The sequence below is a fragment of the Mirounga leonina genome, unplaced genomic scaffold, assembly GCF_011800145.1.
Source record: "Mirounga leonina isolate KUSES-001 unplaced genomic scaffold, KU_Mleo_1.0 Mir_94, whole genome shotgun sequence".
NCBI lineage: Eukaryota > Metazoa > Chordata > Mammalia > Carnivora > Phocidae > Mirounga > Mirounga leonina.
Window position 1 is genome coordinate 7,251,982 of NW_023270855.1, and position 71,119 is coordinate 7,323,100.

A 71,119-nucleotide genomic window follows, 5' to 3' on the forward strand; every position below is an offset into this window, starting at 1 on the left:
GCCCTGGACCTGTGAGGGTCCCTGAAGAGACCAGCAGAACGTCTGGAAGCGCTTTTTCCGTGTTACGCAGAGCCCCGAGGAAATCACATAATAATGCGCCATTAGGGTGAGCTGCGTACCCAAAATGCCACATTGCTTTGCTTTGCTTTTGTCTGGAATGATATCAGCTCACTGCTATCACCCTGGCTACCTCATGCTAATCAGGAGCTCTAATTAGCAGCCATGTCTGATTAATCAAAAGGGGGGCTTACTTATTAAACAACAGTTTGGTAGACAAATCCTTCCAAACATGGGACGCTGTGATGGGGAGTGGACCCTGATGAGAGAGGTCCTCCTAGGGGAGCATCTCGGGGACCATTGCTATAATAACACTTGCTGTTTGGGGCAGGCTCATTATGGTCCAGGCTTTGCACTCTGTGCTGTCCTTAACTCATTTCACGTTAACCATGATTTCATGAGGAAACTGAGGCACAAAGAGATTTTAAGTAACCTGTTCAGAGTCCCATGGAGATTGAGTGGCAGAGCCAGAACTCACATCGAGGGTTGTCTGACTCCAAAGCCTGTGACCTTGAGGGCTGTTATGCTGCTATTCTTTGTCCATTCATATTCATTCATTCATTTATTCTTGTATTCATTGAGCTCCTACTGTCAGGCACTGTTCTGCACATTTAGGACACAGCAGTGAACAGAAAAAATCCCTATCTTCCCTGAGCTTCCTTTGGCGGGGAGGAAGCAGACAAATTAATGAGCATGTGAGTGTTAAGAATAAGAAAAGTAAAGCAGAGTTAGGGAACAGAGAGTGACAGGGGAGGGTGTTATTTTAGCTAGGGTGGTCAGAGAAGTCTTCTGGGAGGAGATGACATTTGAGCAGAGACCTGAATGAAGGGAAGGAACCAGACTTGAAGATATTTAAAGGAAGAACAGAGCAGAGGCAGAATGTGTCCCTGGTCCCCCCAGTACAGAACCGCGAGTGCTTTTCTGCCTCTGTGTTCCAAGGCCCTGGGTCTTTGCTTACTCTGTCCCCTCTGTCCCTCTCACCAAGTCTTTGTCATCCTTAATCTTTGGGTAGACTTGGGACCATAGCTGGACCGAAGTTCCATGGCTAAGGCCTTCTTTGGTTCCCAGCTTAGGTGACCCCTTCCTAGCAAATCATCCCTGTTCTGAACCAGGCTGAATCAGGTGCCTCTTTGGTGACCCCCCACCTCCCTGAGCAGTGTTCCAAGCATAGGGAATGATGAGTGCAAAAGTCCTGTGGTAGGAACAAAGTTGCAGGGCTCAAGGGGCAGAGATGGCCAAATGCTGTGAATGAGGAAGTGAGTGGTACACATTGATATCAGAAAGTCAGACAGTGGCCATTAGATCATGGAGAGCATTACAGGTCAGAGTAGGGAGAAGGAACATTTTTCTAAATGTGGTGGGAGAAGCTATTGGAGAATTTTAAACAGGGAGATGCCATGATCTGATTTCTATTTTTAGGCTATTATTGGCTAGTGTTGCAGAGTGGGTGATAGGAGGCAAGACTAGGGGCAGGGACACAAGTCAGGAGTCTGTCGCAGTGGTCCAGTTGGGCAATGATGATGGTCTGGGCTGAGTGGAGGCAGCATTCCTGATTTCTACCTCTGGGTCTACCAACAGTAGCCCCACCCTGGACTGTCCCAACCTAAGACACACCCAGTTCCTCTCCATCTGCCTTCCCGATTGTGCCACAGCACAAAGACCTTGCACTAGAAACTGGACCAAGTGGGCGCAACTGTTCAGAGAAGGACTTTCAGAAGGTTATTGGAAGAGATAGTAACTTTCTCTGGGGAGAGGGGGTCTTTGTCATATTTGCTTGCCCAGCATCTATTCCTCCCTTTTTCCTTTCGGGACCTACCTCTCCTCACACCCATTCTCAGTTCACATGAGTAGGTGCAATAGATCCATCCCCCTGCTCAAGAGATGGCCAGGTGGCCCAGGCCTGGTAGTCAGTCCATCCCATCCTCTTGGCCACACTGACTGGTAAGGAGACAGGCATGAAATCTAGGCTGGCTCAATGTGACTCAGTACCAGGACTGTGACAGAGATTTTGGGGACAAGCATCTCACTTTATAGTGTGGTTATCAATCTGGTAGGATGTTAGCCTGGAGCTGCTGGAAGCCTCATTAAGAGTAGAATAGTTTGAGGGTAGAGTGGTCTGAGGGTAGAGGCTTGGGCAGAGAAAAGCAGAAAGGTGGAGAGATGGATTCCTGATGCTATCCTTTGAGCACCTGGATCCAGCTGTGCCTGACAAGAACTCTGGAAATTTTTACGAGCCAACAAATTCTTTTATACCTAAGACAATTTGAATTTCTGACAATTTCCTAAGGAGGTGGCAAATGCTCTGAGCATTTAAGAAACTGGGTGGCTTTTCTTTGGATCTTTGCTATGTAAAGAGTGGGAGGAAGCCCATCGATAATACCTAAGAGCTTATTGGAAATGCAGAGTCCTGACCTCGCCCCAGACCTATGAAATCAGAATCTGCATTTTGACAGGATCTCCTAGGTGATTTGTATGCACATCGCAGTTGGAGAAACAAGTCCCTGAAAACAATCCAAACTTCAGTAGAACCAGATGACCTTTAAGATTCTTCCCAATCCTGGGCCCTCTGACCTGTTTGTCTTTCCTCTGAGCTGCTGACAAGAGGAGCTGGGGAAGAAGCACCTTGGTGTGGGAGACAGAGGGGGCAGGCAGAAAGGACATCACCATGGCCATATTTGACAGGTGAGGTTCACATTTTGGATTTTCATTTCTTCTTTTTGTGCTTTAAATGCTTATGGCTTTGGGATGAAGGGCCAGGAAAGGTGTGGAAAGGAGAGAGGGCAGGAGAAGTAGCCAGAGAAAGAAGTGCCCCCAGGACGTGGCTTCCTTAACTGAACCTTTTGTCTGCTCTCCTGAGGGAAAGCCACATTCTTTTTGGTAATGCCCATAACAAAATCCCCAGCTGTCCTTTGCTGGGAGAGCAGACAGTGGAGGAAAGAGTGGCCTTCCCCTACTTCGGTGAGAGATGTGGGGAGGGGTGGGTGGGGGATGGGAAAGGGAGGCTGGCCGTGTCCACTCTGCGTGGCAGGTAGTAGGTGCTCACAAGGGACACAGCAACCAAAAGCAGCGTGTGATCCTGGACCAGATAGAAGTTGCCAGAAAGGGCATTATTGGAGAAATTGGACATGGACTGTAGGTTAGATGATAGTATTGTAACTGTGTGAAATTTCTTGAATTTGTCAAGGTCCTGTGGTTATGTAAGGGGATGTCCTTTTTCAGAGGAGACGTGATCATGTTTAAAGACAAACAGGGTCCAAATGTCCACAAGTCACTCTCAAACGGCTTAGCAAAATCATCATCATCTCATTATTATTATTAGTGTGTGTGTGTGTGTGTGTGTGTGTATGAGAGGGAGAGAGAGAGAGAGAATTAAAGGAGATTGCATTATATTCTCTACTTGGCTAAGCTAACACCATTGCCCAGAGCCCCCTTGCACGTACGGTTCTGAGTGAGCATTGGCCCAAAGTGCATTTGCCTGAGATCTGGAAGGCAGGGCGAAGCAGGAGCCATAACTCCAGGGGCCTCCAGAGTCAGATGCAGTGTGAGACTGGAGTGCTTGCACACAGGCTGCAGGGGGCAGGCTTGTCCTGGCTGTCCCCTGCCCCTGGCCCTGCTGATCAACGGCTCCAGGCTGCCCACCACACATCCAGAGTTGGAAGCTCTCGGCCAGCAGCGGCCTTCCCTAGACGTTCCCCAAGACCGTTACTTTAGTTGCAGTTTCCAGTGTAAAAGGTAAATGCGGGACCCCTTGTTCAACAAGTGGGGAAAAAAGTCCAATAAAGGTACTAAAATATAAGGCTTTTCCTTCCTTCCACGGTCTTTCTCTCAGCTGGTCGTGGTGTTTTTAAATTTGCTATGTAATGTCCTTCTAGGTACAGGAAAATTTAAAATCTAAATCTTCAGCATACATTTTATTTTATTTTTTATTTTTTTTAAAGATTATTCATTTATTTGACAGAGAGAGACACAGCGAGAGAGGGAATACAAGCAGGGGGAGTGGAAGAGGGAGAAGCAGGCCTCCCTCCTCCGAGCAGGGAGTCCAATGCGGGGCTCGATCCTAGGACCCTGGGATCATGACCTGAGCCGAAGGCAGAGGCTTAATGACTGAGTCACCCAGGTGCCCCCAGCATACATTTTATTGTTCATCTTTATACTATGCAAATGCCACTATAAGAGCATTTAATTCATGTGTGAATTACACAATACGTATTTCAAAACTTATACATGCACGTGCATTCTGTTCTTTCCAGAACAGGAGAGACCCGCACAAAACTAAGTTGTTTTGATTTCACTTCTTGAGATGTGCACATTGTGCCCATACTCACTACTCCCACTTCCTGATGCTCGGGGAGAGTATGGGGTTCCGTATCTTTCCTTTCCCTTCTAGGCCATCATTTTCAGTGTGAGTGGTTGGCTGGAATGTGGAAGTAACTCGAGTAAGAAAGCATTTAACAGGGTTCCTTGGGTGCCCAGTGTCTCTTAGAGCATCACAGCCTGTTTCTGCCTTGGAAGCAGGTTCTAAGAGTTGTGGCCTCTCAGAGCCCTGCTTCCCCATGAAAACACCTCCCTTATGTAGCTCAGAGTCATTTTGTATTCACTCATTCCAGGACTTTTGGGAAACGCAGCTGTATCTTGCTGGGTTTTTGAGCCCAAATCTCTCTCTCTCTGTTGGGGACAAAATAGTTTTGTGTGTATGTGTTGTTGTTCCAATGAAAGAGGCTATTGTGCCCCCACCCCAAAGAATTGATGGTCTGACATCGTATATCATAGAACCTTTATTATTTTTCCTCTAAATTCTTAGAAACGTACATAACGCCCGTGCTGTAGTTATGACACCATTTATAGACCTTTAAAATGCATCTTCATTTATAAATATTTTACATTTGGTCCATAGAACAGATAATTTTTCTAAATAATACTGTAATTTTTTTAAAACAGGCTCTGTATATAGTTTGAATATGTATATATTACATATATTTTTTTATATAGAGATAGATTTACTTGGTGTTCTGAGAATAAATCCTTATTGCAAAAAAAGCATATATGATAATACAATATCTTTTCCCCCAGGGCAAATACTAAAAAAGGTACACATATTCACAGTTCTCACTGGAATTGTACGACACGTAATATTGTGCTATATTAAGTAGGTTTGGATGGAAATCGGTTAGGGGATTTCTTGCCAAACATCTCGATTAGATTTGCATACAAACATTAAGTACACTGCATTTGTCTTAGAAAGACGTGGTCTTAGTTTCACATGGAAGAACAAAGAGAAAGTCAGAAGTCTTCCTGCCCTTATTCTAGAAGAGTTCACACATGATGGGGGGGTGGGACCATGAGACACAGTGAAGGGTTCCTTTCATTCTAAACCCTATAATTTAACAATACATATGCATTTTTGATCATGGATTCACCAGTTGGCATTAGGGATGCCTTAGCAATGAGACTATTTTACAGATGACCTCAGGAAAAGGTTTGAGATTTCCTACACGATATCAAATAAGACCCTATATACCACACGTGAGGATGAACGTATATGCGTGTGCCTTTATATGTGTACACGTACTTTATGTTTCTCTACAAGAATGTGCTTAATATTCTGAGGGTAATACCTTATTGCAAGAACGGGTATGCTGGTCACTGTCGGATGAGAATGACAAGAGATTAAAAAACCCACAGTCACAGTTATTTACCATAATTATTAAGCATTAGTTGTAAAACACAGTTTGTGAGCTAACTAGCTAAGGAGCTACGGGGAACAACATACGATTTGCTACATGGGAAACCATCTTCCTGGCAAATGAGAAACTGGAGTCACTGGAGCTTGCAAGAAACTGTCTTTGCCTGATCTGCCACCGCCACCACCACCGCCACCGCCACGGAGCCCAATTCCAGAAAGAAACAAATACTACTTCTTGATGAAGCCGTTTAATCTTGGAAGCACTTTGGGGGAGGGGGTGTGCGGGTGGTCTGGATTAACACTAGCTCCTCAGTTAGTGGGCTGGGGAGATTTTAGTGGCAATGAGGGGGGCGGATTCCCACTGAGGAAAATGAACAAAGAAGGCAGCATTTTTGACTGGGGTGGCAGTGAGGACACAGCTGAAGGGGAAGCCGGAAAAAGAACTGCATCCATTTTGACTCAAGGACAGACAAACCTTCACCTTGATTTCCTCTGCACCTGATTTGTGCTCCATAAAACGGGGCAGCCTAAGAGAAACTGGGGCTTCTGATTAGGGAATTTCCCCAGCGGGATCTTAGGCCCCCAGAATGGTAATAAAAAAAAAAAATCAATTGTGCTTGTGGCAGTATTCCAAGGAGGGAATGAGGGAGCTGGGCTGTCTGGAATGATCGGTATTGGGCCAGGGGCAATCAGCATGGCCTGGCTAGGAGGGGGCAAGGAAGGACGCTCTGCAGATTGATGGAGACGCAGCAGCAGCTTCGGGGAATACTGATGGAGGTCCCTGGGGTTGTTTTGTCAAGCTGCCTCGGGAAAGATAAACAAACAAACAAAAAAAAATGAAAGTCAGAGCTCCGCGGGCTCCCTGCTACTTAAGAGTGAGCTCTCCCTGGAAATCCCCATTATACAAAATGCCCTTTTCATGTGTTCAGAGCAGTGTTCCGACGGAACCGAACTCCGGCAAAGTCTGAGATAAGAGTCATGGGTTTCGGCAGTAAGAGAACAGTCAGCAATATGACTAAAAGCCACAAGTGTGTGGCCTCACCGCATCACACTCGCTGGCAGGATAAAAATGATCTACCGCACAGTCACAGAGGCTGATTGCTTGATGCTTATGGGGCCCGGATTCAAAAGGTCACCAGCGTGCAGGTGCTGGTATCTTTGCCCAGGGCTGAGCCCACCGGGGGTGTGACTGTCCCCCACCTCCCCTCTCTTTGCATGGTGATGGTGTCTGGACTCGCCACTCGAGGTAGGTTGAGATAGACGGTATCTTCAGACATCAAGTGGTGGTCATGTTCAGCCAGGTTGGGGGGTGAGAGTGTCGGGTCGGCAAGCTGCCAGACACCCCTAGATGTAGGCCTCTTTGCTGGCTGAGCCGCTGGCCTGGGGCTGCTCCGGACCGTTCTCTGGGCGAACGATGTCTTCACTGGGCTGGATCATGACCTGGATGCGCTGTTGGGCACCAGGGAGAATTTGGGCTGGGAGGAGGGAGACTGGCCGCTCCATTCCCCCACCTCTTTTCAGGTCTATCCTGCCTGTTTTGCCTTCAAAATGCACCCAGACTCTGGCCTCATCCCCACATCCTCCATACTCTCTGGTCCCCTCAATGCTCCTCACACATGTCAAACATGCACCTTCCTCAGGGCCTTTGCACTTGCTGTGCCCTCTGTCTGAGACATCCTTCTTTTCAGATAATTACACAGCTCGATCTCACTCAAGACCTCCTTAGGTCTTGGCTCAGTGTTACCTTCTCAGCAAGGCCTCACTCAGCACTCCCTAAAACCCCTTTCTACTCTATTTTTCTCCAAGGTACTCATCCCTATGTAATATGTTTTTATTTTGTTGATTGTTGGTCTTCCTCTACTAGAATATAAGCCCCAGAAGGGTGGGATTTTTGCCTATTTTTCTCATGACTGTGTCTCTATTACTGAGAATACTGTCTGGCACATAGTAGGTGTTCAATACTTATTTCCTGAATGGATGAATTTCCCCCTACCTTCTCTACACATATTCCCTGAAATCCTATCCCTTCAGATCACACACTGTCTTCAGATGTGCCCACTCCTGGGTCTTTGCACAGGCTGTGCTCCCCTCCTCAAGTACACGGCCTTTGCCTCTCCTCCACTCCCAGACCTGACTTGACCGCCTTTTGCAGCTCAGCAGAGGATTGTGGAAAATGAAAGCATTGGGCCTGGAGCTGGAAGAAGGGGCTGCAAGCGTCAGCTCTCCTAATAACTTACTGCAAGGGGTGGGGAAGTGGTTTCTTGCTTGACATCAGTTTCTGCATTGTGAAAGGAGGAGGCTGGTCCAGGGGCTACACGTGAATCCCCACCATGTCTTCCTTAGGCCACAGACCATAGAGCTCTCTCTTCTGGCTCTGATTGGTCTGGAAGGTCCATCTTAGTAGAAATAAGGTTGAGAACCACTGATCCAAGGTCTCCCAGCTGTGGTCCTCCATATTCTGATTGTCCACTTCTCCCCAGTGAAATCTTCTCAGCGTACACTTAATCCATCAATGTCACTAGCACCTGGGTACCTCCAGCACTGCCTTGTTTCACTTGAGAATTCGATAATAATTTAACAAAGAGCTGGTGTGGACCTAGAATATGCTAGCAGGCCTCTGCTGAGGGCAGCATGCCTTACATTATACTTCCTTGAGGGCAAGACCACGTTTCATCTTTATCAAGCCCACAAAAGGGGTCTAGAGTAAGCCCATAATACAAGGGACCCCACCCTTCACCTGTTTCAAACCCCTGAGGCTCTACATTACCCTCAAGATAAAGTCAAGAGTTCTTGTCCTAATTTTCAAGGCCCTCCATGATCTGGCCTGACTTTCTTACATCCCCAACCTCATCTCTTATCACCCCTTCTGCAACCTTCTCCACTCTACCCTCCAGCCACAATGATCTCCTTTCAGTTCACCAAATGCTGTTCATACCCCTGGGCCTTTGCACATGCTTCCCATCCCCTTCTAGGAACATTCTTTCTGCTTCTACTTTTAACTCTGGCTCATCTTTAGGCTTCTTCTTAGCTATCCCCTCTTTTAAGAAGCCTTCCTTAACTCTCTTCAAGCCAGGCAGGGCTAACCGATCTCCCTGGTTTACCTGAATCATGGCACTTCCAACATTCTGTTGCCATTGGATATTGAGTTGTCTATTTCCTAACTAGACTGTGAGCTCCACAAGGTAGGGGCCGTGCCCAGCACAGTAGAGGAAGGGGACTAGCAATCTGAAGGGTGAAGAAGGGACTTACCTGCTTCAGGGAGCCCTTTAAGGTGAGGAACATGTAGGCCATGTACCCAGGGATGAGGACCATGGAAGACAGAGCCATAAGCCAGCCCACGCCCTGGCCCCACTTGGGGAAGACGTAGTTTCCCATGGTGAGAGGAGTCATCTGCACAGCACTGAAAATGAACACACCCTGGGGAGGGGGGAGGGGGATGGGACACAGTCAGTCCCCAGATTGGACAACCAAGGCCCCTTCCTAGACCCTGAAGCTGATAGGTCCACTCACCACCTCCCTTGCCATGAGGCTTACCCTCAAAAGGGCCCTTGTGGGGGCCAACTAGCTGGATGATGCTGGCAGGGTGAGCCCGGGCCCCTCAGCGGTCAAATGGGGGCAAGAATGCCTATTTTGCTGAGGTTTTCGAAGATGATGTAATGTGTCTGGTGTCATGTGGGGCACAGAGTAGATGCTCAGCAAATGGGATGGAGTAGTATTTTTAGGGAACGGGCGCCTTTGCCTCCAGAAGTTTCTCTCTGGACCTGAGTCACCCCAGGAACTGGCCTGGCCTCATCCTAACAGGGCTGGTCAGGACTTGTCCTTACCGCTACAATGATTGGGGTGAAGAAGGACCAGCAGAGTTTCCACCAGATGCAGGGCCTGGAGCCAACCATCTCTTGGATGTTGTCATAGAATCGGTTAACACCTGTGACATTTGGAGTGAGAGCAGGAGGGATGAATGAGCTGTGGGCACTGCAGGCTCCAAATCTCAATCTGCCACTTTCAGGCAGTATGACCACAGGCAAGTTACCTGGCCTCTAGGAGCTTCAGCCTCTTTGTAACATGGGGCTAACGCTCTGGGGAGGGGGGGGTCCTTGTTATCTAAGTGTCAATAACCCCCAGCAAGTGGGTTGTGTGAGAAAGCCAGGCACTTCACATGAAAATATCCACCATCAAAGGATTATGCTTATAAAGGATGCCCTCACCTCTCTCAGTTTCCTCCCACCCAACAGTTAGCCTAGCCATTCCTTCAAAGCTCTACTGGACAGAGCAGGTTTCCCCACTTCTCTAATGCTATAAGCAACCGGTGACAGACTGCAAAGAACACCAAATCTTGCAAAACACCACAGGTATCATGAAGTTCCCAAGACTGACACTGGGCATCACTCGGATTCTGAGCAAAGCCCCTGACCAGTGAGGAAGCCAGTTGTGGGGGAAGGGGGATGACAAGGAGGGGGTGGCAAAGAAAGTACAGTGAATATCAAGGACTAAGAGGGACCCAGGAAAACAGTTTGAACACACTGTCATGCTGGGATAATCAAAGTGCAGGGAAGGACATTCTTTTGACTATCATGCAGCGGGGTCTGGAACCTCAGGCCACAAAATAAACTAACAAAACCATCATTTCCTCCAGTCTTTGTTGTAAGGGAGTGCATACTTTTCATCATAGCCCCATTTTTGTTAAGTATTTCACTTTAGAACTTTGTCTTTTGTAGTTTTGGTGTCACTTTTCTAGATAAAATCTCAAACCCTCTCATCCCAAAATTTATGAAGAAATTTTGGCTCCCGTTTTAAATGGATTTATTTAACCCGTCTTAGGGTGTCCCCTAAATACAAGACCCCCTGTGCTAGCTTTATCAGATTTCTGTGAGGACTGAATACAGTTGACCCTTGAACAACGTGGCAGCTAGGGGCTCTGACTCCCCCACCCCCACGCAGTCAAAAATCCACATATAACTTCTGACTCCCCAAAAACTTAACCACCAATAGCCTACTGTTGACTGGAAGCCTTACCAATACCAAACAATTGATTAATACATATTTCGTATGTTCTATGTATTTATATACTGTGTCTTGCAATAAAGTCAGCTAGAGAAAAGAAATGTTATTAAGAAAACCTTAAGGAAGAGAAAATACATTTATAGTACTGTACTGTATCAAAATGAGTATGAAAAAATACCGTATTGTATTTATACACAGAACAAGCAGGGTGTGCTGTTCCAACCTGGGTCGTTCAAGGGTCAACCGTCAACTAATGTATAGGAAGGGCTTGGTGTTCAAGCTGTAACTGTTGAATGATGCTTGAAGAGAGGAATGAATGAATGAATGAGGGAGGGAAGGAGGAAGGAGGGTTGACACTCACCGTAAAACCAGGAAATGGAGACACATTCGAAGAACACGAGGAAGAGCAGACTCATGCCACTAGCAGAGTAGTAATCAAAGAGTTTGAAGACGTAGATGCCCCCCTAAAAGAGGAAAAGCTGTGAGAGGGGGTCCACTTCCCACCAGGGCCCAGGGCACTCAGTTCACAGCCAACATGGGCTCTGCAGCCTGGCAAGGTAGGTGTGAGACAACACTGCAGCAAGGAGGCTTGAGGGAAGATTAAAAGAAGCATCGAGGGCCTAGTAACTAGGAGAGGGTGTGATCATTGACTCCCTGGGAATTGGGAAGAGGTCCGGGGAAGAGAAATGCTCCATGTCTGGGAATGTTCGAGGACTGAGAGAGGAGCTGATCATCAGAGCCCTCTCTCCACAAAGTTAAATCAGTTATGTCTTTCCCCTGCTTAAAACCTTCCATGGCTCTCAACATCAAAAAGTTGAGAGAATAAAATAAAATAAAATAAAATAAATAAAAAACAAAATCCAAATGGCTTTGGCCTATAAGTTCCTGCACGAACTGGTTCTGTCCACCCTACCTGTCTGCTCACTCCCTCTGCCCCTCAAACTTACCAAGCTCATGCATACCTCAGGGCCTTTGCACCTGCTATGCTCATTTTCCCCTGGTTGTCTCTTCCTCATCATTTGAGTCTCAGCTCAACTGCCACTTCCTCACAGGGCCCTGTCCTGACTACTGTGTCTGAGGTAGCATCCCTCCTACCCTCACTGGTCATTCCCTGTCCCACTACTATCTTTTCTTCATGGCACTGAACACTCTCTGAAATGATTTAATTTGTCTGTCAGTCTTGTCCACCAAAGCATAAGCTCTAAGAGAGCAGATATTGTGTCTGTCCTGTTAATTGCTGAATTTCCAGGATCATGACAGGCCCATGGTGAATGTTTTAACAGCCATGGAGGAATAAAAGGACAAATGAACAATATTCTGGGAATGAACTGTATTTGAATCCAGGGGGTAGTTTTGTGGATCATAAAGCAGACCCACAGACCCACTGAGTTCATGGCTTTCAGGTCATTTATATTTATTGTACAATTCATCAGTTTATGTGTATGCCTTCTGACTAGACCAGGAGGGCCTTGAACACAGAGAAGACTGCTCATTACTATCAATAGTAAAAGAAAAATGGGAGTGAGAAGAAGGGGCAGTGTCATTGCCAAAGGCCCAACTCTAGCTCGACTGTCTAATTAATTTGTGTGCGTTTTTAAAAACTCAGTCCCTGTATCCCCTCCTCCTAGAAGCAGTCCCGGGTGCCCCAGGCTGAGTTAGGGGCTGTATTCTCCAGCTATGTCTTATCTTTTCTAGCTCAGTGTCTGTGTCTCCCACCCTCCCACACTGAGGACAGGATCCCCATCTGCCTCACTGCTGTGTGTGCAGGGCTTGGCACAGAGATGGTGCTCAAGGAACAGACGAAGGGTGGGATGGCACGAGGCTGGGGTGGAGAGGTGTGCCTGGGCACCAGAGGTGTGCCCGGTGCCTGGTGAGCTCACCTGGGTGATGTTGGAGAGGCCGATCAGGTAGGAGACGATGCAGACAGCCGCAATGAAGAGCTCCCTGCGGTTGCGGAGGAGCCTGGGGTACTCATCCACCAGGGCTGTGATAAAGCCCTCCACGGTGCAGAACTTCAAGGGGGACGAAGGTCAGCTACATGCAGCAGACCCCAGCCCCAACCCACCTAGGGCCTGACTCTGGGGCAAGACCAAAGGGCTCTGGCATTGTCGGGACAGCAGAGCCAAGGAAGCCCCAGGATCCAGGCCTGATTCTGCTTCTGCCTCTCTTTTTGACCTCAGGAGAGTCCCTTCCCTCTGGACATCAGTTTCCCCATCTGGAAAATGGGGAAGGTGGCTGAGCTGATCCACCCTGAAGTCTCATGTGGTGGAACAGTCTAGGGGTCTGAAACTCTTGGCCATCTTCCTGGGGGCCTAAGAAAATGGCCAATGGCCTTCTCTCCCTGCTTGCTCCCAGACCGACAAGGCTGGGTGGGGGCTCCGCCAGGTGCCAGGAAGGGTGTCCTCACCTGGCTGTCAATGCCCAGCATGAGCAGCATCGAGAAGAAGAGGATGGCCCAGAGGGGAGAGATGGGGAGCTGGGTCACCGCCTCCGGGTATGCCAGGAACGCCAATCCAGGGCCTGTGACGGGAAGGACAAAAAAGGGAAAAAAATGTACTGGGCACCTACTGCATACCAGCACACCACCCACTTTTTAAGCTTTATTGCATTTCATCTTCAGAGTAAACTTTTGGGTGAGTGTTGTCAGCACCCCCTTTCCTAGATGAGGATACAGAGTGTGCGTAGGTGGGGGAGGCAGTAGGGTTGGGTCCAGGGGCCATGGTACCAGTGAGATGAAAGGAAGGACTGTGGTGGTTTGGCCCGTGGTGGGGACAGTGCAGGTGCAGAGAGGTGGCCAGATGGAGAGATACTTAGGAGGTGGAATGGGCAGGTCCTGGTATTGGTCGGTTTATGGAGTGAAGGTGAAGGAAGGGTCCAGAATGATGCTGGGGCTGTCCTGGGTACGGGATGGTGGCACCCTTTCCTGCAGTGGGGAGCCCAGGGAAGGGGAAGGTTTAAAGAAGTCAGTTTGGGACATACTGTGTTTGAGTGTCTGGGTGGGGCTTAGTCAAGAGAGGAGGGGAAACCTTGGAAGGTGAAGGAAAGAAACTGTAACCTCCATGGGTCTGGCTCAGAAAAGGGGGGTGGTGGCTGGGGAATGCCAGAGAAACGAGCTGGCCCTTATAGAGAAGATGAGGACATCAGTGGAGAAAGTTCCTTTCCACATGACCAGCACTGTTCTCCATGATGGGGAAGGGACAAGTCCCATTGCCTCCCCAAGCCCCAGGGCCTCTGCTGTGCACATAGTGGGTCCCTCATGTTCACATAGTGGGTCCCTCATGTTCGCTGCTTTCCCCACTGAGCAGGGAGGCAGGGGTTGCCTGGGGCTCTCCTCAGACCCTGCAGCATTGATGACTGTGTGGTGAGCAGAGTGGGTACAGCCTGCTTGGTGAGAACACGTTTGGGACAAAAGCAAAGATTTAGGCACTTTGTGTCATGGTGGTGAGCATGTCTGAGTTGGAACAAGGTTTATATCCCAGGGGACAAGAGTCGGTCTTCTCCCTGCAAAAGGCAGGATTGTGCTGGAAGTGCCAGTATGGTCAGGTGATTAAGAGCCCAAGCTTTTTATCAGCCAGGTCTGTGCTCAACTCCAGTTCCATCACCTCTCTAGCTTGGTGGACATGGTCCACGAGCCTCAGTTTCCTCACCCAGTAAATGCAATAAGAAAGCATGGACTCCATAGTGTTGGAAAGTTTCACGTAAAATGCTCCCTGCTCTGCCTGGCACCTCGTGATGCTCAGTGCCAGGGAGCCGACACACCGCACTCATCCCTGTCTCAGGGCCTTTCTACCGGCTCTTCCCTCTGCCTGCACGCTAATCCTCTGGCTCCTGCTGGTGATGGCGGTGAGGACCACAGATGCCTGCCTGCCACAGAGGCCCCCTCCCACCCCAGGAGCCCTGGCCCTCCCATGTGTGGCGCTGACCTGAGGCCGCCACATCAGCAATGGACCTCTTGGTGACATGGGCCATGAAGCCCACGATGGAGAAAATGACAAATCCCGCGAACATGCTGGTGCAGGAATTGATACAGCAGACAATGATGGAGTCCCTGCAGAGAAGAAAGGGTGGACTCAGCGAGGATGAGGCTGGCAAGGAGGTGAGCTAGGAGCAGTGGTTAGCGAGGGGCAAGGGGCGGGGCCAGAAGAGGGTACCTGGGAGCAGGGCTGCAGGGCAGGTGGCCCCACCCCAACCCAGGGAGGGGGGAACCGGAAGGAGTGGCCTGGAACTGACTTACTTGGAACGGAGTTGAAAGTGGAGAAAGGCCACGGGGCGTGATCTATAAGGGGAGTGGCCGCATGTGGGCGTGGCGTTAGCGGGGCGTGGCCGGGAAGGAAGGGGCTCCTGGGCTCTCTCACCTGTAGACATTGTTGTGGAAAGAGTTATAGCTCCCAAGAGCGATCAGGGATCCCAGGCCCAGTCCGTAGGAGAAGAAGATCTGGGTTGCCGCATCCAGCCACACCTATAGGTAGAATGAAGAAAAAATAGTCAAAATTACAATCATAGCCACAGTGCCCCATGGCCCTTTACATGTGGTAATCAGCTGTACCTGGCAACCATATCAGTTTACATATGAGGTTAGAGAGGTACAGTGACTTATCCTAAAGCTGGTAAATGGTGGCTCAGGTCTCAAGTGTGCTCTTAACTCAGCCGGTGGAGGCGGGGAACCCGGGAAGGCCACTCACCTCAGAGTCAGACAGCTTGCGGAAGTTGGGTGTGATGTAGAAGAGGATGCCCTCCTTGGCCCCAGGCAGCGTAACTCCACGGAAGAACAGGATGATCAGCATGATGTACGGATAAGTGGCGGAGAAATAAACCACCTGGGAGGAAAGTTGGCACTGATGGCCCCTCCAGCGTGCCCATTCTTTCCCTCCCCCCACTTCACTTACATCAGTGTCTGTTGTGGCCCTGGGCTTACTTCCAGTTCATCTTCCTCCAGGAAGCTTTCCCTGGATTCCTAACCAGCTGTATTTGTCCACTTTTCTGAAGCCTCTCCTTGGAGTCTCAACCAACCAGGCCAGCACCTGGTTTTCCCTTTCCCCTACCCCTCCTTTATTTTTTGACTTTTGTCTAAATTATTCAAGTAAAACAAAGTGTCAGGAAAATTTTAAAGTTACACACACACACACACACACTTAAAGTTCCCTTCAACCGCCCCTAGAATTTAATTTAGGTGAAAGGGAGGGCTTGTCTTGTTCACTTCTGTTTTCCCAGCACCTAGAACAATCCACGGTTTATAGGAGACCCTGGATAAATGCCTAATACATAAATGCATGGATGTTAACACATTAATGTTCTTCTTTGGAGACTGTGCAATGCATGTATGATCACATTTTCTTACAAAATGATGCTCCAATTATGTGCTTGCTTTTTCGTTTAACATGTCTAAAATTAAAAAAAGCAGTGCATACGTTGTTTACTAACCATTGTTTTATTGCCTCATAACAATGTGATTTTTAATTATGCAAAATAGTCCCTCAGGAGGTTCTACCATCCTCTTTAAAGTCTCCCCTACTGTTATCCATTCATGTGAATCTCACTAATAATACATTGGAAACCCTTGTGTATAAAACTTTGTCTACAAAATTATTATACCATTCTTGGGAAAATTTTCTAGAAGTAGAATTACTGACTAAAAAGCGATAAACTTCTTAATGGCTTGTGATCCATATTGCCCAATTACCTTCCAGAAACGGGACTTTGTCCAGCATTTCAGAGCACACCTTCCCCACAAATGTGCCAGTACTGAGTATAATCATTAAAAATATTTTTCTTGGGGCGCCTGGGTGGCTCAGTCGTTAAGCGTCTGCCTTCGGCTCAGGTCATGATCCCAGGGTCCTGGGATCGAGTCCCACATCGGGCTCCCTGCGCTGCGGGAAGCCTGCTTCTCCCTCTCCCACTCCCCCTGCTTGTGTTCCTGCTGTGGCTATGTCTCTCTCAAATAAATAAATAAAATCTTAAAATATATATATATTATTTTTTCTTTTTGCCAAATTGATAATCAAAAGACTGATTTCATTGTCTGAAATGACATTTGTCCGCTATTGTGAAAGAGCAGTTTTCAAGCTCAATAATCCTTGTTATCTCACAGTCTGATGTGACCCTATTTTCTGGACTGCATGAACTGTTCTCTGGGTTAGTTTCATTTCCCTGGATGGATCTTAGATTCTTCAGGGTTAGGAAAGGTAGCCATGATCCATCAGAAAACCCACTGTACTTGGAAATAGGAAAAGGGAATTTGAAGTCATCTGTGGCATCTATAAGCTGTGCGATGTTGGGTCAATTTCTTATCCTCCCTGAGCCTTGATTTTTCTGGTCTGGAAAATAGGTACAATCAACCTGCCGACTCAGAAAGGTCAGTTGTATGTATGTATACAACATGCTTAATATATATCGCCTAGGTCTTGTACTTGAATCTGTCTTCCACATTTAGCATGGAGTCAGGTACACAGTAGGTGCTCAGTAAATGTTTACTGATAGCTTGGTTGACTCACTCAAAAGACAATTGATACCATGCACTGTCTACCCAGTAGATGCTAGGCATATGCTACATACTCTGCATAGTTCATTCTCCTTAGTCTTTATGACAACCCCGTAAGGTACTATTATTGTACCCATTTAACAGATGAGGAGATAGAGACACAGAGAGGTGAAATGACTTGCGCAAGCACACATAGCTAGGTATCGGGAGATTGAGATTCAAGCTCAGCTCTATCTCTTCCAGAGCCCCTGGGCCCTACATTCTTCTGCTTCTTAAAGTTGGGCTGGGAGACACCTGTGCCCTCCTCCTGTCTGCTTAACCTAGGGATGCATCAGAGAGGTTTTGACATTGGCTTTGGATCTGAGAACTGGTAGGTCCAAAGGTCCCACCAGACTGGTATTGGGCAGTTTTTCATCAGCCATACTCATGCCCAAGTATGGAATTTGTGAAGGTTCTATTTTGCTCATGTCAGCTTGGGTAGTCCTGACCTCCTTGCTCCAGCATGATTCAGTTCAAATCCCTTTTCTCCCTTACTTGCTGTCAGAACTCAGACAGCTTTCCTCTAAGTTACCTTCAGGCCAGGGTCCAGTGAGAGCCTGGGCTATCTTCTGTCCCTGGACCCCTGGGGCGGGGCTTTAAGGGGAAAAGGGTGGGAGTAAGGCCAAGTCCCCTTCCCCCTAACTTGATTGGCAAGCTCCCCAGATGTCCTCAGGCTGGGACCCCCCAGCTTGACCTGGCTCTGCCCTTGCTGATAATAAAAACAAAAACAAGTACAATTCCTCTTGGTACCTGCCGAGGGCTTTACAAAATCACCATCCCATTTGATTCTCCTGACAAACCAACAGATAAGCCCCATTTTTCAGAGGAGGAAACTGAGTTTCAGAGAGGTGAAGTGATCTGCCTGATGTCACCTAGCCAAGTCAACAGCCGAGCTGGGATCCGAACTCAGGACTATTTCAGTACAAAGGCTGAATATTTAACCATTCATCGATCCATCTCTGTTTCTCCTCCAAGGCTGGGATGTGGAATATTCATCTCTGGATCACCCTAGAACAAGGCTTGGTACGGTGGAAATGCTCAGGGACAGTTTGCTCAATGGTCCTTGAACAAAGTTTACCATCTGTTTTGTGATAGCTCTGTGTAACTGACTTACATTATCATATTCCATCCTCACACTGCCCAGAAGGTAGGTAGCGTTATTATTCCCATTTTATAGGAAAGAAAACCAAGGCAGGGAGAGATGCAGGGACCTGCTGTTCTCCAGGTTCGGTGGGGTTCCTGGAAGTGCAGACTCCTTGTGCAGGGCAGAAATGCCCTTGTAGACCCATCCCCTTCTGGTCCTCACTGTGCACATGCCTTACCTTTCCAGTCCAGCCAACACCCTTCCAGATACAGAAATACACAAGGATCCAGGCGATGGCCAGGGTGATGGCCAGAGGCCAGCGGATCTGTCCTGGCTTATCCAGCCCATCTGTCATCTGATGCATGTTCCGCCTGGTGGAACAGTGGAGGGAGCAGAAAGTCACATGGGGCTGGTGGGAGCTGGAGTGGCCTGGGGGTGCCCAGGGAATGATACCCCTGCCATGACTGTGCTGACGTCTGTGATCACTGAGACACAGGACCTGGCAGGAGACTGTGGGGTCCATTATACTAACCGGTAGAAAGTGCTGTTTGCTCAAGGGACCTGCCGGTGCCTTATTTTGGCCATGATTATTGCTCACCTGTTTGGCTGTAGTACCTCCTAGCAGGACCCTCACCTTCATTTTTGCTCTATCCCAACTCCAGCCCCAGGGACCCTTCTAAATTATATGTCTGATCGGGTCACCCTCCTGCTTAAAACCCTGTAGTGAATAGCTCCCTACTGTCCTTGGAATGAAGCCCAACCACCCAGGCCCACCTTGCAAGGCCCTCTGAGCTGGCCCTGCTTCTCTCTCCAGTCTCAGCTCATCCCCTCACCTGCACCTGGCTTGCTCTCACCTGCCTCCAAGCCTTCATGCATTCTCTTCCTCCTGCTGACACCTGTCTCTCCCACGTGGTTTTCACCTTAGATGTCACTCCTCCCCTGGGCTCGTCCAGGTATCAACTTGGGGCCCCTAGAGCACCCCGTGCATCCCCTCCTCTTAGCACTGGTCATCTGGCATTGCCACTCTGCCTGTTTGCTTATGTTTGCCATGTCTCTAACCAGACTGCACATAGTAGGTGCTCAAGAAACGTTTATTGACTAAATGGTTCAAGGCAATCCTAAAGGTGTGTGAGAGAATTCTATGTGGCAGATGCTGGAAAGCAGCAGCAGCCGGAGAAGAATCTGATTTTTATTTGTAAGGAGACTGCCTAGCCAAGGACATTTCTGCACAAAGAGACTCGCATCACGTGTTCTGACGCCTTCTGAGCACAGTTCCTCCTGGCAGCTTATGCAAGGTGCAGTGGAACCTTCCAGGGTGCTCCCAGACCCTTTTAAGCTGCCCAGCACAGATGCCTCCTTCATGCCAGGGAGACTTAGATCCTAAGACCTCTTTTTGTAAAATCAATACCCCAACACACATCTATGATGTGCTCTTCTGAAGATACAATCAGCACAGCCTTCGCTATGAACCGTGTGTATGTGTGTGTATGTGTGGACGTGTGTGCGCACCTTTATTCCAAACAACTCTGGGTTTCTAAGTAGACTGGACTGGTTTTCCAGATGAACTGGGATTTTGTTGGCCTGTCCTGCGATCCTTCTTGGCCTGTGCCGGTTACCCCCCTCCAGAGGCGCACCGTCTGCCCCTGTCCACCCTGCTCCATGCCCCAGGAGGCTGGCGGCTGGCGCTACCTCCCTGGCTCCCTGGCCCTCTGGCTTCTAACTAGGTTTGACCAATGGCAGGAGCCACTGGGCAGGAGGAGTGAGAAGGCAGGAATTCATTCTCTCCAGCTTGTGCCTAGTGGCCCTTTCCACGGCCCAGCTCTCTACGGGGGAGGAGAGGGCTTCACTCTCTCTTGTTTCTTCCTTAGCCCTGCGCACCTCCCCAGCTCCCATCATCCTTTTGAGGGTGCCTCTGTCTCCTGCTGGCCCTGGCTGATAGGCACCCCCCACCACTGACGGCCCCACACTTACTCCCAGAACTCGACCACGGCGCTGGTCATGTTGGTGGTGTTGACGATGCTGTAGTTGGAGAAGCAGCGGTCTGTGTTCCATGGGTTGTCACACTGTTTCCACGGCAGCGTCTGCAAAGGCACAGACAAACCCTGTTGAGCCCCCAGCGGATGGCAACAGTGGTCCCAGTGCACTTTGTCCATCCTCACGGTCCCCTGCGCCTCTTCCAAGCCATCCATGATCTCACCGCCCCTTCCCAACAGCTCCCAGATGCAGGTCATGTTGAGATGCCCGTTGTGGAGATCAGAGAGGGGCAGCCACTTGCTTGAGATCACACAGCTCCTAAGTGTCAGAACTGAAATGTGAACCTTGATCATTTCACTCTGAAAACCAGCTTCCCAAGCTGTGCCATAAGGTCCCATGTGTTCGTCCCGGGGCCACTTCCCAGCTCTGTGACCTCGGGTAAGAGATCTCGCCTGTTTGACCCTCTGCACACTGATGTTAACAGTGACCACTGAACAGTACCTGTTCTTTGCGAGGTACAGTGCTAAGTAAGCCCTTTACACATATTTACTCCTTAATCCTCACAACAACTCTATGAGGCACGTTTCATTTTTACTTTCATTTTATTAATAAGGGCACAGTGGCTCAGAGAGGTTAAGCCTCTTTCCCAAAGTTGCACAGCTGGTACATACTGGGGTCAAGATTTGAACCCAGGCAGTCCGAGTCCATATGAAATGAGCTAACAATAGTCCCCTTAAGAGGGCATGTCAGGAGGATTAGATATCAGCCTACATGAAGCACCTGGCTCAGTGGCAGGCCCGGAGCAGGTGCTTGGTTCACGGTGCTATGACTTGTGGGGAGACAGGGGCTGCCGAAGACACACCATGTCCCTGATCCCCCCCCAACCCCCGCCAACCCAAGGAACAGCCCTATTAGCAGAATGGTAGTCCAGCAGAAGGACGGTGGGCTCTGGATCTGGCTCCTTCTGGAGGGGGTCAAAGGGGCCACTCACTGTGGTGAAGGAATTGTACAGGTAGTAGATGGCCCAGGAGATGATAACGATGTAGTAGATGTTCAGCCAGAATGACAGCACAGCAGCGGCAAGGCCCACACCTGGGAGCGGACACGGCATCATGATATTGGTCTAAGAGAGCAGTAATAATAACGATCCCAGGGAGCCTTATTCTTATCATTTTCCATGATGTCCACCAGCTCACTGGACCTTGGAGACAGGTGTTATTGAGGCACTGAGGCTAAGAGAGAGGGAGGAACTTATCTAAGGTCACACATATCTGGCAAGGGAGGACTTGGGTCTGGGGCCCAGCACTGGCTGGTTGCAGGTGGGGCGGGGGTCTTGGCTTGCCAGGCAAGAATAATTCTCCATGTATCCATCTGAGGGTCTGTCAGGCACTGAGCAAGGAAGCAAAGGAAGTCGTACCCAGCCCTGGCTGGGGAAATGAACTCACAGCACAGGGCAGGCTGATGTGTGTACGGGGTCTCTGGATTGAGGCCTCCTGCCCACCTCTGCTGCCCTAGATCCTAGCCAGGGCTGCCATCTGCCACCTGGCCCCTCCAAGGGCTCCACTCTGCTCAGAAGTGAACCAAGCACGTCCCTCTCTCCAGTGGGGCTGAGAGTGTCAGGAAGGCCCTGGTTTCACCATAGTTCTGTGGGCAGGAGCACTGCCACTCTGCAGACTTACCCTTGAACATGGGGGCCAGCTTCCACACCCCCAGGCCCCCGATGGACGTGTACTGGCCCAAGGAGCACTCCAGCAGGAAGAGTGGGACCCCCGCAAAGATGAGTGTCAGGAAGTAGGGGATCAGGAAGGCCCCTGTGGGGTTGAGAAGAGAGATGCTCATGGTCCCAAAGCTTTGGAGAAGCCCCATTCAGACGGAGCATCATGGCAGGGCATTCTGGGGGTCCCAGCCATAATTTCCCTACACTCTGCCTTCAAAGTAGCACCCACAGCCAAAATGAGGTCCAAGGATGTCCTTTGCTCAAACTACATCCCTTGTTCTTTGCAAAATGATGAGGTGAAATTTTGGTATCGTTAACAAAGGACAACTGTCCTTTGGGAATCTTTTGGTAAAGGGACAAAAACAGGAAACGGGGCCGAGTCTTTAGGGGGCCCCTTCCCCTAAGGTAGCCCCAGAAAATGCCCAAGTGTGACATACTTCAAGGGGTCCAGACTCAGCTGGGAGGTTGCCTGGCCAGCACCTACCACCACCATTTTTGCCGCAGAGATAGGGGAATCTCCAGACGTTGCCCAGGCCAATGGCGTAGCCCACACAGGACATGAGGAAGTCAAAGCGGCCCTTCCATGTGTCCCGGTCCGGAAGGTCCGCCGCCTTCTTCTGCACCTTAACCACCAGAGTTTTGGGCTTGTCATTGGCCACAGGGGCCTCGCTGACCTCCGTGGAGATCTGCCCATCAGCCACCTTGCTGCCATTGGTCGCCATGTCTCGGAGTTTGGACACAGAGGTCCTGGCAGATGGACGTGTGATGTCGGCCCCGGTCCACGCAGACAGCAGGTTTGCGGCTCAAGGTCACCCTAGGAGAACAGAGGGGTGGGGTGACAGGCACAGAAGGGTGGCCAAATCCTGGAGTTGCCCCAAAATAACAAAAATAAAAGGACCCACAAACAAACTAGGGGCCAGAGAAGGCTCTCTCATCAGCTGTCTTTCTCCTGGAGGAAGGACGGTGCCTTCTGTTTCCAGACTTGTGTGTGGCGGATGTGGTGGGTTGACAGCTCCTGAACTAGCTTCAAACCTGCAAATCTGTGTCATGTGCCCTCTCTTAAGTGTCTTGCTCAGAGAAGAAAACTGAGGACACCAAATTTCCTGACAGACATATTAAGTGTTCCTCATCTTTGCCTCTTGGAGTGCAATTAGATTTTTCATACCCTGAGGCCAGAGTAACCATGGCCACTGTAAGCCATGGAGGGGCTTATCATGGGGCCAACAGGGCGGTGACCCAGCTACAGGTGGTGGGTGAAAGTGGTAGATGAGCACAGACTCTAATTAATGATCGAAGTCCTCTTTCACATTTGAGGTGTGACTTTGAGAAAACTTCCTAACCTCTCTGGGCCCTGCTCTCCCTATCTTTTTTTTTTTTAAGATTTTATTTATTTATTTGAGAGAGAGAGAGCACGAGAGGAGGGAGGGTCAGAGGGAGAAGCAGACTCCCTGCTGAGCAGGGAGCCGCATGCAGGGCTTGATCCCGGGACTCCAGGATCATGACCTGAGCAGAAGCAGATGCTTAACTCTCCCTATCTTTTTTTTTTTTTTTTAAGATTTTCTTTATTTATTTGACAGAGACACAGCAAGAAAGGGAACACAAGCAGGGGGACTGGGGGAGGGAGAAGCAGGCTTCCTGCTGAGCAGGGAGCCCGATGTGGGGCTCGATCCCAGGACCCTGGGATCATGACCTGAGCTGAAGGCAGACGCTTAACAACTGAGCCACCCAGACGCCTCTAACTCTCCCTATCTTTTAAATTGAGTATGATAATAGTACATCAGGTTGTTGTTCTTCACTTATTCAGCAAGGATTCTGTGCCTGGCAAATGGTGGGGACTTGTTACTATTTTGTCAGCAGTCCCCAAGCTTGGCGTGCTTCCAAGTTGTTTGCAAAGCTCTATAATGATAGAGTCCCAGGTCCCACCCAGGTGTCCCATATCAGAATCTCAAGGAGATGAGTCCTGAATCTATGCATTTAACAAATTCTGCAAAAGGAGACCCTTATGCTGGGAGCCAGTCCCAGCCCTCAGCTGAAGAAGGACCACTGGTTTACATGACCTCTCTGACCCAAGATATTTCACCTACACTTTGTACTCTGCTTGCCTCTTTAGTTCCAGAGGCAGCATGGAGTAGAGAATGGTGTATGACATCAGACTCAGCCCAGCCCTGGGTTCAAATCTCCAGTCTGCCTTTTACAAGCTGAGTGACCCTAAGTCCTACTCTTGATTGTTCTCGCCTCAGTTTCTCCATCTATAAAATGGCAGTAATTTTATCTGGCTTGTAGAACTGTGGCAAAAATAAGCTTTCATGGCTGTATGGGTATTTTTCACCTGACTGGTTTAGAAAGAGAATTCCACACATGGTTGTGATCATTTTGGTTGTGGATGTTACCTGATGATTTTCAGCTCCAGAGCAGCTCCCTCTGCCACCCCTGGGTGCAAGCCTGCAAAGCAGAGATGAGGAGGGACCTCAGTGAGCTGGCAGGTGGTGGCTAACGGGCAGCCCTGGGCAGAGAGCAGCAGGGGAGCAGGAAGCCCGTGGGAGCCCCCAAGCTGGGTGACCACATGAGTCCATGCCATGTGGTTCTAGGAACATGCTGGAAGGCGCCTGCTGCCCTCTCGGTTCAGCTGTATGGGCGGGCATGAGGGCAATGCAAGGACAGCATTCCATCATTTTATCAGAAGGAAAAAAGAAATCAACAGAGGGGCAAAAGCCCCTCAGGGCCCAACTGGAAGCCAACAAAGGCAGCTGAGATTTTTCTCCATCCCCTAACCAAACATGCAGAAATGTTGTAAAAGGCCATGTAAGCAGACCTCAAAATAATTTATTTAGTATGATCCTATTTTTGCCCACCCCCCCAATCTATTCATCAAAAAAAAAAAACAAACCTCCAAAACCCTAAGGATATATCTTAAGGCATTCACACTGATTAGTTTATATGTGACTTTTGTTTCCTTTTTTGCACTTTTCTGGATTTTTATAATTTCTAAATTTCTACAAAAAATTTAAATTAATCCAATAACACAGAATAAACTTATGGAACCCTCAGAGCAAACAGGACTGCATGAAACAACGGTCTGGGGACTCTGAGATGTAGGAGCAGAGCCAAAGTAGTGTGTGGCCCCAAATGGCCTCCTCCTTCAGCTCGGCCCCACTGGGGGAACTCTGATTGCTGTGCACTCGCCTTCCAGCCCCTCACATGTAGTCCTCATCACCAAACACCACTGTCTCTGCCTAGAGTTCACAGAAAACCAGACTACCTTCGGACAATCCAAACCTTACTGCCAACCCTGTTTCTTATTCTTCAGGATGACCCATCTGGTTCCTGACTTGGGTCTGGCACCATCAGAAGGAACTCCAGATAGGGTAGGAATGTAGGGTGACCTCCCATCATCAGGGATGATAGCCCATCTTGTGGTCTACCAGGAAGTCTTGGGATATGCAGGGGAGAGAGCTGCCTTAGGAAAGGGTGTGTGGGGGTGGGGGTGGTTAGCCATTAACTGTCACATCAATGATGACCTTAATTGTCCCCATGACCTACCCTTGTGGGCTCCAGCCACCATGTTTGTTCAAAAGGATCCAATCACCTTGGACCAGGGCTGATCACCTGACTCTGGCTAGTCAATCAAAGCTCCTTTCCTGGGAATTTGGCATGAGGCTGAAAGAAGGCCAGCCTGTCCGGGGAATTGGGAACTCTTAGGCAGCTCTCTTCTGCCCACCTGTACTCAGAGGAGCAGGGAGAGTCGGTCTGCTGAGGAGGAAAGAAATTAGAGGTCAAAAGATGGACAGTCTTGAAAGCATTTGTCTTTGCCATTCCAGGCTTTCTTAAGACTGGCTACATTCCAATGCTCAGAATTTACAAAGATAGCATCCCCACCGTGGTAAAATAAAATTCCCTGTTTTTGCTCACGTTGGCCTGCTAAAGTCTTGAATCTCTGTTCTCTTACCACTTGACTAAGTTCTCAGGAAGGCTTGTAGCCCTATGGGAACAATTTCTGGCCTCTGCTCTGGATATACTTGTTGCTTATCCACGGAGACTCAAACCAAACTCCAAAATCTACTATGCACTGGACCTCAGATTGCCCCACACCACGCAGGGAGAGACAGACGGACAGACAGACAGGTGCAGCTCTGGCTCACTCCCAGCAAGCAGGCGAGATGATAGGGCATGTTTAAGGGGATGAAACGTGGTGTGTGTGTCCTTTGAAGAAACCATTCAACATCAACACAGAAGAGAGGTGGAAGGTCGGGAAGAAGGAGAGTTCCATCCCCTCCCTGAGCACATTTAGCATCCCCCTCGTGCAGAGGCCAGAGAGATCAGAGACCACGGCTGCTTGAAGAGCTCAGCATGAGGAAGGCACACGCGCTATCTTCGGAATATGGGAAAGATCCGGGCAGGTGCCTGTAACCGCCCTCTGAAGAGCCACATAAGCAGATGGAGCTTTCCTTTCAGAAGACGAAAATGTGAAGATCACAGTGTAAGGCCACCAGCTCATACAACTGGTGCTTCTTTGGGGATTCCTATGGAGAAGCCCCCTGGGTTGCAAGGCAGTGAGAAGGTGCTACATCAGAGACCTTGGCTCCCCTTGAGATTTACTAGCGCTGGGCTCATTCCTCCCCCTTTTGATCCTCATCTGTAAAATGGGGACATAATAATAATCTTTCATTCACACGGTTGCGGTGAAGGATAAATGAGATCACGCATGTAAAGCATTGTGCAAGAACACCTGGCTCAGAGCGAGGGCTCAGGTCATCTCGGCCGTTCTCCTCATCCTGATGTTGCCAGCTGTGTACAGATCGTGGTTCCTAACCTGCGAGGCACAGCGGTGTTGACACCATTACGACTAACAGCAGCTAACGTTTATCGCGGGCTTATTAGCCAGGCCCTCCAGAGACTTGCAGCATTTTCAGAAGACGGATGGAAATTGTCCTTTTAGCCTCCATGGGGGAAAATTAGCTAATAAAAATTTCAAATCTCCCCACTTTGGGCTCTCTGTATACCAACTGAAGAGTGGTCTAGCCCATCCCCTTGGGCCAGGCAGAAGCTGGGAGCGGTACATTTGTGTGTTTGTCAATAAAATAAAGGATTATTCCATAATAAGTCAAGTCTGGCAGGAACAAAAGTCAAAGCCTCTAGTAGATGGGACAAAAATGATCAAGGGATCCCCGTTAGTTAAAAGGCCTGAGACCCGGAGCTTACAGACAACACTTCCAGAAGCGGCCTCGCTCAAACACCCGAGGAGTAGCTGCTGACAAATTTTCATTCCCGACACCAGCTGGTTAACCTGTTGCTTCCCTCTCTCACGAAAAACAGCACATGGAAAGCATAGGCACGTGCAAGTGCCCAGCAAAGGAATCTGGCTATCTTTCTAGAAAATGAATGATTTTGGAAGCAGGAGCCCCTGCTAGCCTTTCCTGGAGGCAGGATGCGCTCTGCCGGGCAGGGGCTGCCCCAGGTTGGAGGATGGCTCTGCGGACCCACAGCAGAAGGACCTTCCATCTCTCCGCCCCCTCGACAGTGCGGCCCTCCTCTACCTGCTGGCCGCGTGGGTCAAAGGAATGCCTCTCACCGCTTAATGATTTGGGGCATTTTTCCAAGGCCTTCTTCCAGAATCTTCTGGTTCTTCCTTGTCAGGTGACAATATTCGGCAGACCAAGGATCTGGCTACATGTTCCTCTGAGTCCTTAATGTTTCCCCATATTAACTGAATTCCACCGAAGCAACATTCAAAAGGGCACAATTCATGTGAGACCACAGTGACACATCCTCTGTATTCACTCACCTACTCATTCACTCCTTCCTTCATTCATCAAGTGTCTGCTCGTTGTGTGCTGAAATGCAGATGGAACAATCATTTCAAGCCCTTTGTATTCTGAACCAGAGTCTGAATCAGGGAAACTAACAGGAGCCAGCAGAAAGATTACATTTTGTAAATATTTACCGAGGGCCTAATGTGTTCATGGAGCTGGGCTGGACATGTGGGTTGCAAGGATTAATAAGACAAGGTCCATGACCTTGACAAGGTCACAACCTAGAAGGAGAAATATCTCGGCCTGTAGCCAATCATAGTACCCTGTGATATGTGCAACAAGAGTGTATGAACAAGACACTGCAGGGCTTAAAGGAATGATTGAATTCAACCAGAGAAGGCATCCCAAGGGTGCCTGGATGGCTCAGTTGGCTAAGCCTCCAATTCTTGGTTTTGGCTCAGGTCATGATCTCAGGGTCATTGAATCGAGCCCTGCATCAGGCTCCGTGCTGAGTGTGGAGACTGCTTGAGATTCTCTCTCTCCCTCTGCCCCTCCCCTGCTCTCTTTCTCTCTCTCTAAATTAAATTAATTAATTAATTAAAAAAAAAGAAGGCATCCCAGATGAGGGGACATTTGAACTGGGTTTTGAAGGTTGAATAGGTGTTCATCAGCCTCAAAAAGAGGGAAGGGCATCCCAAGTGGAGGGAAATGCAGGAACAGAAGTAGAAAGGTTTGAAGATAGGAAGGTCAGTTTGTGACGGACCTTGAAAGCCAGGCTAAGGAACTTAGAGACCAGTTGCAGGGATGCAACAGAGGTGATGATGTGATCAGATTAGTATTATAGAAGAAGACTCACTCAGGGAGGCTCTGGGAAGGAGTTAAAGAAAGAGACTCGAGGCAGGAAAGTGGTGAAAATGTTCCCATGAATCTGTTCCTTCCTCGATTTGCCATTTGAGACCAAGTCCTAAAACCATCAATAAAAATGGGGCCAGACCAAGCAGAAAGAATACCTCTGCCAATCCCTGTGTGAGGAAATGCTTTATAAGAAAAAAAAATGAAGTTGGAAGCTCTAGATCAGAAGTGGCAAAATGGGTCAGAATTGGCCCTTGGGCTTGTTTAATTTGGCCTGAACAAAAATTTTTTTCAGTTTGAAGTAGGAGCCAGAAATACGGCTCTCTAGGATACATTATTTCAAACAGAGGGAACAGCAAGTGCAAAGGCCCTGAGGCAGGAATAAGCTTGGCATGTTTGAGAGTCAGCATGGAGGCTGTGCTGGCTGGAGTCCAGTACAGGAGGGAACAGAACTAGTCAGAGGCGGGCAAGGGCCGGATCACACAAGGTCTCAGAGACCACAGCAAGGAGTTCAGACTTTCTTCTAAACGGGATGAGAGAGAGTAGAGGGTGTAAGTGGTGGGGAAATCTGACTTACATTTAAGAGTCTCACTGTGGTTGCCCAGAAGAGGCTGCAGAGGGGCAGGGGTGGAAGCAGGGAGGCTCATTAAGAGGCTGAGAGTCCAGGTGAGAGAGGACAGTGACTTGAATGGTGGCAGCTAGGGCAGAGGCGGTGAGGAGTGGGACCAGGGATCTCTTCTGGAGGTGGGGCCTGCAGGCCTTACTAGCAGATTGGCTCTCAGCAGCCTAGGCCCGCACAGATGGCAGGCTGGGGGGAGGGGAGTGTGTGGCAGCCGCCTTGGACAATCCCCCCTCTGTCCCACTGCATCAGAGGGACCGGTGGCTGTGTGGGGTGGGGACTTGGGCAGAGGCCAAAAGGCCAAGGCCAGTGTCTCAGGGCTGCCACTGTCCAAGGCTAGGGCTGGGCCCAGAAGGAGGCTCAGAGGGAGGGGGGGCACCAGGAAGAGCCAGGAAGGCAAGAAGGGGAGCAGCAGGTTTGGGAGTAGGGGCCCCCACTCCCTCCCATGGCGCTGTGCATACTCCTGCTTTGTCTTGCTCCCATTCTGTAATTACAGAAATTACAGAGTCTTGCTTCATACTGCAATCACTCTACTCGCTTTTATTTCTTTTTGGAACTCTGCAGTTCAAGAAAAAAATTAATATTGGGTTTGGCTTCATTCCAAAGGGAAACATAATGCAGTTTATTTTCTGCTTTAGGGGGAAAATGCTAGGCTCAATAAATTGGACAGGCTTTATTGAGCATCTGTTGTGTACCCAGACCCATGCCAGCTCCTATCAAGGGAGAAGAGCCAGCATTTATTGAGCACCTACAGTGTGCCAGGCATTTCACAGGTGCTATATTATCCAGTCCTCATTCCATCTCTGTAAGCCAAAGGCTATTTCACCCAGCTGACAGATAGGGAAACTGAGACTTGCCGGTTTGCAGCTATGGTGAAGGAGTCTCAGACTGCTTGGTGATTCAAGGCCTTGCTATCCAAAGTGTGGTTCTCCACGAGGCAACATTGGCATCACCCAGAGGCCTGTTAGAAATGCAGGATCTTGGGCCCCACTCCAGACCCATGGGATCAGAAGCTGCATTTTAAAAGTCCCAGTGATTCGGGTGCACATGGAAGCTTTGGAAGCTGTAGGTCAGGGATGCCCCTGATTATTTCACAGAGCTTGATTCCAGTCCCTGTGTGTCCAGGGGCTAGATATTTACTGTGCTTGAGTATCCGTTTCCTCAGTGGTAATTTTGGACTTCTGTACTCCATAGGATGGTTGTGAAACTCTGAATCGAGATAATGCATGGAAAGAGGCTGGTGAGAGCAGAGGGCCTGGTGCACAGGAAGTGCTCAATAAACAGCAGCTTAGATTGCTATTCAAAGAGATGAATGGCCGGGGAAGTACTTTGTAATTGAAAAACATGGCACAAATATGAGGACCAATTAATAGCTGATAATCACGTGCAGAAGGTTGGGTGGAGGATAGAAGTGGGCAGGTGGATGCCATGCTGTGGGCAGCCTTTACCACCACCTGCTCTGAAGGTTAGGGAGCGACCCCTAGAGAGGGTGCTCTGATGGAGAAGGGGCAGCTGGAGAGGGTCTACAAGGCCTCAGGACTTAGGTCTCAGAGACCCGAGTCTGGGGGTGAGGAGTCAGTCTTTGCCAGGATGCGAGCTGCAGGCAAACTGGACACCGCAGGTCTAGATGGTAGGTCCTTCTCCTTGGACCCTCACAGCCAGTGGGGCTTAGGGCCAGGACCTATGCAGCCTCCCTCCTGCTCCAAATTTGTTCTCTGCCACACTGGTACCCTTGGTCTATACCAGCAATCTACAGATGAAGAACAAGGCCCAGAGAGGGCTGGTGGCTGGCCCAAGGTCACACAGGACACAAACGGTATGATCCTTGGAGATCCCCACGACCCCAATTCTCAGCTCATTACACATTCATACTCAAGAGATGAAGGAAAGCAGCCTCACATCTTGGCACAAACTCCTCACCTGCCTCAACATACCTGAGACATAATTTGCAGACCCAGGCACGTTTCTTAATGGCATCTATTGAATACCTACACTTCACAACATCCCACTGTGACTTTCAAGTAAGTTATTTATTTTCTCAAAGTGCTGGTTTCCTCATAAGGAAATGGAGCCAACAGGAACCACTTCATGAGGAATGAGGACTGGATTTGAATTTTCTAGCGCTGTGCCTGGCCCAGCAAGTGCTAAATATACTGAAACTAAAATGATTACTGGTTCCATTTTGCAGATGATGGTACTGAGGCTCAGAGAGGTCAAATGACCTATCCAAGGTCACAAAGGATTTAACCCAGGCTCACAGTCAGGTGGTATCTGCTCACCAAGCAGGTGCCTCTCAGACATGGGCCTGTGTGAAATTCTCTGAAGCCTTTAGATGTAGCCTTACCAATTATTTGAGCCTTTCTGCTGGGTTCTGAGGGGAAGAGATGTGACTACACGTAGTTGAGGTTCCCCAGCCTCACAGCCCCATGCAGATAAGGAAACCCAGGCTCAAGCCCTTCCCCTCAGCTTGCAGCCTCTGAGAACCTGGAATTCTGGTTTTCTGGGGGTGCCCCCAAAGCCAGAATGTAGGAGAAGGCTAGAGAACCCACCCGCCCACCCCCAACAACCAGAGTGTGAAAAAAAAAAAAATCAGCTTTATAACTGCTAGAGGCTTAACAGACCCATCTAAAGGTGAAATAAACTCCAGAAGTCGAGCTTCTCTTTCTTTTGTGGTGGCACACAGGAAAAAAATCCCCAACTTTTCATTAACAAAGAAGGAAAGAAAAAGAAGAGCTCAGAGTGCAGGAAAGAAGTGAGCCCAGCACTTACTAACATGCCAGGGTCTTCTCTAAATGATTTATGTGTATTAACTATTCTCACTCCCTCCCTGTTTACTGATGGGTAAACTGAGGCACAGAGAGCTTAAAGTGGCTTGCCAAAGGTCTCACAGCTAGGAGCAAGGGGAGCTAAGACGAACCCGGGCAGCTGGGCTCCTGTGTCCATGCTCTTAAACTCTATTCTGCGGTCTCTAGTGGGATACCCAGACCCCACTTTTAGGGTATGTAAGAGTGGCCCATTTCCAGCAAGCAACTCCCTCCAGGACAAATCCCCATAAGGACAAGGCCTGCCACTCTTTTTAAGAAACCCAAGGGAGGCTGCTGAGGTCTGGCTCCCTGAGAGGCTAACTTGTCACCATGGCCGATTGGGCAGACCTGCCAGTGTCTCAGGAGCCAACAAGAGGCCACATGGGATCCAGGCTGAGCAGCTCTCCCTCGGCCCCAGGGGCTAGAGGCTCTAATTAGTGTCCCCCGGGGGGGGGGTTGTCAGTCAGCCCCAAAGGGTGGTGATCCCCTCTGGGAGTCTCCAGCTCTCCTCCAACTGCACATACGGGCCCTGTGTGCCACAGCAGAGGCCTGCCTTCGGGCCACGTCTGCAGGGCAAAGAGGGAGTGTGGCCAGCCTGAGTCTCTGGAGCCGCAGGCCCCGAGTGGGAATCCACTGCACACATCACCAGCTGTGTGATCTCCAGCCAGCCCCTTCTGCTCTCTGTGCCATTGTTCTCCTCCACGGGCAAGGAGAGGAGCCAGACCGCGCCTTCTAGCTCCCCTTCTACTCCGTGTCCTCATTCTCATCTCACCCTGTGTGTCTAGCTCACCCAATCAGTGGTTTGCTAACAATTGTCTGCAAAGCCCGACTGAGCACCTCCTCTTGTCAAGGCAATTTTCAATCCAATCCAGCCCGCATGGACCGTGCACATCCGGGTAGCAGGTCCCACACTAGGTGCAAGGGAATAAAGATGCCAGTTGGAGTCTGGGCCTGCTGCCATTGGGCTCTCGGGACAGCTGGGCCACAGGTAACCAGCATGCATGGGATAATTTCTTCATCAGCCCAGAGTAGGAGGGATGGCCCCCTTGGCAGACAACTGGGAGAGAATGGCACTGTGCCCCTGACAGAAGGGGACAGAAGTGGGGAGGTTCTCTTTATAACCACAGGCAGAGAAAGCGGGCTTGGAATCCTTACCTTACCCCAAGCCTAGCTGCTGGTCCATTCTGGGCAGAGAGAACAGGGGGAAAATGCATAATGCATTTAGGGCTAATGAGGAGCCTGGCATGGCTGGCTAGAAGCTGGGGTGATTTAAGGAGCATTACTGGAGAGGTGGAAAGCAGCAATAAAGGGCTTTGAATGCAGGAAAAGGGGGTGCACTGTATCCTGTAATAAGAGCAGTGACCACACTGAACATTTATTAAGTGCTTAATATGTTTAGTGCATTTCACAGATGATCATATTTACCTCTCACCACACCCCACTGCACAGATGTGGAAACTGAGGCTCAGAGCAGTAAAGCACCTTGCCCGTGGTCCCAGATCTAGGAGGCTTGATTCCGGAGCCCCTGCTTCTAACCCCTCTTCCCCACCTTGGGCACTGGGGGCGGGGGGAACTTGGGGGAAACTGGAGCCTTCAAAAGTGGGGAGATTTGATCTGATGATGACTTGGCAGGAGCCTGGCACCGGGGGCGGGAGGAGATGGGGGATGGGAGGACAGCGCCGGAGCTGGGATCGTGGTGGGGCTGAAGGCGAAGGCCTGTCACTATTCACAACTTGACTTCTATCCTACTAATGACTATTCGTTCTTATCTCCCCAGCTACATTGTCACCTCTATACGGATGGGACCCGGGTCTTGGACTTGCCCTGTTTCCCTCACAGACACTCAAACAGTGACAGATGTATACATGCTGTCCTGAGTTCCGCCTTCCGTCCCCATCTGTCACTCTGTCCCTCTGTGACAGGAGACGTTGTTATTATAAGTCCTCAAGAAACGTCTGCCTCTGGGAAGGCGGCACTGGTCTCCGAAGTGGCAGTGTGCTGGTGTTTATAAGGGGGCCCTCAGGAAAACGAACAGAAGGCTGATTCTGGGGTGTAAATGCTCCCCCTGCAGCACGTTCAGGGTGCCACCGTGAGGTCACAGGACTGTGAGGAGATGAGCACACTCTGGGAACCGGCTCTTGCGTGCTTCCCGTTCGGAGAGCCCAGACCTCGCCTCCTCCACGGACACTGGAGCGGACACCGCCGCTCCTGCAGATGCCTGGGGCCCAGAGTCCAGCTGTCCGTGGGTGCTGACGAGTGGGGAGGGACGGAGCGAGGAGGGCAGGAAGGAGGAGGAGAAAGGAGAGCAAAGAAAACCAGAGGGACAGGGGAGCAGCAGAGAGGTGAGAGCAGGGGCACAGGAGGAAGACGGAAGGAAAAAGAAAAAAATAAGGACAGTGGAGAAGGGGTGCTGTCCCTTTCCTGTGGGCTGTGCAAGGCTCTACTCTGTGATCTCATGATAGCCTCCGGAGAACCAACGAAGGAGGGGGCCTGTGTTTCAGCAGGAAGAAACGTGGTGGCAGAGCCCACAGCCTCGAGTGGTTGAGGAGCTGTGACCCCAGACGCAGGTGGCAGGGTCTGCCCAGCTGGCTTCCTCCCTTTGGTCTAACTGGATTCGCTGGAGGCCAGCCCTTCTGTCTGTGCCCATCAGTCTGTCCGGACAGCTCAAGGCACCTACTTTGAGGTACCTTGTGCCGGGCACCGGCCTGGGGGCCCTCACTGTCCTGTTCCAGGCTACGCCTTTCCCCCTCCCTTCCTTCGCCGGCTGTGTGCAATTTTGCAGCTCTGTGCTCCAGGGGCTGCCTCTGAAAAGGCCCCGGCTCACCTCGTCAGAAAGGATTCATTCAGATCAGGAAATGAGGGTGACATGCTGACCACCTGACATTCTTTCACATCACTCTTCGCCTTTTAAGACACACTTGTAAGAAAACCCGGAGGGTTACATCACCGCTCTCTCCTGTTCACCATGTGCTTGAAGGACTCTGAAGGGCATTAGGATAAACGCCCTTTAAAAACTCAGACTGGGGGAAAAAGGAAAACACAGCACTGCAGGGACGGGCTGAACTAAATGATAATCTGTAATAAGTCACACGCAGACACGCCGCCTACATGGAGAGCTGACTCGGCGTCACAGAATAGCACTTCCGCGGCGAAGGCGCTGGGCATTTCTTCAGTTCATTATCAAGCTTCCACACCCGGGGCTCCATTTACAACTCTGCAGGCTTTATTGGCTCCATTTTAGAGATGAACACACTGAAGCCCCAAAGATAAACTGTCTGCATCAAGATTACAGTAAGAAGCCGCAGGGATCTCAAACTGATGGCCTGCGGGGGCCGAGGGGGTCCCCATCTGTGTTTGGTTCAGTGGTAAAAGAATTTTAAAACTTGAACTTGCAGGTATTGGGGGGAGAGAGTAGGCCTGAGTTTTCCAGTTTACTGTAAGTCCCGCCATGACTATTATCTTGTTCCTGATCCCTTGACTCATTTCTTTGACCTGCCTGACTCTCAGTGGACCTTGAGTTTGCAATCTAGTCACTCCAGAAAGCTCATCCTCTAAGTGGTAGAAGGACAAAGTTACTCTTTCCCCTTCTCTAGGAGATGGGCAAAACTCTCAGGGATGGCAGCGATCAGAAACACACATTCACTATTGTAATTGTAATTTTATATCTGGGAAACAACAAATCCTATTGTTCTTTTAATACAAGCTCAGTTGGATTTTAAAACAATGTTGAGAGACGCTGCTTTAGAATATTTCGCAAGAATGAGGAGGGTGTGTATTTTTGGAGTTGATTAAGGGTCAGATTCCAGGGTCTCGAATATTTCCCACAAGTGAAAGCTGATTTTATCTTTAAAAGACTCAAATGAATGCTCACTTTAGCCAATGCATCTGTTCTTGATTCATTCACTTAGCTTTCTAAAGGAGTCTTTATAGAATGAATCTCCCCTTCTTTGTAAAGTGAAAAATCACATGCAGCAAGAAAAACCTACCCATTTGTGAGAATTGGATTTTTACTGAGCACATTTTAAGTCCATGTCCAATGAACAAACTCATGAACACCTTCCACTGGGGATGTCAAAGGGTATTCGGAGGTTGATCTGTTAGCTAGGACAGGGGCAGGCAGGACAGGGGTAGGCAGAACAGGGGAGTGGTTAAGGGCATTGGCCCTGAGGGCAAGAAAACCCTCAGAAGCTGTGTGACCATGAGTTAGTCCCCCATCCTCTCTAAGACAGAGGTGATGATACCTACGTTTAGCTACTATGAGAATTAAATGAGATAATACGTAAAGTGGTTAACACAGAACCTGGTACAGAGGAATATGCTTGCTACCTGGCAGATATTATCATAAATCACTTGATTAGGGCTAATATTATTTGTTTTGTTTTGTTTTCGATAGCTATGGGAAAAAGTCCTGGGCAGAATGCCACAGTTATCTTAACTTATAGGCAATCAATAGAAGGGAACAGTGCCAGCCACCGGGAAACACTGATCAAATCAAGCTCTCAGAGCAAATTGTTCATTAAACACGATTCCCGAAGTGGATGTGTGTACCTTTCCTGCAATTAGCACATTCGTTCAAGTCCTAGTTAAATGTCAGCCGTCTTCATGTGTCCACTGAATGAGTCCCCCTCACCCCTCTCCCGCCAGCCTGAGTCGGAGGTGTGGGAATCCGAGGTCTCTAGGTTCATTGCTTCACACTCTGTCATCCAGCCCCAGGATCAGCAACGAACAAATGACCATCCCTCTCTGGGAATCCAGAAACAGGTTGCTATCTCTGGGGGTGGATTTGCTCAGATGGGTTTGCGGAAACAAACAAAATGGTTGCTTGCCTCCCAGTCATCAGGATCCCAGCTCTTACCATTGCTTTTAAAATAGCCCAATGCCTGAGTCCAGCACCCTCTTTCTGCTTCCCAAAAGGAGTGGGCTTGTCTGCCAGTTCCATCACATCTTTGCCAGCATGCAAATGATGCACTTCCGCGTTTCTCGGGGTGTTAACCCCATGCTCCCCAATCCCCGATGAGGGGAGTAAATATTTTGCACCAGCTGTGCAGGAGGGAGAAATAAAAGAGCGTGGGTGAGAGTATTTATTTTCCAAAAGGGTTTACAGCATGGGGTCATTTAGATAGCTGGCAGAGAGAAAAGGCAATTTCCCCCAGCATGGTTCGCACATGGGCTTTTAGGGAGAGCATGCTGCAGTGAGGTACATCAATCATGCTTTCCAAATGCAAAATATTGATGTATATTTTTAGTGATGGGGGCTGTTCATTTGTTCCACTGATATTCACTAGCCTGGAATGAAGAGCTCAGTTATTCATCATTCTTATCCTCATTTTAGCCAGTTCCACTCTTCCGACACCACAAATTACAAGCTGATACATGGTTGGGAGCTGCTCCTTCTCCTAGCCTCTCCTCTCTGGTTAACAATCCTAGCTACTGTTGATTGAGCTATGCTCAGGAGCCAGGTTTGACGCTCTATCTACCGTACCTTATTTGGTCTTAGAACAATCCTATGAGGGAAGTCTGTTATTGTCCCCGTTTTGCAGATGAGGACGTGGAGGTTCAGACAGGTGAAGTGACTTGTCCAGGGTCACGCAGCTAGGAAGTGGCAGGGCGAGACTGGACTTTGGCACCAAAGTTGATATGGGTAGCTAGCTGCCTTGCAGTAATGTTTCCCCGCTCCTCCTGGGCTGGAATTGTCATCCCTGGCCTGTCCAAATCTCCATGAGCACTCTCTTCTGCAGTCTTTAGAGGGGTGGAGGTGTCCTGAGTGCAGTGCTCAGAGCTGGCTCCCTTCTGGCTCCCCATCCCATGCACTGCCTGTGCTCCCCACGGGCCCCTCCAAACCCTCCCCGGGGCCCAGACTTCCGACACCAGTCTGAAGTTTTGATCCCAGCTCCACGTCTCGCCCGGCTGTGGGACCTGGGGCAAGAGTCAGTTCACCTCTCTTCACCTTACTTCATGCCTCCACGAAGGGAAGGTAATTGTCCCTCTCTGCAAAGGCTGTGGCAAGGATGGAACTAGGCGAGGCGAGTGTCCCCCCAGCTGTCCCCACCCAGCCAGCCCGAATCTCCTTCTCGGGGGAGCTCAAACCCCAGACACAGTCCCCCCTGCATTCGTGCTCACTCACTCCGGCAGGTCCCGAATCAGCATTCAACACACATCTCTCTGCCTGTACAACACCATTGTCTCCCGAGGACACAGGCTCCGTTGTCACGGCAACCAGAGTCCTTCCACCAACTCTATTTAATAATTTCTCAACAGTGGAGCTGGGCTGGCTTAGGGCAGAGGAAGGAGCGCTGGGTTAGGGGTTAGAAGCTCTGGGTCCTAGCGCCTGTGGCCCTAGGGCTCCTCCCCCCTGGGCCTCGGTTTACTCATCTGTAACCCAGGGGAGTCTGAAATGAGTGGATTTTGTGGCTTTCTCTGGCCTAGAAAAACCTAAGAAACGGTTCTCCAGGTTCAGGAAGCAGGAGGTAGGGGACTGGAGCCACTGGAGAGCGGATGGAAGTTTGAATGACATCCTAAATCCACAAGAAGAACCAGAACCTACCCTTAGTGACCAAACTCTCTCCTTCTGCTGAATTGCCCACCAAAATGTCACCTTTCACATGTTTATGCCATCTCCACGACCCTCTGGGTTCAGAGCCGGGGGTGGTTAGGAGACACAGTTTTGCCCGCAGCCACCACAGCCCTGACTCTCCCCATTTTGCAGATGTATAAACTGAGGCTCAGAGGGCAAAAGAGTTGTCCATGGTCAACTGGTCAAGATCGTCCAGGAGGTGGAAAGTCCAGCTGTCCAGGAAGGCCAGAGAAGAGAGCCAGTCCACCTGCCTGTCGTGCCTTACTCTCAGCCCATGGCCGAATGTGCTCTGGCCCCCACCTTGTGGCCTCTGGCTCTCACTGAAGAAGACTTGTAGATCATAAAAAGCAAGAGGTAAGTACCTACGCTGTGTCCCACTATGCTGGGCCCAGAGACGCCAGAAGACACATCATTCCTGCTTGTAGGGAATGTACAGCTTTGACTGTGAGCCGCTCGTCCAAGGCCGGAAACAATGCCTGATTTGTCTACACAGCCCACGGCAGGACATGGCATACAGAAGGTGCTCAAAATTGTACCTGGCCCCATTGTTTGCCCACCTCTACCTCTGAAGGTAACTTGTCTAGGCCCCCAGAGGCCTCTATGACAATGTCCCAGAGGGGCCACCAACATCCCTGGCTCCAAGGAGCCATTGCGGACCCCACGCTGGGGAGGGGACCAGTGTGGCCAGGCTTTGTGGCTCCTGGCTTGGCCCCGTGGTTGGGGAGGGGGGCGGTTCAGCCTCGGCCCAGGTCCATGGCACCGCTTTTCGGCATGGCCACGGCCAGCCCAGCGGCGCTATTAAACTCATCCCGGGTCGGCATTTTCATTTAACACCCGCGGCATAATTAACAGTGCTCTCTCTGCTCTGTCATTAGAGGCATTCACTGCCGTTTGGAGAAAGGGCTCTCACCGTCCCCAGTCATTAGTCTGGGGAGGCTATTCTGGGGGAAATGGAGGAGGAAGCAGGGCGTGCAGCCATCCTTCCCCTCCCCCTGCCTGGAGAGCCAGCGCTGGGCTTGGGGAGCAGCCCATCGTCCAGTCCAGTCCAAATCCCTCGGCTTTATGGACTGAGAAAGCAAAGTCCAGAGAAGGGCAGGACTCCTGCCCTTTATCCTCTGCAAGCTCGAGTCCTGCACAGAATGCAAGCCCAGGACTCAGGGTCCCGCCGACCTAGATCTGAGTCGCAATTCTGCGGCACGTCAGTGGGCCGACCCTGGGCAACCATGTGAGCTCCCTGGCCCTCAGTTTCCTTATGGAGGATCCTAGAACAGCGCTTGTCAAGTCCTCAGCTCAGTGCCTGGATCACAGTCAGAGCTCAAAGGCCAGGAAAGGCTTGTAGCTATCTGATCATTTGCTACCAACCTGTTAAAAATGGATGCATTTAAATTCCATCTTCACAGAGTACTCTTTGGTATGACTACTTCTTCCCCGTTCCCAAGCCCACTTTTTTTTTTTTTTTTAAATCATAGGTGAGTCCTTGATCTCAAGTTCTGAAAACATCTGACATGGGAGCAAAGGGACAAATGGACTCAGGCAGCAGGGGAGGTGGACCTCAGAATCAAGGGCATGGGAACCTTTGGCTTTGGTCACTTTTATTTTGTATAGTTGACACTCTGCCTCAGTGAGTCAAAGCCCCCGTCTCCTCCACTGTGACCTCCACTCAGGTGCTTTCCAGAGGTACTGGGTAGCATGAAAACGCACGTAGGGGTCGGCATTAGCAAGGCCTGGGTTCAAACTCTGCTGTGCAAGCCAGGGTAAGTGACTCTACCTTCCTCAGCTCCAGGTCCTCCTCTGGCCACAGGGACCGTAGCACCCATTCCCCTTACCCCTATCTGCTAGCATCCTTCTCACCAGCCTCAGGAGGCCCAGGACTGGTGCCCAGGGGACGCGCCACGCTCAGTGGCTGGAGACCGGCTGCCCGGGCAGGGAGGGGAAGAGTCAAATTCTCAGGTGCCCCCTGCCCCCCAACACCCCAGAAGGAAGCTTCCAGAACTTGTGATTTTTCATCATCTCCAGCAAGGGCAGAGGGGAAGTGGGGTAATGGCCAGAAGAAGTAACTGACTCTCTCCCCTCTCTTACCCTCTTGGCTGGAAAGGACTCAGAACCACTCAGCCTGCTCCTCCAACAGGTCCCAAACAACCCAAGGCTCACCTATGAATACTGCCCCACCCCCTTCCTGGTTGCCAGGGCCCTGAGATCCTTCTAGATAACCTCACAGGGCCCCTGGTGTATTTATTTTCACCCAAATCCACCCAGATAAGCATGTTTGTGTTCCTGCACTGTCTGAGAGTGATCATCCCTTCCTTTCCCCCCAAATCTGGCTACCGCTGGGGGCCCCCTGGCCAAATGAGCACACGTCAGACTCCACAAGCTCTGGGCATAACTGAGGAGATGTTAGCCTCTGGCTGGAGCTCAGAACGACACGGAAGGCTAAAACGATGCCGGGGCCCTTTCTCACACTGCATGGCTGTGCCTTCCCACACCATCCTGCCATCAGTCCCTGTGTGCTTGGGGTTCTGCCTGCCACAGATCGGGCTCATCGGGCTCCTTCTCAAGGGGCAACCTGCTGAATTCGGACTTGGGTTTCGTAAAGGTGAATCTCATCAGCTGGGAATCCAGAGGTCAGGGATTAGTGTGTTTCAGGGCTTGCTGAGCCTCAGTTTCCCCAGCCAAAGGATGGAGATAATAATGGCAATAATAATAACAATAATATTTTCACTTGGAACCCCCGGGGCTGTTGCAAACTTCGACTATAAAATTCTAAAATTTGAGTCAAGGTCATTCTGACTTGGGCTTTATGAGAACACTAGCTTTAAAAAAAATGTCTCTTTTTGTCTGACAGAGGATTCTTCTCCAGGATATTAAGGACCATATTTTCTTCCCCTGGAATACTTCTTACAGGATCAAAAGACAGAACGGCTTCAGGAACATTCTTCTGCAAACCGCAAAGTACTCTTCTGATGACCAGGAGTTTTATCAGCACTAGGTTCCGGCAAACTGCAATATTGATACCAAATGTTGTTGCTTACTTCCCGTGGCTACTGCCCTCTCCCTGGACAGAACCTCCTTACCAAACAATAAGACCATGAAAACAGCCTGCTGTCAATGTCTTTCGGGGCGTCTTTGACCTTGACTGTCCCTCTAGCCAGGGCTCAGCTGTGTCAGGAGCTGGCTTGCAACATCCATCCTGCAGACATCATGCACTGACAGGTGGGCAGAGCTGCAGGTCACCGTCTGAGGCAGCCACCAACTCCTGCATCCTCTAGCCTGGTCTGAATGCCAGGATCCCATCCAGCCCCAGAAGCCAGGGGCCTCTCTTGCAGCCAAGAGGGCCCCTGGCACCCTAATGTGGCCTGTTCCACCTAGCTGCACACCCCCTGCTTTTAAAGAGCCATGGCCAATCACTCTGCAAGACCTGGCCTCCTTGTAATTTCCAATTTGTGACAAATGTAAAAATAGGAGGCCATTCGATGCAGGAGGTTCACATCAAATTGGATGCCGCTTTCGTGTCGTGTCAGATCATGGTAAACAGAGCTGATGACTTCGTCGGCCACTCTCAATGGCTTCCAGAGCAGTGAGAGGGTAAGCGACAAATTTGGGGACACCTAAGAGTTAGGGAAAGGTGGCTGGGTGCACAACACTAAAACCAGCTTAAATGAACTTGAAGTCTAGCTCACAAATATGCTGTAAGATGCAGGACACTTGAGTGCAGATCCCAGTTGTACATCCTAGCAGCTGAGGGACCTCTGGCACAAACTCATCTCTCCGTGCCTCGGCTTCCCCTGAGGAACACCACCGGCTTCCCAGAGCTGTGGCAAAGCTCAACTGTTGGAAAACAAAAGGGGGGAGTACTTTCTGACTGTGCAGCTCCATAAATGGGGCATGTGGTCCTTGCCAAGTGAACAGCACCAGGAGGCTCCTCCGGGGCAGGGATGTCAGCACACGACGGCTGAGCTCGGGCTCCAGGGGCCACTTACTAGCCTACTAATCCTGAAGCTAGCAATTTCACCTTTCTTCCTCTCGGTTTCCTTATCTGCACAGGGACAATCCTATGTACCCCACGGGGTTTTGTGAAAATTAAATGCAATGATGTAAGTAAAGCACACAGCACATTCCCCGGCAGATCATTAGCTCGCAATAACTGTTAGATATTATTGTTATTGATGATACTATCATTGGAATAATATTTAGTGGGTTTTTTCTTTTTTTTGCTCTTTGTGACTGAATCCAAGTCTGTGCTGAAATATCACAGCTTGTGTTCACACCTACCATTTATGCCAGGCAGCCCTTATCCCTACTATTAGCTGGCTTCCCACTGACTTTCATGCCAACCTTCCCCCTGGCTCTGAGGTCTGCAGGTGAGCTCCGAGCAAAGATGCTGGATGTTCACAAAGCTCACGGAGGCACGTTTCCTGGGAAGCCCTATTTTGGGGTCCATATCTGGCCTTAGGTACCCGTCTTAGGTACCACACTCTTTCCCTCCACCTCCCAGCAACCTTCAGAGAATGGGGCAAAAAGGTGACAGAAAGGAGCACGGGCACCAGGCCCACTGGAGTAGCTGGTGCAGAGGAATGCCACGGAGCAGCATCGGAGGTCCCCGATCTCTTCACCGAGAGGGGCCCTGCTGCTCTTTGCAATTGGAGTAGATTCAAGGTTGTTTTCATCGCGGCAGGGGCTGTGCTCTGTCCACCGTTCTCTGGGCACAGAGCAGCTCAGGTGACTGCGCACAGGGAAATTGAAGGGGCAGTTCTGACACGTGCAAAAACAAGCCTGCTGACACTCACATCTCTGTTTCCTTCCAGGGAAGAAGGCGATTAAGGGGCTCTAACTGGGTTTGGCCCTGCAGCTGCAGCTGAGGGACAGGGCTGCTGGGGTGGTTTGGCTTCAGGGATCAAAGGGAAAGAAGCTGGGCACACCTGGGGCCAGGTGACAGGGAGAGGCTCCAGCATCCCCTCTGCTCCCAAGGACAAAGGGGACAGACTTGAGGATGGACTTGGGATGCAGGGGTCTAGAAGTGGTGGGCAAGGCTTAATGGTTGGCACTCGGCCTGTGATGTATATACATCACAGGAGAGGAAGGAAAAAGCCATCTCCGAATTCCAAGTGGCTTGGGACAGCTCTGTCTCAGCTGCTGAGCTCACAGCCAAGCCTAGGAACGTGTCTTTATGTGATGGGGAGAAGCCACCTGACATTGGTGCTTTATTCAAGCTCTTAGCATATGCCAGACTGTCAACCATTCAGTCCTCACCATCACCCTTCCACCTCACTCTATGGAGGTGAAAACTGAGGCCCAGAGACCCAACATCAGGGCAGAGTGTTGGCCAGGAAATCAGAAGAGAGGGGCTCAAATCCCTGCCCTGCCTCTTCCTAGCTGGGTGACCTTGGGCAAGTCACTTCCCCTCTCTGTACTGCAGTTTCCTCGCCTCTGAAGTGGGGATTAGAAGAGTACCTGCTGCATAAGATTATTATAGGAATTATGAGCTGGTCACACTGGAAGCTTTCAGTACTCCATTCCTTCCTTCCAGTGGGGATGAGAACTTACCCAAGGTCACCGGGCCAGAAAATGGCAGCACCCCAGCTCAAAGCCAACTCAGCCAGGGCTGCTTCTGGTCTCAGAGTCTACCTTTCAGAGCCTCCCTGGCTCAATGACATAGAAAGATAGTGCAGGTCGGTCCACACCAGCACCACTGTCACCTTGCATCCGTGCAGGCTTTATTTAAGACACTCGGTAAGTGCCTGCTCTGTGCTGGGCCATGCATAAACAAATGGCATTTGGAGTTCCTGATTGCCAGGCATGTGGAATCCCGCAAAGACAGAGCTATTGTGCTTCTTTCGGCTTTGGTGGGCTTGCTCTTTCCTCATCTTTACCCTCTGAGTTGCTTCCTTCTGGGCCTCTCGATGCCCCTCTCAGCTCCATCCTGAGCTTCTGGGGACCCACTTCCCACCACACCTCCAGCGCCGGAATGAAGGGTTGCACACAAGAGAGATGGTCCCTGCTTCCTCTTCCACAGCAGCTGCTTCTCTCCTGTGTGGTTCTGAGGGATCGCCCCACTCTCCAGATGCTCTGCCGGACAAGCCCGGCTATGTGCCCCTGCCTGGGACTCACTGTTTGTCCTCCAAGCCCTGGCCACTGAGCCAGGGCTTGGCTGGAGAGAGAGCGAGCGCTTTCTTTGTTTGCTGCTTGCCTGACAATTTATTTCTGAGACTCAGCCATTTTGCCCTGGATGCTCTGGGGAAAGGTCCCTTCCACTCCTCCTGGGACTTGCACCTCTAAGGGCAACATCTCCTCTTCCGCCTCTGGCTAGGGGAGGGCCTGAGACTGCTCAGACCCTGACCAGAGCCGAGGCTGGGTCAACCCTTCCCAGAGAGAGTGCTCCAAAGAGAGAGAGGGAGACGGAGACAGACAGAGGGTTCAAGTTGCTTGTAGTTCCCACTGATCTCCTTTGTTCTGGAATTTGGGAGTTGGGGCAGTCTTTTCAGACTCCCTTATGAATACATTTTCCCCAAAGTTCCCAAAGAGAGAGAAGAATCTAGGCAATACCCAGCACCCAATACCCCCTCACCAAACACCTCCTCTCTCTCCAAACACCCACTTTGTGTCACAGAAAAATGAAGGTCGACCCCAAAGTCCACTCACATAGCCTGACAGCCTCTGGTTTTGGGGGTGTCACCAAAGATCAGAAGCCATTTTACTCCGTGCTTCCCCGTCCACCCCAGTTCTTCATGGGCATGAGGCTGGGGTTTCTAGGAGAGGGAGGGAGTGCTCCAGCCCCATATCAGGAGGAACCAGGGCTTAATCATTTGGCTTTTTAAAATCCAGTTTTCTCCTTGGGGTCCATGTCTATTTTCGGAAGAGATTAGCTAAGAGCCTCCGCGGGGGCTGCCCGGTCTAAGTTCCTTGTCTGAAGACCAAGCCAAGCTAGAACAGGGCATCTATGGGTGCCACGCATAGGGATGGTGGGCACAAAGGGACCAGACACGGAGACCACGAAGTCATTGCCCTGGGGTAAGTAACTGAGGCAGGCAGTTTCCCTTTCCCCATCTCCGGGGAATAAATGTGGGACACAAGAAGGTGAAAATAGTTTCCGCGGCGACAAGGGGACACTGTCCTCAAACCCTCTGGGGGACTCCCCTCACCCCATATTCCTCGGGGAAAGGAGTGGAGAGCGCGGCGCGAGCTAGTGTGCGCTTAGCCCAGGCTGTGGTAAATGCTTTTTAGCCAACATTTCTTGAGAGCTTGAGCTACCCCAGGATGAAAAGCAGGTGACCCATCCCCAGGTCGCTCGCCCCAGAGCCCTTTAGAGAATAAATGAGGCGCACAGCTCTACCTCGGCGCATCTGACCCTGAGACGGAAAAGTGGCCACGGCCCCCCAAACGCTCTTCGTATTATTCACTCCCAGGGCCCCCCGCCATCCCCTGAGAAATGGACGCGGCGCTTCGACGGCTCCAACTAGGAGACTCCAACGCCAGCTAGGAGATCCAAGGGGGCTCCGCGACAGGGAAGGGGCAGGAGACTCTCGCGACCCTCGCACGAGTCCCCTGCCTCCCGCGCGTCCCAGGGGAATGGCCCGGGCTCACGTCGGCGGTGGGAGCGGCGTCCCGGGCTCCTTCGTGATGCCCTGAGACGAGGTGAGGCGCGGGGGTTGGAATCAGGGTGTCCGCCCCCACCCCGTCTGGCCCGATCTGCCGGGGCCGTCCGGGGATCTGCGCCCCGCGCCCCGACGCCGGCCGCCCGTTCCTACCTGCGGCCAGGGCTGCGCTGCCCGCAGCCGGCGTTGCGCGGGCAGCTTGGCCGCTGCGGTGCGCTCCGGGCGCGGGGCCGCTCCGGGCTCCGGCCGCGCTGCGCTCCCGGCTCCTCGGCTCCTCGGCTCCTCCGCGCGGCGCGGCTCGCCCGCAACCTCACCGCTCGCTCGGTCTTCCGAGGGCGGGCGGAGGGACACCGGGAAGCGGCAGGGCGGGGGAGCGAGGGATGGGGGGCGGGAGCGCTTGCGGGCGGGGGGCGGGGCGCTGCTCCGGGAGCCCGCCCAGCCCGGGGAGGGGCGCCGCCCGCCGCCCCGCCCCCCGCCCGCGCTCCCCGCACCGCCCCGGCCCGCGCCGCGCGCTCCCCAAGCGGCCGCCGCCCCGCAGCTTCCCCGCCGGTAGCTTCTCCCACTTCTTGCGGTCGCCGCTGCTGTCTCTGCCTTCCCCTCCTCTGCCCCGTTCTCTCTCCATCCCGCCTTCCAGTTCTCCCCTCTCCTTCTCCTCCTCTCTCCTTCCCTTCTCTCCCTCCTCTCTCCCTCCCTCTGCCAGCCCACCCCCATCCGTCTGGCCTGCTCCCCTCTCCCCCTCCTCCTCCCATTCCCTCCTTCCTTCTCCTTCCGTCAGTTGGCTTCTTCCCTGCCTTGGCCTGGGGTGGTCAGCCCGCCTGACTTGGTCTCAGTTTCCCATTCCTTTTCAACACGGATTTCCCTCTTGGCTTTTCTCTTTCTAGCCTTGCAGTCCGCTTCTCTTGGTCTGTCCTTTTTGATTCTCTCTCTGGCACCCCCCCCCCCCGTAGGTCACAAGGCCCCCTTGGTGGAGGTGGGGGTGGGTGGGTTCCTGCCCCGTGTCTCCTCTCCCCGCAGGGCAGCCTCTCTCTGCCTGTTAGGAGGGGGGCACCACTTCTGACCTGAAGCTAACTAACTGGCTCTTGGTGCCAGGCTGGGGGTGTGCCTGTGGCAGGGACGGGCAGGTTGCTGCCAGGGCTTGGTCTTAGAGACACAAGTGGCTATGTGCGTGGATGGACAGATGGATAAACAGATTACTAACAGCCTGGAACAACGCCCAAGGGATGGCGGCAGAACCCCCAAGACATTTTCCTACTTCCAGTTTCTGAGGTTTGAGGGATTGTCCCAGACAAGCCTCTCTCCTAGCCATTCCCAACCCAGTGCCTGAGGACTCCCTCCCTTCACTTTGCCAAGTCCTGACACTGCCCCCCCCACCTCCATTTTCACAAAGGCTCCTGGGAATGGGGCCACAACTGCCCTTCCCTCTCCGTTCCCCAAGGACTCATAGAAAGGATTTCTTCTCTCCAGCCCTGACCTATCTTCGCCCCCTCTATTTTTTCCTAGGTCTGGCATTTCCTGATTGACTTGCCATCCTCTACCCCATCGTGCCCCTCGCTTGGGTCATCCATCCTGGGGTCCCATGATGCACAGTGCTCCCCAAGGCCACCCTGAATTCTCCTGCCTCTTTCCCAACACTCACCCACAAGCATGAAATCCGGATACCTTCCTTGATATCCTCCTTGATATCTTCGATCATTCCCTCCCCCCATCACAGGTCACCAGCTCCTATATGCTTATAACCTGCACTGGTACTTCAAATAAATATTTATTGAGCCTCTACTTCCCAGGCACTGTCCTATGCTCTGCGGACACAGTGGTAGACAAGACAAATCTTAAGGCGGTCTTGGTCCAGCATGAGAGATGGGTTTCTGTCCGATAGCCAAATAAACCCGGAGTGACAAACTCTGCCAGGAGCATACATTGGGGGGGGGGGCGGGATCTTAGGCCAGCTTAGGGTGGTTCAGGAAGGTTTCCTCAAGGAAGTGCCATTTGAACTGAGGGCCAAAGGATGATTCGGAGCTGCGTGGATGGAGACGCGGGGCACAGCTTTGAGCAAGGATATGAGGCTGGCAAAAATGGAAGCTGTTTCTGCTTGCCTGACATTCATTTCAGCTTCTTCAGGTGATAGCACCTCAGTTTTGATTTGGGGGATTTGCCCTCCTCCACCCACATTCCTTGACTGGGTGGGGTTCCCTCCTTTCAGGGGTGAACATGTGGCCTAGGCACGGCCAGAGCGCATCACCCTGACCGCCACTGGCGAGGGGTGGAGGGCATGTGACATAGGCTGGCTTAGGCTCAGTAAGAACTCTCCCTGGGACTTTTTCTAAAAGCTTCTTCAAACAGAAGCTTGACCTCCACCACAGTTCTTAAGCCTGGAACTGCTAGCAGCCATTTTTGTCACACGTGGAGCAGACCCTACCTGAAAACCTGAAACCAACATAGAGCACAGCAGAGCTGGAAGATGGAGAGAGTGGCCCAAGTCCTGTTGAATATTGTTTGAGTCTCTGAATCTAGCCATGCCTGAAGGCTGTTTAGTTATTTTAAAAAACCCATTAAGGTCCTTTTTGTCAATTATGCAAGTTTGAGTTCAGTGTCCGTTGCTTAAAATCAAAACTGTCCTGATGAATCCAGAGCTGGATTGAGAAATATGAAGCATCACCTATATAAAGAAATAATCATATCCACTTCTATCCCCCCTTCTGTCTTTAGGTCTCCTGGATCGCCTCACTTGCAATTGTCTCTTTTTTTTCTAGATTCCTGATCAGAAGTTCATTCTCTGCTATTTTCATTGCAGTACATGTCTTTTGCCCACATATCAAAGCAGATCCTGGCTGTCCGGTCAGTTTCATCGGCTGCCATCTGATGCTTGAATTATCTTCGCAATATTCTCTGCTCCCCATCCCCTCTCCCCCAATGACTGTCTAGCATCTGTCTGCACATCTCCAATGATGGAGCTCCTTATTCTATCAGGCAGATGGTTTCAAACAACAAACTCTTATCTCAGTGGAGTTCTGAGAACTGTCTCCTGTGCCGTGGGGTTTGGGTAAGTCGCTATACTATAAAGCTGATGTCGGTGTATGGAGGACCTCCATGTCTTTCTTAAAATCCCCAGTTAAAGTCTTCCAGAGAACTCACAGGCATCCCCCATGGACTAGAGTAGTCGGTTCCAATAAGCAATATTTCCAAAATGTGGCCTGGCAACCACAGGTGGTAGCTAGGATGATTGTCAGTGGAGTGGAATAATGTGGAAGGGAAAAGCTTTTCTATGTTCATCTCCCTGTAACATTCTTGTGATTTCTGTCCATGGGTAAGTCTCAGGTTGGAGCTAATTTTTCATTAACACCTCTCTGAAGTACTGACCAATCCCATTTAAGAGAGAGATGAGCCCTAGGACGCCAGCCTTGGTAGACAACAATATCTAGTTAGAATTGAATGCATGGCTCATTTGTCCTTGCGTTTCTTTTAATGGAGACCTATTTCTGGCAAGCAATACTGATCTTCTAGTTATAGCATGATGTACAGTTTCCTTTTGGGTACATTTATTTAATCTAAAAGTGAAAAATATTTAAGTAAATAAAAATAGACACAGTGCACAAATTTCACAAAACTCTTGTAAGTGGTTTGCAAACGACGGAAGTTTGAGTGGCCTAATTTAGAGAAACATTACACCCACGTGTTCATTCACTTAACAAATGTTTATTAAGCACCTCTGAGTACCAGGCACGGGAGAGGACCAGACAAAGAGACAATACAGTTGATAGGAAATTCCACTAAAGAAGGCATGGCCTGAACATGGAAGGCTTAAACACCACATTAAAGAATTGGATTTGACCTTGGGGCACTGGGGAGCCATTGACTGTGCTGGAGCAGAAGAGTAAGGTAAGGTTTAAGAGAGCTGAGACTGGCCAGATGTGCAAGGTGGATTGAAGGGGAGAAGACCGGAAGCCAGGAGACCAGCAGGGAGCTGTTGTAGCATTGTAGGTGGGACATGAGGTGGGCTAGCACCTAGCAGAGTTTCCAGCACACAGGAGGCACCCAATAAATGGTTGAAATTTTATTGGTAATATTGTTATAGTCTTCCCCTTTCCCTTACTTGAGGTGATTCATGAAGTCATACTTAACAGGGCTTCCGATTGGAGCCGGCCCTTAGATATTACCCAGTTGAGTCCTTTTGTTTTAGAAATGGGTAAATCGAGGCCCAGAGAGAGGTAGTGACTTGAGTGAGAGCACCTTGCAGTGTGATGGCAGAGCCAGGAAGATGATGACTCCCTGCTACCTTTTGGAGCATGGGCTGCATGCTAATCACTGACATGTAGGGAAACAGAGGCCCAGAGAGTCACTGGCCCAAAGTCACACAAGCAGGAGAGGAGCGGAGCTGGGATCCCAGCTCTGGCCGGGCCATCTCAAAGCCACTAAGCCATTCAGCTCATTAATCTTGCCCCTGGGGGTTTTCTGCCATCCCTGTCTGCCTCCCATCAGGCCACAGGTGATGCTGTAAGAGACCTAATCTGGGGGTCAGGATGCTGAGATCTGTCACCAACCCTCTGTGTCACCTTGGGCAAACCCCTTTCCCTCTCTGAGCCCCAGTTTACTCACCTGTAAATTGAAAAGATGGCACTCCCTTCTGCCATCCCGAGTCACCAGGCTGCTGGGGGAGTGTCTTAGGGGGAAGGCCATGCCCAAGTCTGTCCCCACTGCCTTGCCCAGGCCTCCTACCCTGAACCCCCATCTGCTGCTTGTAGCAGACTGTCTCGTGGACAACAGAATTCCCTCTTCGAGTTTCTCCAAAATTATAGTAAAACTCAGAAGCGTCCCTTCCACCTGAGAAAAGCTCCCCTGTGGGGAAACAGAGCTTCATGTTTTGTTTTCTGAAGGGATGCTGTTATCTTAACCATACCCCGCCTCCATGCCAGAAATTCCCCCATTAGCAAAAGAGACGCAGCTTTAATGTGTGTAATCACTTGAAAAACCACAATAAACCTCCCGGGAGATAATAGGACATAAGATCATTTTGTTATCCTGCCCATGAGTCACGCTGGGGCAGATCCCTGGCAGCAGTCTTGCTGCTGAATGTTCAAATATTTGTATGTGTCATACCATGCTGGGATCCATACTTTCACGCTTCAACAGAAAGCCACCTCCAAAGAGGCAACCCCCCAAAAGATGGGTGGAGAGCCGTCCGTGCTGGGTGGAGACAGACCCGGTCCCTGAGGAAACGGCCCAATAAACATTTCTCTACAGCATGCAGCATTTTGGATAATGTGCAGGCTTTGTAGCTGGACAGATCTTGGCCAAGTGACCCCACCTTCCTGGGCCTCAGTTTCCTCATCAATAAAATGAGAATCATAATAGCATCCACCTTGACAACGTTGCTAGGAGAAAGCAAGCTAATGCTCTGGTGCATGGTACATGGTCAATATACTTTTACTATTCAGGTGCTATTCACAAGGAATCTCCTTGTTCTTCCTTCGCAGTCAACAAGATCCTAGTCGAGGATTGAAGGCAGTCTCAAATGCTATCACCTCCAGGATTCTTGCTGGAATATTGCCCAAATTCATGTGATTTCTTCTTCCTGAAATCCCCACATAGATCTTGTTCCTGCCTCCCTACAGGTACTTACCACTCTCCTTTGGGTGGATCCAGGGACTGTTGTCCCTTGGAACCCTGTGCACAGTAGGGGCTCAATATTCATTGACCCTTCTAACCTTTCCCAGGGCAGAGAGCCTAGGACTCTTGGATTCCTTCCACACTCATTGCCTACATCCAGCCATGAGGCTATTTTCAATGCCCCTCAGAAGATTCCCACCCCTGGACCTTTGCATATGCTGTTCCCTCTGCCAAGAATACTGATCCCTTATCATTCTCTCCTGATGGACTCTTCTTCAGTCTGCAGGCTTCAACGTGGATGCCAGTAGGATACCTCTTGCCCTCTTGGCTTGGGCCAGTTCCATGGTGTATACACTCTGCCTGTAGCATCCCCTGTACAGCGGTTTTGCTTTTGCTTCTCTCTGGTTCGGTTACCCATGGTTGGCCAACTGCACTTGGGAAGCAGATGATCCTCCTTTTGGAGAATCACGCAAAGGTCAAATAGTAGTCCAACACTGTGTCACAATGTCTACGTCATTCACCTGACTTCATCTCATTACACCTATGTAAGGAATTGGGGGAGAGATTTATCTATAGAGCCTTCATACGTGAGGCAGATGCAGGTGTGATCTCTAGAGTTAATTATGAAAGGGGTTGGGGCGCCTGGGTGGCTCAGATGGTTGGACGTCTGCCTTCGGCTCAGGTCATGATCCCAGGGTCCTGGGATCGAGCCCCACATCGAGCTCCCTGCTCGGCGGGGTGCCTGCTTCTCTCCCTCCCTCTGCTTCTCCCCCTCCCTCTGCTTCTCCCCCTCCCTCTGCTTCTCCCCCTGCTCATGTTCTCTCTCTCTCTCTCTCTCTGTATCTCTGTGTCTCGAATGAATAAATTTTAAAAATCTCTAAAAAAAAATCTTTAAAAAAAATTATTAAAAAAAAAAGAAAAGAAAGGGGTAAAAACCACATCACCCCTTCCCAGTGGGTGACCTCAGGCAAGCTGCTCAAACTCTTGCTGTGTCTCTGCTCCTTGACCTGGTGGTCTGGGTTCAGTAAGGTGATGGTTACCAAGTGCCTTGTGCCCAGCAAGGTAGCAGTCTGTGCAATGGCAGCCCTAGCAGAGGGCTTTCGGTGGCTTTAAAAATGATGGCATCTTGGGGCAGCTTTGAAGATCAGCGTCCGTGAGACGTGGGCACTTCTACGAAAATGGAGGGGGGTAGTTCTCCACCTGCCATGCCCTTGGGTGCCTCCTTGATCCCACCCTAGCCCACAACTGGGTGACAAAAGCCACCAGCAACCAGATCGTACCAACCTCACTTCCTCACCCATAGCAGCCAACTGCAGCTTGTATACATTTTTCAAACTGAGGTGTAACATACACGTGTTAGAGTGTCAATAATATTGTAATAGCTTTATGTGGTGACAGATGGTAACTATGCTTATGGTGAGCATTTTGTAATGCACATAATCACGATGTTGTACACCTGAAAAGAATATAAGATTATAGATAACTATACTGCAATTAAAATTTTTTTTAAATTAAGTGCACAGAAAGTACTTACCTTGTGTGGACAGCTCAGTGCAATTTTACATGTGCACACTTCCATGTGCAAGATATAGAGCATTTCGAGCTTTCCAGAATTCCCACTCAATACATCACGCCAAGAGATAATGACTCTTCTGGCTTCTAGCATCAGAAATTGGTTGTGATCTTGCACTTCATATAAATAGAATCACACTCTTATGTGTCTGGCTTCTTTCACTCAGCATCATGTTTGTGAGATTCACCCACACTGTTGGGTATAGGAATTAGTTTATTCTTTTTCAGGGCTATATGGTATTCCATTATATGGCTATGCTATAATTTCTTTATATTTTTTCTGTTTTGAACACTTACATTGTTTTCCACTTGGGGCAATTATAGACAGCACTGCCGGGAATATTTTTATACACACCCTCTGGTGCACATGATGCATTTCTGGTTGGTGGTCTTCTTTCATACTTACAGATTCACTAATAAAGTGCCACATATTTTTAAGCCAAGAGTCACTTGCAGACTTATCTTTCCAATCCCCAGAATGGGATTGTTGGTTATGGGTGTGTGTTTAACTTTGGTGGGTATGTCAGCAGCCCATTTAAGAGCTCTGGATCCCTGGTGGTCGGAACCCAGACCTGCCTCTTTTGACAGGGAAGAAGGAGCCCTTGAAATGGACTCCTATCTAAGTTCCCCACACATCGTGGGGATGCTGAAGATGATGTGTGCGGGGCTCCGGTTTCACACTCCACTGGTGCCAAATGGAGGAGGGTGCAGCAGTGTCTTTGACTCAGAGGGTTCAAGGGCTATTTAATTCCATCATCTGACAGCTGTGCTGTTCACCCCATCAAAATGATTACCCGTTTGACGTGATTCTTGTCCATGCTGCATTCTATACCATTGTCTTTATTTATATTTGTTAAAAAACAAAAAATTTTCGATTCCAGCCCTAGCTGCTAAAAATGGCAGGTGGATTTATCTTCTTGGCATCCTTCAGCCTGGCTCCTGGCTGTCACATCAAAAAGAAAGTCTCAGATTAGTGCTACCATGCCTTTAACACCTCTCCAACACTTGCTAATCTCCCTTTTTAACAAAGAACTGGCTTCAGCCTCCCCTTCTCCAATGTAGAATTTAATAGCATTGCTCTTCCCTTATTATTGTTATTGTAATTATTTTAAATTGGTTTCTATTTTGGCAAGGGATATTGGCTTTCCATTTGCAGTCGTGAAATGTTTCCTTTTAAATAAATTTACTGTCATTTAGAGGAGAGTTGCTTTAAAGAGAGATCTGAGTACTGCCCAGAACTGGCAAAATTCCTAAATTGGAGTGTGAATGTTGAAAACGAAAATGAATGTGACATGTGAATGACTGAAACTTCAGTAACCTGAGGGTGGAGTCAGAGACTCACCTGGATTCCAGTTATTGCTCTGAATGTGTGACCTTGGGCAAGTCACAGGAGGTGAGGGAGAAGTCACCGGAGGTGAAGGGAGAGTCTACCACAGTCTAGTGCTTTGGAAGCTTTTACGTGCCTATGAATTTCCTGACTCCTCAGCAGGAGAGTTCTAGGGCTGGGATAGGGCAGTGGTTTGAGGTCCCACTGGTCCCTGGATCTTCCTGTGGAGGTACCTCTGTGGGGCAGTAACATGTGAGTGGTGGTTGGGGGTGGGGGTGGGTGGACTCAAGGACCCACATTTCTGATTCAGCCAGAACAGTTCCACTTTTATAATCTGGGATTCCACTCATGATTTTGTTTGATACAATTTTTGTGCAGCTAAAGATAAAAGTTAGAAGTCATTGGCTTTAGAATTTTAAAGGGCTGTCTGGCTCATTCAATTTAGTTCTTGAGTGAGTTTCCATTCCAAATTCCTTTGGTTGCAGGAGATGAAATCTGAGCTCAAACCACCTGAAACACCAAATGGAATTTATTGGCTTGCATCTGTCTTTCTGTCCCTCCCTCTATCCTTTCCCTTTCTTAGTCCTTCTTTCCTCAGTGTTGGCTTCTTTCTTGGGCAGACTCTCCCCCCATGTGTTGACAATATGGCTACCAACAGCTCCAGACAAACATCTTTATTTTCTCATCAGGAAAATACCCTCTCATTCCCATCATTCCTAGAAAATTCCCAGGGTTGACATTCATTGGACTAACTTGGGTGCATTTCTGAAACCAGCCACTATGGTCAGAGGTATTTGATGCTCTCTTTGGCTAAACCTGACTTACATGCACTCCAGCTTCATGGAGTCTTGGTGGAACCAGCCCACCTGAACCATATACCAGGCACTGTACTCAACCCTTTGTGTGTACGAGCTCATCTAATCCACACAAAACTATGTGGAAGGTCTACCCCTTATTGCCCAACATATGAAGAATACACCTAAAGAACAGAGGCTCCGTGAAGTATTCACTCACATCACCAGACAGGATTCGAATTCATACACCCTTAACCAAGGTCTTGTCAAGGATGCTATCTATCCTGTGTTCTCTTTGGACTGAGTTTGGAGAAATAATTCCCCACACCCACCCCCAAATTGAGAGATTGTAACCAGACCAGGGTTAAGGGTTGCCAAATGAGCAAAATCTCTAAGTGTCCAAATACCACCTTAAGGAGTTTGAACCTGAGATTGCCAGAAGAATCAAAACAAAACAAAACAAAACCGAAAAAGTTTGAACTTAACCTAGGGAGCCTTGAAGGATGTGATCAGATCTGAGTCTTGGGAAGTTCCTGCTAGGAGTTTGCAGATTACAGTGTATCTGGATCTTGGCTTCCAAGGAGCTTTTTGTTTGGGTTCCTCCAGAGGCAGGCCCCAGACAAGGACTTGAGTGCAAGTGGTCTATTTTGGGAAACTCAGAGAATGCAGTAAAGAAGTGCGCTGTGGGATCAGGAAGTGAAGGCAGCCAGTATGGAGTGCATGACCCAGCTCACTAGCCGGTAGGCAACTGGTACTCAATTCCAGGGGAAAGCTCTAAGAAAGACTGTAGCACATGCACCTCAGAATCATCCCACCTAAAAGGAGAGGGAACTGGGGTATTTACACACCTACTCTTGCCAGCCATTGGTTGAGGACTGCTCTAACGGTGCTAATTTCCTGACACTTCTGGACTAGCGAGCGCATGGCAGAGTAGCTTTCCTGGGTGTTGTGGGGAAGCCCCCAGGCAGAGATGCAGGTGAAGGAATAGGAGGTTAGCCAGAGTCCCTAGGAAAGGTCAGGTCCTGGGTTATGGTAATACACTGTGTCTTCTCCACTGGGGAAGGGGTGGGCTGATGCCTGATGGGGGTGATCCAGGGAGCACTACCCTGAGTCTACTCATCTAATTCATCTTCTGGAATTTCTGCTGTCCAACAGTAATGGGCAGCTGGGGTGTGGAGATGTGAATTCTGATCTTGGAGAGAGAAGTCCTCAGTTCATTCTAGGCCTTTGTAAGTGGATGACATCACTGGGCCATGGTTTATTCCTCTCTGTAGACACAGCCACAATGACCCAGAAGAGGTGGAAGGAGTGCATGGACTCAACGCCTGGCACAGAGCAGATGCCCCTTCAGGGCTTGTGGCACCCACACATCTCTATCTTAGGAGATCTAGAAGCAGCAAATGCATGCTCTACTTTCATTATCTGCCATCAGAATGGCAGCTAATCACAATATCAGTATTTATGAGAAAAATGGATTCAGCATTTTTATTCCAAATGGAAGCTATTGACATTCCTAGAATAGTCCTGGGAGAGGGAAAACCCATTGCTAAACACTCCTTCAGAAACAATTTGCAATCAGTGGGCCAGGCGTGGGGCCAGCCATGTGGTCCTTTCTGGTTCTGTCTGATAAGGGAATAAAGGTCTCTGCAGGGGACCAGGGTCTGGGCAGGTGGGGGGGCCAAGAGAGGAGTTGACATCTTAATGGGAGAGAACACTGCAGAACCCTGGGATTTCAGCTTGTCTGCCCGAGGCTGATGGGGCTGGAGAGATCTTGGCAGGTGTGGAGGGAGGGGACGGCAAGGGGTTTCTGCAACCTTCTTCCCCACCCCTGCTTCCTCTGCTCCCTCACTTTCTCCTTGACCCTCTCTCTGCCCTTGTACTTCCCTGGTCTCTCTTCTTCTCTTTCTCTCCTTCCTTTCCTTATTTGTTCTCCTTCATTTTTCCCCTTAAAAATATTATTAATGATCCAATATTTCTGGTACACACTCCTGGTAAACTATTACAATATTTAAGACCTTTTGATCAACCACTTAATCTTCATTTCTTCTTCCTCCCTTCCCAGATACAACATGAAGAGTGTGCTGCATGTCCTCTAGACTTTTCCCTTTCCAGTTGCGTACATCTATATATACCTAGAAAATATGTAACAATGGTTTTTTTGTGAGTGTGCTTATATTCTAAATATAGCATTGTACTCTAGTTATCATTCTGCCACTTGCTTTTTTTAAAAAAAGACTTTTCTGTAGAGTAGTTTTAGGTTCACAGCAAAACTGAGAAGAAGGTATAGCGATTCCCACATTCTCCCCGCCCCCACACATGCACAGCCTCCCCTGTTGCCAACATCCCCCATCAGAGGGTACATCTGTTACAATTGATGAACCTACAGTGACACATCATAGTCACCCAAAGTCCGCAGTTTACATTAGGGTTCAGTCAGTAGTGTACATTCTGTGGGTTTGGACAAATGTACAATGACATGTATCCATCGTTGTAGGACCATACCGAGTATTTTCATTGCCCTAAAAATCCTCTGCTCTGCCTTTTCATCCCTCCCCCATTCCCCAAGCCCTGTCAACCACTGATCTTTTTTTAAGCTCTTTTTTTAAAAAAGATTTTACTTATTTACTTGAGAGAGAGAGAGAGCACAGACGGAGAGGGAGAAGCAGACTCCCTGCTGAGCTGGGACCTCAATGCCGGGCTCCATCCCAGGACCCTGAGATCATGAAGTGAGCCAAAGGCAAATGCTTAACTGACTGAGCCATCCAGGCATCCTAACCACTGATCTTTTAAGTCTCCCCATACTTTTGCCTTTTCTGGAACGCCATGTAGTCAGAATCCTATAGTATGTGGCCTTTTCAGATTGGTTTCTTTCACTTAGTAATACACATTTAAGATTCTTCCATGTCTTTCCTTGGCTTGCTAGCTCATTTCTTTTTAGTGTGGGATAATATTCCATTGTCTGGACTTCCCATAGTTTATTTGTCCATTCACCAACTGAAGGCATCTTAGATCATGCCTTTGGTGTTATATCTAAAAACTCACTGCCATCCCCAAAGTATATAGATTTCCTTCTCTGTTATCTTCTAGTTTTATGGTTTTGCATTTTCCATTTAAATCTATGATCCATTTTGTGTTAATATTTGTGAACCACACATGTGATTTCTGTTGGTCACACAAAGGCACAGGTACAACCAACATGACTGTGGTTTGTTACCTTCATTCATAATGGAAGGGAATTAATGAGCATAAAGATGTAATGCTTTACCCATGCAAGTTCACAGACTCCCTGGGTTCTCTGTATCATGGTCTATAGGCCAGGACGAAGGGGCTACTATGGAAGCTGGAGGGGTCCCTTTCATGGGGGTCCCCATGAAGTTCTGGGTCCATGCAGCTCTGCTCAGGCTCAGGGGCAGGCGTGATGGAGGAGAGAAGGCACTTTCTTGTTACATTTGTGCCTGGCCTGAAGCACCTATCCAGCAGCTTGAGAGACACATGGGGAGAGCACCCCAGGCCCAGGCATCAGCAAGGACATCTGGGGACAGTCTTGCAGGCAATAGCCAGTGTGTCTGCTAGAGAGGAAGAGCACAGTGGATGCCGCAGGTGACTGCCACCGATGGGCTGGCTGGTGAGCACTGGGGAGACGTCATAAGGCCCATGTGATGGGGGATGTACAGCCAATGAAACAGGAACTAGGACTATTTCCAGGGCCCCATCTGAACCCATAAGCTGGGGAGGCCTGGGGTAACTCAAGCTATAATAATCCTTCTTATTTATAGAATATTTGACTCACGTTTTTCAAGACATAGCCATTGTCATCTGCAATTTATAGATGAGGAGACTGAGGGCCCAGAGGGACATAAATTTGTTCAAGGTCACAGAAGGTCACTGTTCACTAGAACATTGGTGCCAACTCAAGTCTTGGACTCTTAGTCCAGCCCAGATGATTAGAAGAGAAAAGGCTGAGAAGGAGAAGTAAGGTGAGATCCTGGGGGCCTTGAGCATCAGACTAAGACATGAAGATCTTGTCCTGATAGCAACCGGGAGCCAAGGAAGGTTCTTGAGCAGGGGAGTGACTTAGCAGATATGGGAAGATTAATCTGGTGGTGGTGTGTGGTGGGGGTTGGATGGAGAGAGAGTGAGTAGGGATTAAGAGGTTATCCAAGGAGGAATGATGACACCTTGAGGAGAAACCCTGAATATAAGCCCCACACCAAGAACTTCCAACCGTCCGTTGGAAGGACCATATGTCTGCTTCATATGCTGTGGTGCATGTCTTTCATTACACACTACCAAGGGGGCAAGTGGGTCTGAAATCCAGTCTGTGCTTTGCAGGCCAAGCCAAAGTGTGCGACTATGTCCACACAGAGGACAGCGCTGTTCTATTTCACATGAAGGCTCACTATAGGCAAGTGTAGTCCATCTACTACCCCAAATTTCTTCTGGGAAACCACCTTTCTGCCCCTGCCAGCTAATGTAAACCTGGTGGAGCTGGACTCATCTCCAGCTCTAGAGATGAGCACATGACTCAAGCCTGGCCAACTGGAGTAACTTCATCAACCTCACCTGGGTGATTGGTTCAGGAAGGAGCACATTACCAAAGCTGGTCCAATCAGAGTGAACCTTAGGACTTTTGCTTTAACAGCCATGTTGCTCCCATAAGAAGAGTGTCTGTCTAAAATCATAGCCAAAGTAGAGGCAAATGTAGGCAAGGGATGGTGAGAGTGAAATTTAGTCATAATAAGTCCTAAAGATATCATCTGGGCCGCTGGATCCAGCCATGCCTGAAGTCTACCCAGGACATTTCTCTTATGTGAGAGAGTAATCCCTCCTCCCCTAGGCAATGTTTAACTTAAGCCAGTATGCATTGGGATTTTGTTGCCTGCAACCTAAATTGTCCTGCCTGATATAACAGGAGAGTCACCTGGATCAGGGGGAAGTGATCTATGGTCCTTGGGCCAAGTTTGGGCCTATAACCTCTTTGTTATAAATAAAGTTTTCTTGGAACGTAGCCATGCCTATTAGCTTCCATATTGTCTATGGCTATTTTGCACTATGAGGGCAGAGTTCAGTAGTTGTGATACTGACCTGATAGCCCACAAAACCCAAAATATTTACTATATGGACTTTTACAAAATGTTTGTCAACCCCTGACCTAGATCAATCTCTCTCACCTCTTATTGAGATAGAAACTGGGGCCCAGATTAGGGCTAGCCTAAAATTGGGGCAGAGACAGAGCTAGAACCCAGGTTTTCTGACTCCCTGCCAGAGCCCTTTGCACTGTCTCTCTTGGCCCCTCAGACACTGAAATGACCATGGGTCCTTCTGGGGATGTTCAATTCATTTGACAGTTGAATCTTTCTTCTAGGCCCAGACAAATATGTTTTTGCCGCCTCCCTGGGATGCTCCTGGGAGTCACAGGGAGCCGGGGAAATTGAAATCCATAAATAACCAAACCTCACATCCTAGCCAGTCCAGCCTGCCTCCCCTGGAGACCTGCTAACTGGAGCTGGAGCTGATGTGGAGGACAATGTCCTGTTTGGGACCTATCCAAATCCCGCAGATGCTCTCCTGACCCTGGGACCCAGGACCAGAGGAAGGCCCAGTTGTAAAAATGCTTTTACCATCCATTGAATAAAACAAGGCAGGGGTCTGGAGACTCCTCCATCTTAAAGGGGCCAAGAGCTGATTTGGGTCATCAGGGTAGCGACTGGGAGAGCTCAGAGGTACAAGGGGTTGCAATCCAGAGAAGGTTTTCTGGAGGGGGCTGTCTAGAGCATTCAAGGACAAAATTTTAAAATGTTCAGTAAATGCTTTGCTACTTCTCTGAACCCTCCCCTCCTCCAGCTCTCTATACTCCAGCTACCTGGGCATAATCCAAATGTGCCAAACCTACTCCTACCCCAGGACCTTTTCACTTGCTGTTTCCTCAGCCAAGAGTCCCCTATGTTGCAAAGGATTAGAGATGAAGGAGTGAGGAACTCAGAGTAAGAGAGGAAGGGAGCATGGGGTGATAAGGCTGGACAAGTGGGCTTCATACAGTGTGTCAGGGGACTGGACTTCATCCCGAGGGTGGTGGGGCCCCAAGCAGTGGTTTAGCTGGGACATGACAAAATCAGGCATGGGATTAGAAGGTTCATTTCAAGGATATGTTAGAATCAGAAAACAGAGTCAAGGGGAGTGGCCTGTCCAAAGGGATGGTCTTTCCCCCGGAAAAGTGTGGGGTGGTTGCCAGAGAAGAAGACGGGGTGTCCTGGACTCTCTGCTCCACCTCCTTCCCCCAACATCCACACTCAGGGCTGCTGTCCAGCCATAGACTCAGGCCTGACCCCTCCAGGCTGTGAATTGGGACAGCTTCCTGGAGAAGGTGACCTGGAGCAGCCCTAGACTCATCTAGAAGAGCTTAACAGGGAGAAGTTAGCACAAGACCCAGTTTTGTTACAAGTGGGCTCTGAAAGCTTGGACATCTCTTTGTGTCTGTTTCCTTATCTGTCAAACAGGGAGGAGGGTAGCACCTGTCCCTTGGGTTTTGTGAGGATTAAATGAGACAGTACATGTAAAGCACTTAACACAGAGCCTGGCATCGGACCAGCACCCAGAGGAGGTGACTCTCTCAGCAATTATTAGGGTCTGGTTTGTTCTGGCTAGGGGTCCATAGAGGGGTGGAGGGATGAGTTGGGAGATGGGAAGGGTTGCTGGAGGTTTGGGGGAGCCCAAGCATTTTGGAGACCCCCAATTCCCTTCTTTCTTTGAGGACTGCTCATATCCCTCTACTGGGATCCCATTCCCCAAGGCAGCTCCAAAAGAGTCAGTCCTGGGCTGGGAGGGGGACCCCATTCTCTACAGTTGGTAGCTGAAGGCAGAATGCCTGTCTTCCGGTCCTACCAGCATTCCTTTGCAGCCAGTGTGCAGGCCAGGTAGAGACAACCACCGTGTAGAAGGTGACAGATGGCCACAAATGAGGGGTGAATAAACCTGCTAAATCATCAGCTGGGAAATTGAGCATCTCACCTCCCATCTGCGAGAGCCTCTCCCTGTGGAAGGGAGCATATGTTTAGGTGTGAGTGTGGGGGGCATCCGGCATACATAGAACCAGACTCAGATGGTACTGTGACTAGGGCGAATGTGCACACACACGTGGGTACACATGCATGTTTACAAACACACATGCCTACATGCATGCTCTCACATGCACACATGCCCATACGCTTGCATACACGTATACACACACCCACATGCTTACACTCCCCTGACCCACATTCCTCCCATCACACACACACTCATATTTGTCCACTTATCCACAGGCTCTTATACATACCTCTTAAGCACTTTTTTACATCTAGAAATGCCAACCTACCCCTGTCCACACTCTGAACACAACGCACCCCCAACAGGAAAGTTGGCACACCTGTATTTTCTCACACAAACCAATGCCCATCAAGATGCAGACACTCATTTGAGTTGGTTTCGCACAACACAGTGGAATCACAGTGGGGTAGGCTATCTCTTAGCTCTCGCTGAGGAAGGGGTCCACTTCCCATCCTGTGGAAGTCAGGTTCGCTCATGTGACCAACTCTGGCCTGTGAAAGAGAAGTGGGAGAGCCGTGTGTGGCTTCTGGGCAGGAGCTTTCAGAGCCAGCTCACAGTTCCTTGTGTTCTCTTTTCCCTCTGCCATGGCACTGTGCAGTGTCCCAGGGGGAGGCTGCCCATTTCCTCCTGGTTCAAGGCGCAGTTGGAGGGAGCAGTGGTGAATCAACCTGTGAATTAACTGGGAGATGCTGGGAAATAAATCTGCTGCTATGAGCTATGGAGATCTGGGGGCCATTTGTTACAGCAGCATAGCACAGCCTTGGCTGACTTCCTGTTGGGCTCATACACTTCACACACACACACGCGCACACGCACGCACACGCAAGCACGCGCACGCACGCGCACACACTCCCCTGGGCTCACACATCCCCCAATGTGCTCCAGGCTAGTCTGGCATGCAGGGACAGGACAGGGACAGGAAAAGGAAACAGATGTGGGCTTCCGTGATAGGGTTATGGTGGAATTATTTCATTAGGAAGGGCTTTTATGTGATCAAAGGATGCAGAACTCAACCATAAGTGAGTGGTGAGTTTCTGAAGGCCAAGGAGCACTAGCCAGGGAGTTGGGAGTTGGGAAACTTGGCTTTGAGCCTCTGTGGCTATGTGATCTTCTCTGGTCTGCTGCTGCCTGGGGGCAGGAATTGCTTTGAATCCAGGAAGGGGGGCTGGGTGAATCCGAATAACAGTAAGCAGCCCAGCAGTGGCCTCTCCCTGTGGTAAGTGGGCCAGTCATTTTGTGTCTACTCATGGATTCCTCACAGCAGCACTCTGTGATCTTAGGTTCCATTGCATTAAAGTCCCCTTGGCAAACACGTGTGGGCAGCTGCTAGGCAGCAACGCCCCAGGTTGGGTGTGGGTGCAGGGGATGCCATGATGAACCCCACCTTGGACACAGCTGACTGGAGCCTACAGAAAAAGAAGGCAAATGTGATCCTGGGATGGAGTGACATGGGGGTCCCAAGGAGCAAGTGGCCATATCCTGAGGGAGTTTGGGAAGACTTCCTTTGCTAGGGATGTTTGAGCTGGGCCTCCAGAAGCTGGTGAGAGCATGGACTTCAACAAGTCCTAACTCCTTTGCTTCCTGGCTGTGGCACTCTGAGGAAAAGACTTACCCTGCCCAGGCCTCAATGTCCTTATCTGTAAAATGGGTGTAATTATTGCTATAGTTATCATTGGGTTGCTGTTGTGAAGACAAAATGAGAAGGTGCCCAGGGAAGCCCCAGGCAGAGCCAGTCTATTCCTCTTTATGTGAAGGCCCCACTTCTGATGCTCCTTCCTCCAGGAAGCCTTTCTTGATCTCTTCCTCTTCTAAACTCACAGAGCAGTTTGTACACCTGTTCACATTCTGGCATGACCGAGCTCACTCACTCATGGATTTGTTCTATATTTTATTAAGCATCTTCACTGTCCAGGCCTTGCACTGGGGGCTAGGATGTGGAATTGAATGAGATGAGATGGCTGCCCTCCCAGCAATGTCCCCTTTATCTGCCTGCAGTTGGGCTAAGAGCTGTGGCCATGCTCTTTTTTTCCAACTGCCTGGAGTGGTGGCACATACATGTGCATCAGGGGCCGGGAGACAAAGGGACAGAGTAGGAAGGGCTCAGGCCTAGAGTCAGTCCAAGTTCTGCTACTTTCGTGCTAAGTGGTCTTAAGCAAGTCCCTGCACTTTGTGGAGTCTTAGTTTCTCCATCTATAAAATGGCAGGGGTTGAGCCTGATCATCTCTAAGTGCCACCGGGCTCTGTCTCTCAAGAGTTGCCAAGCATGAGTCTGTTCTCTGTTCTCACACTGGAGGGCTGCTGGTGGCCCAGAGCCCACACCCATGCTCACCTCCTCCAGGCCCTGAGTGTGTGCCCTGCCAGGGGCAGTGAGGGTGAGTTTAATGCCAGACCTCTCGAGAGGCGGCCCTTTATTCAGATGGCTTGAATTAGCATCTGTGGCCCGATCAGAATCTGGGTATTAATGAACCATTGAGTCAGAGCCAGTTGTCCCGTGGGCTGTGCTGTTGATGAATTAATCACTTCTGACAGCTTCGAATGCCAACTCTGTGTTCACCCTGAGCAAGCCTGGGGTGGCCACTGGTTGAGCCACCCAGGGCCAAGGCCGGCCTAGCTGCCCACGGCACCCCCTGCCCTCAGCAGCTTGTGAGCTGCTCAGCCCAGATTCTTGGCCTTCTTAATCTTGACCCAGCCTCTCTCTCCTTTTTGTTCATCACTTCTCCCTATACCCTAATCCACTCCTGTAACATGCTAAATCATCCAGCCTCCTCAGCTAGAATGGTGGCCTCTTCCCCTACTCCTGTTCATCAGTTGAATGAATAACACTTTCCCATCTCTTGGATAACAATGTGCAAAAAATGATATACTCTCAGAAGTTCATTTTCTCCCCAGGAAGACAGGTGTTTTATTTGGATGAACACTTGTATACTTTTTAGGGGATTGGGAGTGAGATCCCCAAAACTGGGCAAATGACCAGTTGAGGAATGTAAGTTGAGTACAGAGTGGGCAAGCTCTAGCAGTAGAGAACACTTTTGGGAGACTATGTGGTTAGAAGAGAAAGGAAGAGATCTGGGGCACACCTCCAAAGTTTTTCCTTCTGCCTTGGTCTCCTGGCAATTTTCTGGCCACATCATGACCTTTCATATCCCTGGACCTTTGCTCAAGCTGTTCCTTCTTTCTGGAATGCCTCTCTTCTTGGTCTGAGAAAACTTGTAATCATGCTTCAAAGCCCACTCTACTTTCTCCAATCAGCCCTTTATGGGTTTCTACTCAGTTCTGAAAAGATGGCCTGAGGGGCATTTGTAAACTTTTGTATACATATATTTGTATACATACCTGCCTCCCCCTGTAGCCTGGCTGAGATCCCCTTGAGAGCAGAGACCTCTGCCCCTTATTCACCACTGTAGCCCCAGGATCAGGCACAGAGCCCATCATGGAGAGGTGCTCTGGGAATGGGGAGGGAAACGGATAGACTTAGTCAAATCCTGTTGAAGATCAAAGGAGTTTGGGAGTAGTTGGAAACTTCCACCTTGGGTTTTGGTTGTGTGTGCCCCCGGAACTGATAACCCCATGAGCTCCATGATGTCTGAGTTGGCTCAGAGTCCCCAGCGTAGCCCAGCCCATGGCTGGTAGCTAAGTGGGAAAACCAGGGGGCTTGGAGCTGAGTGAGACCTGGTGGCTGGATGCTAGCCCTTCACCTAGCATCCTTCCCTCTCTCAGACTCCACTACTCAGTGGGGCCCAGAGGGAGCCCAGGCTGCCCGGTCCTGAGCCTGCCAAAGAACCAGGCTCAGAAGGCACTGTTCATCAGCCTGCTGTATGCAGGCAGCGTCAGCGATGGGACACAGAACCCAGCTCTGTGACTCTGGGCAGGCGACTTAACCTCTCCGGGCCTCATCTTCCACATCTGTGAAATAGGCACAGTGATGAGACCTACTTCCTAGGGCTGTTGTGTGGACTAAGTGAAATCACGAAGAGAAAGCCTTCGGCAACGGTCTGCCCAGAGTTGGGGGTCTTCTGTCCTTTTCTTCTTTTCTGTTCTTCTGTCTCTTCCTTCCCTTATCCTTTTCCCATTTGAGCTTCAGTTCCTTGTCTTCCTTCCTCTCTCTCAACCTTCCCAATTGACAACTAAAGGCAGGGGTTGGGGGAGACAATGTCTGAGTCAAAGGGGCTCCTGCTCTGCTGGGGGGATTTCGGGCCTCTGTGGTGCCATCTTTAGCCATGCTTCCCAGGCAGCTGTGAGCCCCCTCCCTTCAGAGCAGGAGCGCCTGCATCCCAGGGTTACTACTTCAGCAACAGCGTGCCATTTCTCCTATTGGCTGCCAGTGGTCAGCCCTCAGCCTACTGCCTGGGGCCGCCAGCCCGGGGCTGGACAAGGATGAGAAGGGCTGCCAGGGATGGCCTGGGGCCTCTTGAAAGGCGCACTGGGAGGGAAAACAGTTGTCACAAGATGTGGGATCATCTTCTCTGCATGGAGCTCCCTTTCATGCCCGTGATCACACCAGCTCCCTGAGGTGGTGATGGCAGCGAGAACACAGGGATGGTGGGAGCAGCTGGGAACACAGCGAAGACCATCAGCTTCCCGCCAGGCCCAGCTGCCTGACTGCAGGGCCCGCATTCCAGACTCTGTGTGTGGCCCAGGCTTCCAGCAGCTTCTCAGCCTCTCTTGCTTCCTTCCTGTCTCTCCATAAAGTAAGTGGGCAGGACCAATCTGGGAAAAGGTACAAGGATACGCATGCATTCATTCACTCACTCACTCATTCATTCACACAGTACTTTGTTCTTTTCTCAAGCTTGTCCCCAGAGGGATGGTGTTGAATGTTAAGTCAGACCAGTCCCCCCTCGGCTCAGAAGCCACCGTCCTCAGAATGGAAATCCAAGTCCCTTCAAGGGCCTGCGAGGCCCTGTGTGATCTCGCCTCGTGGCCCCGTCCCCTGAGAAGCCCGCTTCCTGGTCAGGAAGCCCACACTAGCCTCCCAAGTGTTCCTGTCTCCACACTCAGGCCGACTCTCACCTCTGGGTTTGTCCTTGCCTTTCCTCTACCTGGAACTCTGTTCCCTCGCTTGGATTCCTCCCACAAACCCCGGCATAAGGCCGTGATTTTGGGGAAACTTTCTCTGATCGCCTCTTTCATTTTGTACTCCTCCTCCAGTATTCCTAATCCCCTTTATTTTATAAATAGCTCCTGTATTTTATACATATATATAGCTCCTGTATTTTACACATATATATAGCTCCTGTATTTATATATATAGCTCCTTTATTTTCCTCCACACACATGCACAGAGCTTGTTGCCTTTAAAAGCCCTATACATTCTACTTATCTGTTTTGCTTATTGTCTGTCTTCTTCTCCATGAATTTAAGTGATGTCAGGGCAGGAGTTTTCATTTATTTTATTCACGTACTGGCTGGAACACCTTGAGAAAGAGATGTCCTCTCTATACCTCAGTTTCCCCATCTGTGAAGTGCAGGTGGCTGGCCCCCCAGCCTCACGGGGTTGTGTGGAGACTAGTGGTGGATGTGTAAGGGGGCAAAGCTCTGCACAGGGTAGCGATGCAGACCCATAGACCCAGTAGTGACCCAGACACACTTCACAGAAGGCTCTATCCTGTTGTGGGGTGACTGATGGTGCATTTTGGGTGATGGTAGTATGGGCAACTCCCCCTACAAGGCCCTGCACCTCTCCAGCCAGGTGCTTTCTCTTGGCCATCCTAGGCAGGCTGGACACTCTAGAACTTCTTGCTCCTGGAAGCAAACTTTGGCCAATGAGGGATGGCAGGTGGAGGAGGGATACCCAGCTTCCTGCCTCTCCATGGGATGGTTCTGAGGTGTGTTTGGTGCTGGGGGGATTGTCCCCAGTTACTCATAGTGGTAACCTACTCAGTAATGCGCCATTTATTTACTCCTTCCCCTCTCCACCTTCTCCATGCCCCTACCAGTGCTTCCTGGGGTCATCCCCTAAATAAGCTGATTGCATTCAAACCCTTGTCTCAAGATCTGTATGTGGGGGAAGCCAACTCAAGACAGGTGGATTCTTGGCAGGGGCAGTCTCCATGAGGAACATCTGCCATCTTTTCTTTACCAGACTCTCCATCCCAAGAGTTGTCTCTGTGGTTTTCTCAAAAGTACCCTTGGAGTTTTCCTTTGAAATTCCACCTGTCCTCACAATGGGGCTCCTGGTCAGGACCTGGGCTGCATGAGAGAGGGAGAACTACTTCAAGTAGTTGAGGATTTTCTTTCCTCTGACTAGAATTGCCACAGGTCAAGGAAGTGTATATTTGTTTGAGTCAAAAGGTCACTGGGAAGAAAAAGCCTTGTGGAGGGATTCTTCCAGGGCATCCTCAGGCCATACATGAAGGGAGACCTTGTCTGAAATAGGTTGGTCCTAAAATATAGAAAGAGTTCATCTGGCTCTTGTACCAGCTTATAGAGTCAAGTGTTTATTCATTCATTCATTCATTCATCCACTCAGCATACATTTATGGAGCCCGCACCCCGTGTGTCAGGATCCAATGATGCAGTGGAGAACAAGACAGATATGGCTCTGGGACAACCGGGCCATTTCAGGGTCATGGTGGCTCCAGGTTTTGGGGATCTATGTTGTTGGGAGTCTGGTGGATTTGGGCCCCAGCGAAGGGAGCTGAACTTGCCCTCTGAGGGTCCCTAGCACTGCTCTGGGAAATGGCAGTGATCAGTTAGCACCCTTGGCTGGTGCTGCTGGCACCATCTTGGCCACCATGTAGAGGTCTTTTTACACCTCCTGGTCTTGCAAGTTCTCCCAGTTACCCTTGGAAAGGGGCAATAGAGCCGAGAGGTGATTGGCTCATCCAAACAGAGAGAGAAACCAAGTCTTGTCTTCTGTCTTTTCATGCAGAGCTCATGCAGAGGAGGGTCAAGGCTGCAGAGACCCAAGCCTTGGGTGGAGTGGGGTTGAGGTAGGGTAGTGAAGCCTCAACAGACCAGCTGGTCAGCTGGATGTCTTAGACGGAATGGGGGGAAAGAAAGGGAGATGAGAATCAGAGAACACCCTAGAGCTCATGGGCTGGAAACTAGAGGTCCCTGGAGCAATTTGCATTCCAAGGTTCATTCCCAGAGCCAGAAACCTCTAGAGAGCACTCTCTGGTTGTTTACATTCCACCAAATGAACTGTTTTCAGTGGAGTGGTATGTATGTGCATGCATGTTTGTGCGCGTTTTGGGATTGTGGCCAGGCAGGATGATGAAATGCTTTTGACCTTTGGAGCTACATAATCAATAGTGACAACAGTGAACTTTTACTCAATGCTTACTGTGCACCTGTGGCCATGCCCAGTGCGCCACATGTAGGGTTCTTCTTAGCCTTCCCAGCAATCCCATGGGACAGTGTGACAGGTTGGTTCTGGTGTGAAAGAGAAGGTGTACACATATGGGGAAATCCTGGAGAGTTTAGCAAAAGGTCCAGGGAAACCAGCAAAAGATAATGAAGCACCTGGGGTCCAACTATGGCCCTAAATGGATCAAGGGACGGAGATGTTACTGGAACATGATGAGAATGGCAATAGCCCCAGGCAAGGCTGCCTGACAGGAGCTTGCCCTCAACAGAGGAATGCAGCAAATCTGAAATGACCCAGCAGGGAGGGAGCCCAGGGAAAACACCCCACTGGGGGATGGGTAGCATGCCCTTGGACTTGAGCACGCTCGCTCTCCTTGCCCTCTCATCTCCCAAGGCCTCCCATTGGCCGAATACAACTGTGTGTCAGAGGACCTGGGAGCCTGATGGTATAGTCCTCATAAGCCAGCCTCCTGGGCCACAGGGCAGGGTGGAGAAGGCTGGAGAGTAGACATGGAGTGGGGAATAGAACATGTCCAGCTGAGGGAGGTGCTGTGATGATCATTCCCATGCAGGACTGGTTCAATGATATTCAGGATCTAGCACAAACATGAAAATGCCAATATCCTTGTGAAAAAATTATTGAGAGGGGAGGCTGGGTGACTCAGTTGGTTAAGCATCTGCCCTCAGCGCAGGTTGTGGGATCGAACACCTCATCGCATTGGGCTTCCTACTCAGCGTGGAGTCTGCTCCTCCCTCTCCCTCTGCCCCTGCCCCTACCCTCCCCACTGCACTCTTTCTGTCTCTCTCTCAAATAATAAATAAAATCTTTTTTAAAAATTGAGAATTTAAAAACAGTGACAAAAGAGAATTAAACCACGTCACATGCCCATGACAAGCCAACCTTGCTCCCTTGTTACACATGAGGAACCTGAGGGGGAGAGAAATGACACCTTATCCAAGACAGTTATACCTGGTCTTTGAGTCTTGGCTCTGCCCCTTTGTAGCTGTGAGGCTTCAGACAAACTACTTTAGCGACACACAGGAGGGCCTCAAGACATATTACTACTTTGCTAACAAGGAAGGAATCAAACCAGGTGAGGCGGGGTTGTGCCAGGACCACGCCTTTGGGAGCTGTCCAAGGTGATCCCACATGGGGATCCCTTGAGTCCTATGCATGTCATGAATGCTGAGGTTGGCAGGAACTTTT

The 71,119-nt window shown here is 50.0% G+C and overlaps 1 protein-coding gene across 1 annotated transcript; it reads right to left on the bottom strand.

The window, feature by feature from the left end:
• Positions 1-4,758: 4,758 nt before the first annotated feature.
• Positions 4,759-24,532, bottom strand: SLC6A1 (solute carrier family 6 member 1). Its single transcript, XM_034997323.1, has 15 exons — positions 24,424-24,532; positions 22,518-22,847; positions 21,996-22,127; positions 21,308-21,408; positions 20,314-20,423; positions 18,581-18,713; positions 15,424-15,558; positions 15,097-15,200; positions 14,665-14,789; positions 13,149-13,261; positions 12,622-12,753; positions 11,103-11,205; positions 9,565-9,665; positions 8,990-9,157; positions 4,759-7,189 (listed from the first exon to the last, which is right to left on the bottom strand). The coding sequence occupies exons 2-15, from the start codon at positions 22,753-22,755 to the stop codon at positions 7,085-7,087; spliced, it is 1,800 nt and encodes a 599-aa protein (XP_034853214.1). The 5' UTR covers positions 22,756-22,847; positions 24,424-24,532; the 3' UTR covers positions 4,759-7,084.
• Positions 24,533-71,119: the final 46,587 nt, after the last annotated feature.

Coding starts and splice junctions, on each gene's coding strand:
- SLC6A1 (XM_034997323.1), bottom strand. CDS start 22,755: ATGGCGACCAATGGCAGCAAGGTGGCTGATGGGCAGATCTCCACGGAG. Junction 21,409..21,995: donor GCTGGCCCCCATGTTCAAGG/GTAAGTCTGCAG, acceptor GTCCGCTCCCAG/GTGTGGGCCTTGCCGCTGCT. Junction 15,559..18,580: donor GTGTTGGCTGGACTGGAAAG/GTAAGGCATGTG, acceptor CTTTCCTCCCAG/GTGGTTTATTTCTCCGCCAC.